This window comes from Cyprinodon tularosa, unplaced genomic scaffold (genome assembly GCF_016077235.1).
Source record: "Cyprinodon tularosa strain WSP-4 unplaced genomic scaffold, ASM1607723v1 ctg357, whole genome shotgun sequence".
Lineage (NCBI taxonomy): Eukaryota > Metazoa > Chordata > Actinopteri > Cyprinodontiformes > Cyprinodontidae > Cyprinodon > Cyprinodon tularosa.
In genome coordinates, this window is record NW_024039071.1 from 173,988 (window position 1) to 234,935 (window position 60,948).

A 60,948-nucleotide genomic window follows, 5' to 3' on the forward strand; every position below is an offset into this window, starting at 1 on the left:
GACAGTTATAATCATTGTTTACAGGCCATGTTTGCTCACAGTAACTCCTTATAAAAAATAGAAACGATCTGCAGAGTGAAAAAAACTTAACATTTTAAATCAATCTTCATTTGGTGTAATGATTCAACAGGCCTGGATAGACTCTGTGTTACTGTAATGCAGAACTGTTGCTTTTTTTTCATCAGTTTTTTTTTTATCAGACGCTGAAAGGCATGACTCGTATATTGTAGGATAGAATAATAATAAATAGAAGAAAAATTGTGTTTTTTAAGGAGTTTGAATCTACTTCAGATTTACTCTTATAAACATGGGGTTAAAATGATACAGACAGGCTGTGTCGTGAACACATCACCGTTTGATTAAAGGTTTCTCAACCCAGTCCACCTTCTATGAACCTGAGCAAAAAAAAACCACTAACAGAAATAAAATCATTGAATCAAGGAGTCATTTCACTGCCTTTCAGAGCATTTAAATCGAACCCATGGAAATAAAATTTACAATTTTACTTAGTGGAGTTATGGTTAAGAACCATATTTTAATATAGAATAATCTAATCTGCAACTTTTTGGATTATACAGATTTTAACTCATTTTAAAGCCCTTCCACATCCTTAAGAACTGGGAAGCTGTCTTTACCACACTGTTGAGTTGTAGGTCAGCTTCGACATTTCCTGGTTTCATTAAATTAATCATAGACCCTCACTCAATCCAGAATATCTGAAAGCTGATGGAAAGTTGAAGCAAATTAGAAAAGTATTACATTTTGACATGAAAATTTGGTGGAAACCAGAGAAAGTCCTCAATAAATAAATTATTTTGACCTGTCTTTTTTTTGTTTTGTTTATTTTTAGACCTTGTTGGTACGTTCATTCAAGCCCATAAAGCTTGTTGTCTGTTTTATGAGGCGTTCATAGATTGGTCTACAGGGCAACCAATAAACTTCTTTCATTTAGTCACCATTTCTTCTTTATTCTAAGAGATTCACCATGGTTACCGATCACTCCATGTTAGCACGGCCTGTGTGAGACTGGTTCAGTTCAACTTGTAATATTAGCGACGCCGGGTGGTTCTGGTCTGAGCTGATCTTTGGTCAGAGGTATGTCGGTGGTTAACGATCGTTCTGCTCCGTGGTTTTATTTAGATGAAGTCACATCCTTTTTCCACCAGCTGGAGTCAAATCAGTTGACTGCATCACCTGCAGCTCCATCCATCACCTCACTTCCTAATTCAGGGTTTGACATTTCAACTTTAACACAGTTTAAGGTTTGGGTTAAAGAAAGATGTGTAGAAAATCAGGTCTTGTGAACCGACTGATTTGACTCCAGTCCTGCAGCCATGCATGTTGCTCTTCATGTTTAATACCACTCTGTTTTTCCTTTCTGCTATGAGTAAATATTGACTATTTTTGATGTATGTATTCTTACACTTTATAGAGAGTAAATATTAACAATTTTTAAAAGAGATGATTTCACTTTGGGCTGAAATAAACTGATTTGTTCACATTTTGTCTCTGTGTTGTTTTTTGAATGACCAACAGTTTTACAAGGAGTTTTCAAAATTCTGCCCTTCAAACATTTACTTTAAAGACAAATTTAAAAACGAAAGGTCCGGTCTGATGGACTAAATGCTCCCATGATGTAGATCTCCATAAAAAGACAGTTTGGGCGTTTGCTTCAAGTTGTTTATTTTGTTTGGTTACATCCCTCCACCTCCTGCGTCTCTTCAGCCTTTCAGGGTGCGTCTGTCAGCAGGAAGCTCAGGTCGCTGCCGGGATCGAACTCCACCGCAGGTTTCCCACTGAAACACATTCAGAGAACGAGTCCAGGTCACAGAATGAGTCGAGACTTATCTCAGGGTCTGTAAGGAGCTCTAACAATCAGTTTTATCTTAACAGTAGAACATATACAATAGAAAATACAACATCTTTAGAAAGACTTGCAGAAAAACATGCAGAAAAATAAAATATGAATAACTATAAATGTAATAACACTTTAAATTAGTTTATACTTATTTTTTTTCATTTGACAATGATGTATGGCTATAGAGGTTGATGCAGTTTTACTTAGAAAAGTAAAGAACCATGTAAGTAACTACAGCCTGCTCAGTGTTACTGACTTGTTTTCTAGGACAATACGGCTACGTTCACATTGCAGGTCTTGATGCTCAACACAGATTGTTTTTCGCAGAAACCTTTTTATTTATTTTTTTCTGAACACTAGTTCAGTGCAGCCAGTTAAAAACTTTTGGATATTTGTCTGATATAGTACCACATATGGAAGAGACATAAATCAGATTTTTTTGGGGGGGATGAAAAGATCAGGATTGGGCCGTTTTGACTGCCATGAAAAAGTTGGATATGAGTCACATCTGGATTAAAAAAAAAAAAAAATGAAACGCCTGCAGTGTGAACACGGCCTTATTGTAATTAATAAAAGAGAAATGCTTTTTTTGTTGTTCCTGATAAACAATCGTTTGTCTTTGTAAGTACAAAAACAAAACAAAAACTTTAAAAATAAATATCTTGCCTTCATGCGACAAGTGATGTATCATATTTTTTATATTGGGAGGAGGCCCGACTTTAATGTGAGTGTGCAGAGATACTTTGCTACCTCACAAACAAACACTGGGGGTTTCTTCCTGTTAAAAGGGAGTTTTTCCTCTCCTCTGTCGCTACAAGCATGCTTAGTGTGAGGGATTGTATTCGAGTCAGTGAGTCGATGCAATTAACCGGTTTTCCTTAGAAACTTTGTATCAATGTGACGATTGGCACTATATAAATAAAGTTAATTGAAATGACACAGAGACTCTGTGAGCGCAGCTGCCTTTTGTCTTTTGTATCTTGGGTTAGCATTAATCTCCATGTTTATCCCTGTAGATCCTGATCTACTGTAAACTCATGGTTTGTAACCGCTGCCTTACAGGGGTTTAAAGTTGTCTGTTAAGGTCCTGCTCTCTCTCGCTCCTACGCAGCCTTGATGAACCTCAGACGTGTCTCAGCATCTGCTGTATTATAAAGGTTCCTCTTTTCTAGTAATATTTGTGAAAAGCTCAAATATTTCTTTGACTTTGTTTTAGTCTTGTTAATTGTAAATCCCAGTAGTGCCTCTAAAGTTGTGGACAGACTGTGAGTACCTGGTGAAAAGTCGGGCCTTTGTGGTCCCTAACAGCGTGGCTTTGTTGCCCTCCACCAGCAGCATGGAGCCTTCCCTCAGCCCCTAAACACAACAGCAGAATTAAAGCAGGGCAGGATAATAAAAGCAGCCGATTGACCTCCTCTCCTGCTCCTCCGTCTCTCTCACCAGAACACTGGGAGTGTTGGGTTCTTCATGGTACTGGGTTATCCTTTGCTCCCTGGTCTCCTGCAGAAGAACACCAACAATGTCAAAGCACAAAGAGCGTTACTTTTTTGTTGTAAAAAAGAATTTTAAAAGTATTTTTATAAATACTATGTTTAATGATTCCTAACTTTAGATAATTTTTTAATTAAAATTTCTATTCTACCAATCAGAGGCCATAGTTAATTCATTGCTATATCTCTTAGTGGTGGTTTTGAGGTAGTACTGCCCTGCATGGTTTGGGTTTCTCCTTCTGCAGCTTGCAGGACGGTGGTCTGAGAACCATGATGGAAAACCATTGATGTAAAGAACAGCACAAGCATCCTATTTTTTTACTATTGTACTTCTACATATCGGCCTCTAGAGGGAGACATGGGCAAAGCTATGTTAAACTTTTTTTATTGGTTTATTAGCCTACATAATGCCAGGCTCTAAAAACAATGACTGTTAAATAAAGCACAACTGTGAAGGAAAAGATCCCCAGAATGCAGCCATGATTACAAGGATAGAACGATCCATCAGTGTTTGCTGCTCTACATACAGATCTCTACATAATTTTTATATTTTCCCTCAGATTCCTTATTGGATTTAGATCTGGGCTCTGATTGGACCATTCTAAGCTATAACTATGATTTTATCTGCTACCAAACCTTTACACTTGTTCTCCTGTTAGTGAAGCTCCAGCTCAGTCTCCAGTCTGTAAAAGCTTTTCCTTTAAATTACCTATTATACTTATAACAAAGGAATCCCCAAGTATTATGCTGCACCTCCATGCTTCACTATTAGATGGGTTTGCTGTGTCCCCCTATGCGTGTTTTGACACTCCGTAATTAGTCTGTTTCATGTCTCTGGAAACCAGCCTTTTCCTTTATTCAGGGAATCAGTTTAATTAATTTGAATTTAACTGTCAAAGAATATTTAGACAAATTTGCTTTAAAAACATCAGTAAAACTGAGACGATAGTCAAAAATTATCCAAATTATAAATGCATAAAGAAGATAAAATCAAAGATAAAATTACAATGATCCCAAGGAACATTCAGTAAAACATCTATCAACTTATCTTTCTACCAAAAGAGTTTATAAGACAGAGGTAGAGGATAAAAGAAGCAGGAATGAATCGTCTAATAGTATCGTCTAATTCAGGTAAAATCTGAATTAATTAAAATATTTTAAAATAGAACCACAATAAGATCCCAACAGAGCCAAACTCATTGACATCAGAAAAAATCACAATGTGTTAAAGAACATTTAGAAAAACATTGAAACATTTACAGGGAAATGTTCCTCAGTGATAAAACTTCAGATCCAATAATAACATAAAGACAATATTTAGCAGACTTTGCATCCTTTAATTCATTCCAGAGGTGATGACGGCAGAATAAAAGAACAGGAGGAAACATCCAAAGAGTCAAATCTCTGGCTGGCAGAACAATTGTTTGCAGATGCATTATTTTGGTTAAACTTGAACATAGTTACGTAATTATTATGTACTAAATTACCGAGCAGGAACCTTTGTATTCTCAGCTGTAAATCTGACACACAAGAAGCATCACAGGCATTGGTTCACTAGATGTATTTAAACTTTAAAACCAGCTAAGTTCAACTCAGGCTGCGTGAAAATGAAACGACTCCGTGATCAAACGGTTTCAAGCATCGGTTGAGAAGAAAAAGTGGCCTCAGTGGTTTATATGTTTTGAATACATTCATTGTTTTTTAATGTTGAATATCAGAAGGCAGTGATTTATGCTGAGATCTGCAGTCTGAGTTTTGTTTTTTATTTTATGTTTTTACTATATTCAATGGAAGGAATTGATGTTCACACTTATATACTTATATTTCAACCAATCAGATGGTGGAATTACCTAAAAAAAGGATATAAACTATAAATATTAGTGTTTCTGTTCACATGTTTTTTCGATGTGGTTATTCAAAAATGAAATTGTAAAAGTGGTTTATTTTGTTTACATATGTTTTTTGATTAAAATGTGAATAATAATTTTTACAGATTCTGTAATTAACCTGATTAAAAATTTCAATCATTTCCCACAAAACTAATTAGGATGATTCTAGAGGCAGCTTGCAGAATTGTTTTTTATTTAGGGGTACCAGGGTAAAGGAGGCAAAAACCAAAGGCAGGATGTTCCTTTGAGATTTTTTTACTCCCTGTAATTCAGGTGTTCTCATTTTACGGATGTTCCGAAGCACTAAAAGATGCTGAAGTCTGCTGTTGTGATGCGTTGAACTCAGACTCACCCCCATGTGGCGGCTGCTGGGGTCGTGGTCCAGGTAGTGTGGGTTGATGTTGAAAGGGACGAGGCCGATGGCGGAGAAGGTTGGAGGGAAAACGATGGGCATGTCATTGGTTGTGCTTATGCTGACGGTGGCCACATTGGTGCCGGCGCTGGAACCCATATACGGGACGCCGTCCTGGAAGGAAGGTTTGGAGAAAGTTACAAGGAACGCCTTGATTTGCATTCTCATTTACAACAAAGGGGTTAGATAGTGTCTCCGTCTTCTGTCAAACTGTTAAGATTCGGGGGGTTTTTGTGCTTCCGACCTCCATGACTCTCTTCCTGATCTCCGTCACTACGTTGTTGTCATAAAGGCTCTTGAGCAGCCGGAAAGTGTTGCCTCCCCCTACAAGCAGATGCAATCATTAGACATGCCCAAAGGCTCATGGCATGGCTAAGGTAGCCATTGCTAACATCCAGGAGGTAAATTAAACAATACCTGTTACGATAAAAATCAGTCAATAACTAGACTAATATAAAAACATTATCAGGACTTTTTCACTGTGCTGATGCCATAAGGAAAGTAACGATAATTTTGGGGGAAAATCACGGTAAAAATATGTTTAAAAAGCTTGAACTAATCTAAAACTCACCAATAAAAATCCCTTCAGCCTTTCGGACGGCTTCAACTGGGTCTGCCGCCTCATGGATGCCATCAACCTCATAACCTGCAGGAGCCACAAACAAATCAGCATTTCCAGCTCACTGCTGTTATTCCCTAAACAGTAAGTAATAAAACATCAGCGCCGTTTAGCTCTACCTAAAGTTTTGAACTTGTCCCTGGCAGTCTTGGTGTAGGCGTCTCTGTCATGGAGGGCATAGGGAACAAACAGCACCCTTTTCACATCCCTGAAAGAAACAGTCAACATATGTGATGGTTTATGTTATGTCATCGGCCATTCTAGCAGTGATGGCGCCCTAAGAGAGGCCCAAAAAACAAAACAATGAGGGATAGACAGTGCAGGTAAGCACAGCTCATCTCTGTTCCCTCTTTATGAAAAAAAAAGAAAAACAAACTTTACAGATCTTTCTCTGAGAATAATCTCTTATTGCCTCATCCAGCATATAAACCGTCCCACAGCCTTTATTGTTGCTTTTTATTTTCATTTAAAGGGAGTTCCCATTTCATTTTAATACAGGCATATAAAAATTATCTTTCTGTTCCAGTTTAAGAAATGTCACAGAGACTGATTGACACTTTAATCTGTAGCCATGTTGGGTTTTTTTATTTATTTAATTATTTTGAATAACTTCTCATAATCTGTCCCATTCAGATGTGGAAAATGTTTTAATTTGTGTGGCACTGATCTGCTCACCCTGTGCAGTGGGAGCCTCTCTACGCCAGTCAGTGTCACATGTCGTACGTAACACCGGTTTGACCCGGCCTTTAATGTACAGCAATACTGTTGGGGAGGGGGGCCTATTCTCTGGACATGTTTTAAAGGTACCCTTGTACTGGGAAAGTTGTGTTCTCCAAGATGAAAAAATCAACAAGAACACCACGTGAAATCATGATTCCTACAATCTGATAAATTGTTTTTATTAAGGCTGCTTAATAGAGTAAAGAGAATAGAGTGGAAGTTTTTACATCTTCAATCAACCTTTTCTGATGCGCTTGTAGCGAACCGTAATATTCAAATCAACTGATTAAATTCTGTAAAAAAGCTTTTTACTTTTGCTTAAGTTGATATTTGATTTTCTTTAGGAAATAAAGTAAACGGTAATGACCTGTATTTATATACCACTTTCTTCAAGTCAGGAGACTTGACCAAAGTGCTTTACACTGCGTTCAGTCACTCACTCACACACTGATGGTGGAAAGCTACATTGTAGCCACAGCTGCCCTGGGGCTCACTGACAGAAGCGAGGCTAACGTACACTGGTGCCCTCTGACCACTATCAGCAGGCAATGCAGGTGAAGTATCTTGCCGAAGGACACCACGACACTGAAAGCCTGAGCCGTGGGTCTGAACCGACAACTCTACGGTGCAGGTAAAACTCCTGCATCTGACACCACTGTCGCCCCACATGTACAGAGGTAAAATTTGCTTTAGATGGAAACGCTTTTGTGGAATGAGTTCTGATTTAACAAATATTTACCTAAAATTATTACAACTTGCAACAATTGCAACACATTCATTAAAAGCTCAGCTTATCTCTGATCTCTGGTCCACGTTAGTTTGCTACTTCTACTTCCTGTTTGTTTCAATTCAATTCAGTTAAATTCTATAGCCCCAATTCACAGCACATCATCTCAAGGCACTTTACAGAGATAATTCAACTAGATCATACAGTCAAACTGATTCAGAGTTTTCTATCTAAGGAAAACCAGTTGATTGAATGGACTCATTGACTCGAAGGCAATCCTTCACACTAAGGGCTGGTTATACTCCCGCTGTAGTGTGTCGCAGTGAGCTTGTCACAGGTTTGACGCAAATATTTTTGATTTTTGCCCAATATTGAAGCGTGGTCTGCGCTACGTTATTCCACACCACAAAGCAAAAGGGGAAAATCAGGAACTAGTTGTGGGTCTAGATACGGCCGAGGCAGTAGGGAAATGGAGGCAAGTTTGTGAGACAATGGAGGTACGTGAGGGTGAAAAAGAGTCCCAGCGTTTTCGCACACCTAGCTCTTCTAGCAGATCCATCTACACGAGTCGTTTTCCACAATTGGCGATCATACAAACAAAACAAGCCGGTAAGGTTCCAAAACATGAAATACACATAGTGTAGAGCGGATGTAGATTTGACCAATCTGAGGCCTCCTGTCACCTACAATTTGGGATAGGTGCACCAGAGTGTCTGCAGACGGGGACTTCTCTGCGTTCACCACGACACCTGGTTTCGAAATATAAAGCAGAATGCTTGTAGCGACAGTGGAGAGACTTGTTATAGCCAAGTCTAACATAAACATATGAGAATATTAAGCTTTGCATCGCCTGGTTAACTTGATGATTTTCCTTTTTCCTAACATTTCAAAACGGAGGTCTTCAACAGGTGATCTGGGAAACCCAGGGGATCCACGGGGGTACTGCATTTTTTATATTCCTCCCAATTTTTTCCACTAATTGAAATTTCTTTAAATCTACATTAACATGAATTCAACACACTGTAGTAAACAGATAAATGGAGGCAGAAGATGTCTTTCAGTCATCAATGCACACATTCAGCGACACACAGGAGCTCTTTCAAGCTGGGCACCGTTTCTTTCACAACACCTGTCCCATCAACCAGGAATCAGAATCAGAAATACTTTAATAATCCCAGGGAGAAATTACTTTCAATACATTACTCCATCTGCAATACAGTGACTATAGGACTAGTTTCACATAACACAATTTCATAATACATATATAATTAGGGTGTCCCCGCTCCATCTCGCCATCAGTTTGGGGGTCCTTGGCCTGGAAAACGTTGAAGACCCCTGTTTCATATAGATCGCGCTGCAGTATCCCTTGATCACCACAAGGGGATGCTAATGCACCCAAAATACAGATTTGCAAAGAAAAAATGTTAAACTGAGTAACTGTGCAAAATAATGCTGTAAATATACATTTAAGTTATTCTACATCGACTTAAAAGCCTCAAATATTTTTTTTTCTAATTCTATTAGAGAAGTGGAATTCAATGCTATATTTTATGAGCTTTTTATATAAGTTTGGGGGTCCTTGGCTTGGAAAACGTTAAAGACCAGTTGTTTTAAAGGTTTCTTAAAATGTGCATAACATTTAGATGGAAACACAACTAGTGGCTAATAGTTGTTTATTCCTCTCAGCGCCCCTTATGATATGCCACCCAGAGCAGAAAGTCACATCACCCCTGACTAAAATAATCTAGAAGCTAAGTAGGTAAAATCAGGCATAATTTATTAGCTGAACATTAGTTAATTTAAATGCAAACTTTTTGTATTTACTTATTTTTCCTCTTAACTTTCATTTTCTGCCTTCTTGATTGTTTCCTGTTGTCTGACTGACAGTTTCTTGTCCCATAAGGATTGAACCATTCTGTCTCCTGCAGGGGTTCCTGCTCTCAGACCTACTTCCCAAAGAAGCTGCAGATGTGCTGCTGGCAGTGGTCCAGATAGCCGCTGCCATGCAGAGTGGAGTTGGACACCAGCAGGAGTCTCCTCTTCATGTCTCCAGGCTCTCACACAAACACTGGTCCGAGCTGAGCTCTTTGGTTTGGTTGAGTCCAAAGTTCGGAGTCCGGCTGATTGTGCTGAGTGAGTCTGAAGGAGCAGGAAGCTCCTGTAAGCAGAGCTGGACTGACGTCACTTTCTGCTTCTGTCAGCAGCAGCAGGAGCTCCTACTGCTGGATAACATTAGTTTTTTTTTATTTTCCGTTTCCTTAATAAATGCTTGATATAGAACTTTTAAGATTAGAGTTTTGTTTGTTTCGGCTGCATCTTTGTTTATTTTTCCTTTTTCATAAAGGTTTTGTAGTTGTGTGTCATATTTTAAAAATAAAACAGTTTTAAGCTTATTTCTGTCACATGAGGAACGTAATTTGCTAATGGATATAGGTCTACTATAAAATCAAATCAAAACGGAAACACCTTACTCTTTAAGTCCTATCAAAATAAAAGCCCGGGTAATGCAAAATGAAGCATATAATAATTTAACCCTTTAAAACCAATGATTTCATATTTGATACATGAGTTTTTGGGATCATCAGTGTGATCTTGCTGATCTTAAAAACCCTGACTTACACACTCAGACACGTGAGCAGAAATGCCTAATGTTTTAAAATTGATGCAAATAAATTATCAAATTTTACTTATACAAAATGTATTTATATATTCTTTTGTTTCATTTTTCAAAGACCTCAATAACATCTCTAAATAAAAAAAATAAAATTTTCTGTCAGTTATTTCATGGTCCAGGCTTTAGGGGTTAAAACAGTGTATTGTGGAGAATATGGTAGGCTATATACAAATAAAGAAATCTGAAAATGTAACTATTCCTCTGCTTCTCTTCTTTTAACTGTTTTTTTGTTTGTTTGAAATATTACATGTTTTTCATTATCAAGTCTGCATAGTTCATCTACTCATGACAATAAAGCCTTCATATATAAACACATATTAATGTATCTTTACAAATTAAACATTAATGATGTTAATTATGTGAAAATACGCATCAGAATATTTGCTATTATAAATAAAAAAAGTATCAGAACCTTTAGATGAAAATTATTTTATTTTCTGTTGATATATAAAAATAGATTACAGCCTACGACACAAAGAAGTTAATGAAAATAATTTTTAAAAAGCATTGCAATACATTTAATGTATGAATAAACATAAAGAGTAGTTAACTTATAGATTTGACAGTAAATTAAAATAGTTATTCCAGAATCGGAGGAGGCTTTCCTTGAATTTCAAATAAGCCACAGAAAAAATGATAGAAATACACTCCTCTTCTGTTATTTCCCTTGCTAAAAATTAAAAGCAACATGTAAATAACACAATATAACTTGAACCAAATCAAGCTTCTGTGAAATCCAACTGTCCACTTAGGAAGCAACACAGATTGAAATCAATTTCACATGGCGTTGTGCAAATGGAACAAACAATAGGTGGGAATAATTGGGAATAAGCAGGACACATTCAGAAATAGTGGATCTGCAGGTGGGGAGCACAGACCACTTCTCAGGACCTTTGCTTTCTGGCTGATTTTTTGGTCCCTTTTGAATGCTGGTGGTGCTTTTACGGTAGCATGAGATGGATTCTACAACCAACAACAGTGGCTCAGGTATTGCAGCTCATCCAGGATAGCACATCAATGGGAGCTGTTGCAAGAAGGTTAGCTGTGTCTGTCTGTGTAGCATCCAGAGGCTGGAGGTGCCACCAGGGGACAGGACTGAACAGCAGGGGACATGGAGGTTTCCACAATGGTGGTCATACAAACAAATCAAGCCGGTAAGGAACCAAACAGGAAATATGCATAATGTAGAGCAGATGTAGATTTGATCAATCTGAGGCCTCCTGTCCGCGGTCACCTACAAATTTGGGGAGGTAAAGCAGAGTGTCTGCAGAGGGGGTGCATCCATCCATCCAGCCAGCCAGCCAGCCACCACCCACCCACCCACCCACGACAGGTTGCATCACAGACTGCCAAGGAGTTGGTGGATGCCTTAGTTCAGGTCTGAGAGGAATTATTTTGATTTGTTTTAAAGGCATTACATCAAAGTTTAATTTTGTGTGTGACTCCAAATCCAGGCTTCCATTGGTTAATAAAATGTAATTTCCGTTACAGATTTTTGTCTGATTTTGTTGTCAGCACATTCAGCTTTATACAAAACAAAATATTCAATGAAAACATGTAATCTAGGATGTTATTTAAGTGTTCCTTATTTTTTGAGAAGTGTTTTTTCTGACACAATAAATAACTGTAGTAAAACTAATTCCTAAATACTTTTATAAATTCTAAAGAGCTGAAGACTCCATCGTGGCGTTTTTGCTCTCGTCCATCCTTCATAGATCTGATTCAAATCAGATTTTTTTTATATATATTGTTTATATCTATTCAATGCATTTATTAACATATTTAGTTTTATCACAGGCATATTCCATATTTTAATAATTATGCTCTAAAATTGTTTGTCAGTAAATAAGTAAAGCACATCTAGGGTGTGATTAGATAAAAAACTTCTTTAGCATTGATTTATATCCTTTTGTACCAGATCTAGACTGAACTCCTTTTGTCATATTTAATGTTTTTAACAAGCCGTCCTGTTTATCCTTTCAGAGGAGGATTTGTTAAATATTGTTTAGAACATTACTGTGATTCTAACTATTCCTTTTTGTCAGTTGCATTATATTTTAAATTCAAATATAATGTCCAAATACTTCAAATAAGTAATTTTAATCCTTTTCACCACATATTAATATAATCTTAAATAACATTCTGTGACTTTAAACTGTCCTCCTGAAATGTAATAAAAGAAATCTACCTATTCCTATACTTCTAATTTTAAAAGATGTTTTTTTTTTTTTTGGGAAAAATTTCGTTCATTACTTTCATGTTTTTTGTGAAAGCAGAAAAAAGAAAAAAAAAAAAAAACACATATTTTTAACTATTGGAACTTAAATTGTTCTAAGATTCTGGAAAAACCCCAAATAGGAATTTAGAGATATAGCTTTTCCTTTTGTATGTATGTTAAAACAAATCAGATGAAAGTTTTGTTGCTAGATAAGGTTTTCCTTTTTGCCTTTTAGTCTAAAATGAGGAAATAGCAGCTTTAATAGCAGCTTGGTGATCTACGTGGAGCCAACATGTCAGCTGGGGCTCCTTCGCTCCATGTCACACATGTGGAGAAATGAAAGAGGCGGGGCCAAACCCCATCTGGATGAGAAACATCTGGACGTCTCCCTCTCTCTCTGCTCACATAGAGGCAGAACATGTAGACCTAACCACACAAAGACTGGATTCCTCCCACACAACATGGCTCGGTGCTGGACGCATTTGACCGAGCTCCTGGTCCTCCTGACAGCCGGTGAGTTCTGCCAGTTGGGAGCTTTTTATCTCTTTTCCTCTGAGTTATTTAAAGACAGCCAGGCTCGGGGGGCTGGATGAGGAGGGGGTCGCTTTGTTTTGGAAAGGGAACAGTTTCCCCTGCCTTTTATTTAATTAAAAGCATGAATAAAGTCAACTTTCTTCTTTTTTCAAATTTCATTCAATAAGCAGAATATTTAAAAATCGAAAAAGTAGGCCTCTGTTTACCTATTTTCAGTCAAGTTTAAAGTTAAAGTGTTGAAGAGTAAAAGTACAGCAGTCAGCATTATGTACTTGATCTGTTAACAGTAACATATTTAAAATTCAGGACTTGTAGGCTGGTTTACTTTTCTCTCCTAAATGATCTCTTTACTGGAGCAAAATCAAACATGTTTCCTTTAAAGCATTTCTGTTTAATTTATGCTTTATCACAGTCTTTGTTTTTTTCATCTTTTCCTGGGGCGTTACTCACTTTAAAGCTATATCAGAACATGAGATCTCACAATAGAAGGTCCACGAAGCTTTTCCTTATTTCTGTTTATAGCCTTCCGTGTCTAAAAGCAGTAGTTGCCCTCCTACAGATTATATCTGTTCTTGCTTGTTTCTCAAACTTCATTGTTGTGGTTATTCTGATAAAACTGTAGGAAAGAGTGGAAAGGAATGAAGATTCACAGGTATTATTAGAAAAACATGTCTTCAATATTTCAACTCAAAGAGTTTGATTTAGAAAAGGAAAGGCTGAGTTCATAAAAGAGGTAAGAAGGAACTGAATTTAATTCAATTTATTTCACTTCAGTTTATTTATATAGCTCCAATTCACATCACATGTCATCTCAAGGCAGTTTACAGTTCACCAGATCATACAATTAAATTAATTCAAAGTTTTCTATCTAAGGAAAACCAGTTGATTGCATTGACTTATTGTCTCGAATGCAATCCCTCACACTAAGCATGTTTGTAGTGACAGTGGAGAGAAAAAACTCTGTATTAACAGGAAGAAACCTCCAGCAGAACCAGGCTCCGTGTGAGCGGCCATTTGCCGAGGCTGACTGGGGGTTCAAGGACATAGGAGATACAAAAAGAAACTTTAAAAGGCGGCCTCGTCCAGGAAACACACAGCCAGGCAGACGAGGATGAAGAGAGCACATCCAGAGAAACAGGACTGCACTGAAAAACTAACTCCAACATCTATAAACCATGGTGTTGATGGCAGCAGCACAGCTGATATTTCTCTCCTGGACGGTGTCACAGCCAAACAGGAACAGCAAGGCAAAGCTACTATGAGAAAAAGCAGAGAGCATAACATAAGAGATGAACTAACAGATTCTGCAGAGTGGGAGAATAGAGATAGAATGATGAAAAAGGGGTCCCTATGTCCTCCAGCAGTCTAAGCTATAGATATACCAGCACAACTATAGAGATAGTTCAGGATAACCTGAGCCACTCCAACTATAAGCTTTATCAAAAGGGAAAGTTTTAAGCCTAGCCTTAAAAATAGACAGAGTGTAAAACTGGTAGTTGGTTCCACAGGAGAGGAGCCATTCTACTTTTAGAAATTCTAGGAACCACTAGTGAACCGGCAGATTGAGAGCAAAGTGCTCTATCAGGGACTTCAACGAGTAGGAGCTGTTGGTTCTGTCCAATCAGCTTTTATCCAAGTGCTCTAAACCTTGACTGCCATCTGTCAGGGCAAATGCCCATGAACTTTGGAAAGCAAGAAAAGAAAAACAAGATTTAATAATGTCCAGAACCTGAACAAGAACTGATTGGATAAAACTACATAATGTACGTTAATCATTCAATAATTTGTTGTAATTGAAGAGTTGTTATTGTCTTCGGATGAAAAAATGAATGAAAGTGCAGTAGATCTACTAACATTAAGGTGTGGGAATGATATAGTCAGACATGCAAAACCAGACTAAAAAAAAAGCTTTAAGTTGATCATTGAGTGAACCAGACCACTAGTTGTTTTCCTTTAGTGGCAATAAATTCCTCCAGGTTACAATAATGGACACTCGAACTTGTACACTGCTCTGTTCTTTGCAGATATATATATTTTTTATTCAGCTATATTGGGAAATCTCTTTTCTTTTCTCCCTCTACTTCTCCAGCAGTGTCTCCTGCAGTCTATGGATGAAAGGCAGAGTGCGCCCTGGACAGGTCGCTGTCTATCACAGGGCAGAGGCACTGCCATGGACACACACCTGAGGGCCATTTAGAGACACCAGTTAGCCTTAACAGTCATGTTTTTGGGATGTGGGAGGAAGCCAATGTTCCTGGAGAGAACCCAAGCACAGATGCAAGACCCTAGGTCTGCTGATGAAGATTCTCAGTCATCCAGGTCATAGTCATTCCGTAAAAATTTAAAAACAATCCACTGGACTTGGTTTCCAAGGTTTCTGGAGGGGAAGCGAAATGTCTTAAACCTCGGAAACCAAGTCCAGGGGATTGTTTTTAAACTTTTACGGACGACCATAGGTCAACAATCAAACTAAGGACCTTCTTGCTGCAAGGCAACGGTGCTACAAACTGCCTCACAGTGCAGCCCTGATCTTAGGCCCCGTCCACACGAAGTCAAAACAAACACGAAACGCTAATATTTTCCAAAACGTTTGTCGTAAAGACGGAGACGTAAAATAAATGTGATCGTCCACACAAATGAATGAAAACGCTGCAAAATGTATGCCAGGCCTGTAAGTGGCGCTGTGGTGCCAAAGTAAAAATAAGCGACGAAATGTCGGGCATGTGCACTAATATTTATACATGGTTGCCCTGCGGGTCCATTTTCGTGGTTAAGTCAAATTCAGGTGCTGAACTATGTCTTCAATATTGCTCTGTTGTTCCTGGAGATATTCCAGAAGAAGAAGATTCTGTTGTAAGCCCGACAGCAGGGTGAGTAGCATTAGCAGCAACCATTCAACACAGTACGGCGCCATTGTTGTTGTGATACTGTGTCGCGCATGCGTGTTTAGAGGCGACGCTATGACGCATGCGTGTAAAAAAAAAAAATGCGGTTAGAGCTTAAAGATGGAAACGCGAAAACGGCGTTTCAGAATCTTCCCACTCTGAAGGCTGAATAAAAAAAAGATCGTTTACAGACCCCCGAAACGCCGGCTTCGTATGGATGAGAGGCTGGATTGGTTAAAAATTTGTGCGTTTAGGCCAGGGTTCGGCTTCGTGTGGACGGGGCCTAAGATATCACATATTTCTAAAAGCCACCTTTGCTTATTTCCCCAGAAAACCTGCAGAACATCAAGATATTTTGGCCTTTTACTGTAGATGTTTTAAATCAGCAGCTACTCTCCCATTAAAAATCCTGTTAGTGCAGATTTTACCCAGATTCTTTAATATTGTTGAGTCATGAAAAAACAGATTTTTTTTTATGTTGTTTTTGTGACCTACATTATAAGTCTGGGATCTGCTTCTGGAGTAATTTTGGTTGGTCAGCCACACCTAAGAAGGTTTTAAACTATTCCATATTATTTCTATTGACTGATAATACATCTCATTGTGGCTGGAGTCCAGTGGTCTTAGAGATGACTTTGTAAACAATGCCAGGCTGATGTCAGTGACTGTTTTATCCACTCTTGACTATTTTTGTTTATTAAGGTATAATTTGTGTCTTTTTAACAACTTTTTCTTTTTAACTTTTAACCTATTTTTGTTGTTAGACAGGTTATATTTTAGCTGTTTTTATGACATTACATGTCTTTCAATACTCTGTTCACCTAACTTTTTTTTTGCACATCAACTCATAGTTAATCCTTCTACCCCCAAATTACAATTAAATTAAATCCAATTTATTTACACAGCCTGTCTTCATTTCTGGTTCTTTGTCCTGTTACGGGCCAACTCTGTGGGAGAGCAAATACTTTATCACAGCATTGTCTCCACAATCTATGGTGTCAGATTATCATAGGCAGTCTTTTAACATAAAGCTTTTTGTTACAGTTTTATTTAATAAAATAATAATTAGCAGTGACAGATCATCACTGCTACAGTGGGGCTTTGTTAGCTAACTAGTGTGGAATTTCTAATCACAGAAAAATGATAAGATGAAATAACTCTGTTGCCTATCAAATGTCCTCAGATGGATACATAAAAATTAAAAGGCAGAGCTAAAAGAACAGTGTTATTAAAAAGAAAAACACTGAAATATTTTTAATGCACGTCTAACCGTTCCATTAAAAAAAACAAAAACATTAAAAAGTGAACAAATTAATTAAATAAGATCCTGAATTATATAAGCAGTGATTAACTGAAGTATTCCTTATTCATAAAAGTCCCAGCAGAGACAACAAAGGAATGTTCATGCCTGTTTTTCTTTATATTGATGATAGATAATTAGTTAAGTTAACCCTCAACAACATGACTGCACGTTGTTTCATAGTTAGTGGCTCCATTATGGTTCACTAACATTTTTTTTATGTTGGAACTGAGCAATAAATCCAAGGTTACTAAAGTTTCATTTATATCGTAATTTGGTGCTTTTAATGTCACACCCATTTAACCACTTGCTCAGGACAAAAAAAAACAAAACACAAACAAAACAGACTGAATGCTGGGAAACTGCATAGTTTGGTGGTGTGGCCACACCCCTTGTTCCAGTATCAGCGGGGCGTGGCGTCCTCTCAGGGTTGGATACAGCTTTTAGCCTGGTGCATATTGATCCCCAACTAATGAAAATCCCCAACAGATCCAGCAGACCACCGTGGGGGTGTAGTAAACCTGATATCTACTGAGGGTACAGAACATGCTAACATTACTCAAGCAGTCTATAAAGACTCACCCCCTTCTTGATAGGGTCCATTGTCTAACCTGAATTTGGCAACAAGTGGGCACACTAGTCATCTGTGGGTTGAAGAAGCAAGATTTTGGGGGTAAATGTCTTATAGTTCCACTCCTCATCCACTCTGGCTTTCTGGTGACCACACCACTGGATGTTAATGGAAGCCAAACATGCAACATTCCCATCTCTGATGAGCGTGTTTGCAAAGTTAGGTCTAAAATCAAACTAATGTTAGTGCTTCTATGAAGTGAATTTTGTTCCATTATTGTTTCAAGCAAACAACACGCTTGTAAATGAAGCTTTGACAAAAAACCAATTTAGAAATAAAACTGAAAAATATCTGGATGAAAAAAAGGTTTGAAGAGGAACTTTGGTGTTTTCTCAATATATATATATATATATATATATATATATATATATATATATATATATATATATATATATATATATATATATATATAGATAGATAGATAGATAGATAGATAGATAGATAGATAGATATATACATAAATTGATTGAACAAATTGTTTGAACAAATACAAACAGGAAATATCACATGAAAAAATAACCAAAAAATAAATAAAAAAATCCAAGACAAAAAACAACATTACTCTCAAAACATCTTTTAAGTCATTTTTTTCTTTTAAAGTTTAATGTCTGGATTCCATTTTTTTCATATTTTTTAATTTTCATTTTTTTTCTTTTTATTTACAATCACGAAATAGTCAAATAATGCCACATAATTCAGTCTGTAGTTTTTAAACTGTAACAGTTTTTAGGTCGACTAACTGGTGCTTTTGAGTCCATTCGTGCTTCGGTGAGAAAAGCCTTCTGTAGAAATGTAGGATCCTCCATTCAATGTACGGTTCATCCTTAAAAGCCCTGCATTATCTCACATCTAACAAAGAGCAAGTATGTGTGTGTATGAAATGCCACTTGTAGAGAAGAAGCGCAGAGAGGATTTCTTGGCTCTCTTTAAGACGCTGGAGAGGACAGAGCCTGGCACTAAAAGTTAATCTGGGTTCATGTGTTTTGGAGTTTTTTTTTTTTTATCGCAACTCTTTAACACAGAACTAAAAGGCTACAAAATTAAACAAACATATTAATAAAACAGGTACATAGAGAGAAACAACAACAAAAAAGTCTGAATATTGTTTATATCCAGTAATTTATTCAACATAACATTTAATGATGAATAAACCTTTTTATTCTTTGTTTACTTTGAAGGATAATTTCCAATCTATTTTACTGATGAAAGATGTAGATCTTTCTCATATTGGCTTAGCCTCGACTGTTCCTGTTTGGCTGTGACACCACCCTGGAGAGAAATATCAGCTGTGCTGCTGCCATCAACACCTTTGCTTATAGATGTTTGAGATTAGCCTGTTTTTCAGTGTAGTCCTGTTTCTCTGACTGTGGCTGGCTGGATGTGCTCTCTTCATCCTCTGACATGGGAGTTGGCTTGGAGCTTGTCTGCCTGGCTATGTGTTTCCTGGACGGGGCCGCCTTTTACAGTTGCTTTTTGTATCTCTGCTTCTGTCTCCTTGAACCCCAGTCAGCCTCAGCAGATGGCCGCTCAAACTGAGCCTGGTTCTGCTGGAGGTTTCTTCCTGTTAAAAGGGAGTTTTTCCTCTCCACTGTCGCTACAAGCATGCTTAGTGTGAGGGATTGCATTCAAGTCAATGCAACCAACTGGTTTTCCTTAGATAGAAAACTGAATCAATTTGACTGTATAATCTGGTGAACTGTAAAGTGCCTTGAGATGACATTTGTTGTGAATTCGCGCTATATAAATAAATTGAATTGAATCTTTCATGTTGTTCTAAAATCCCTGACTCAGAGTCCAGTTTTATAAAAAAAACTGGACATACATAATTACCAAGTTAACTAAACAAGGTACAAAAAACAAAACAAAAAAAAAACAGCCACAGGTGCTTCATACAACGTTAAATCACCACAGGCAGCTCAGTATGATGCCTTTAACCCTGTCCTATTGCCAGGAGTGTCATAATGGTTTTAGAGATCTGACCCACATGTAGAGAACCACTCAGAGACCAAAGGTAAAAGTTTAACAGGTTTATTGAATGTTGAAAAAACACTGAAGAGGAAGCTGGAACTCAGCGGACTGGTGAACAGGAACTGGAAAGTCTGAGGGGAGTTCACAGTGATCAGTTCAGGGACTGTAGGAAAAATGACTGAGGCTTAAATATGCTGCAGAGAAACTCACTCTTGGGGGGCTCTTTGTTAATCCTTGAATCCAGTTTGTGGGGGTTTAATCCAGAGAAGAGAAAACTCGTTGGAGAGCGGACAGGAGGACACACATTGGACCCAGAGGAGTACAGGAGCGGACTGTCACTTGGTTTTCCAGATGAAGACTTGAACGGATCATGTGGAGATTTTCCCCTACTCAGTGTGAACTCGGTAAATCCTTCCAGGGGGAGAAGGACCAGGCTATCCAGTAACACAGGAAGGCTTCCTGCCGAAGAGCAAAGACAAAAAACAAGATAAGACTCAGAGAAACAATGCTAAAGTTTAGACTCTGCTAATCTCAGCTCGGCTAGAGTACCCAAAACTGGCAAACACTCTGGCGTCGAGTTAGTGACAGCCCGCTGCTCAAGTACTCCTCCGGTAATGACCTAACTAGCCGCAGGTGTGCAGGGAGACCCAACGAGGACAGGGCACCACCTGGTGGTGGAGAGAGGAAAACACAAAAACAACCCACACAAACTGGAATCCTAACAAGGAGAAGTTAAAAATGAAATGCTGAAGTCACTAAAAAAACTACATTAGGCGTGTTTCCATAGTTTTTGCAGATGTTTGGACTCATACTGCACTGCATTTCATGAACCCGAAGGCTTTAAATGTTTCTATTGTTCAAACAGTCTACATCATATCACTTCAATGTTCTCTCCCTCTGGTCTTCCAGGTGCTGTCCACTCTTTAGGAGCATATGTGTTGTGTAAGTGGTGCGATGCTTCCACACCTCGGTGCAAAGACCACATCTGTTTCAGCAACTGCAACCTGACCTCCACCTGCGAATCTGATACAGAAATCTGTGTTTCTATTTGGTGAGGCTCTTCAATACTCTGCACTGTGCCGTATTTTTTCCCCCACACACTTATTTTAAGCCTTATTCAGCAATATCCCTTCACTGAGTGTCTATAAGCCCCAAAGCACGTCTCAAACATGTTTTCTGATGTTGAGCTTAATATTCCTTGGAAGTTTTTTTTTTTTTTTTTGCTGTATGTTTGACCACTCTTCTTCATTAAGTGGTTTGGTTAACGTGTTTGGAGTTTTTTGTTCAGCTTTGGTAGACCAGCTTTAAATCTACTTATTCCAAAAACAGTTGGAAAAACATTGAGTTCCTTTCTGAACACCAAGTTTTGTCCAACCTGTCAGTTATTGGTTTGAAATTACAATAGTGGAGCAACAGTATTTTGTGCCAATAAAGACTGGTATCTTTGGGGGGTCTGAATGGTTCTCATGTAATCTGGCAATTTGCTTTCATTGTCATGATTTTATCAAGAGCTCGGACCCACATGCAGAGAAACCATTACAGAGAGACCAGGAAAAAAGTTTAACAGGTTTATTGAGAAGCTTGTGGAGATTCCAGTGTTGCTCTAAACACTGCTCAACCGGAACTGAAAGGTGAGGGGAAGACACTGCGGTTAGCTCAGGTTCAGTGGGAAAATTGAATCTCGAACTTGAAGAGGAGAAAAGGTTCGCAGACTCACGTTTCCAGAAAAGTGGTTGACTCTTTGACTCCACTCGGTGTGGGGTGTTCCAGTGTTTGTCTCATTCGGTGGAGGGCGGACAGGGTTTACCCAGAATGCGTTTGTTTGTAGGAGAACGGAGAAACTGACTGCCACTGAGATTTCCTGCGGTATTTGAACAGACTGTGGTGCAGATGAATCCCTTGCTCAGTGTGAAACTCAAACGATCCCTTGGAGAAAAGAGGATCCAAACCTCCAGTTTGAATCCCCAGCTCAGTTTGAGGCTCAGTTGATCCTTCCAGGGAGAGAAGGCCCGAAACTTCCAGTTTGCAGGATGACTTCCTGCCGAGAGGCAAAGACAAAAATAGCAAGATTAAAACTCAGGTTGACAAAAAACTCAGTTTGACTCAGCAAAACTCAGCTTGGCTAAAGTACCCAAAACAAGCAAACACCCTTTGCAGGTGTGTGAGGAGGTGAATCAGGACCAGGCGTTGCCTGGTGGAGGAAGGAAGACAAACACACAAAACACAAACCAAACAGACAGGATTCCTAACATTCATCAGAAAATATTGGAATTTTGGTTGCCACACAGGAGACAACACATTCATACAACTTTTAGTTATTTTAGAAAAAGATCTCATTATCTAGATATATTTAGAAATGACCTTTTCCAGCTTATTAACAAATTCCATTTCAGGAAACTTTTAACTAAAACTAAAACCTAATCACAGAAATTAGAATCATTAACAAGCTTTAGCGGACTTAAGGTACAACACATTCTACAAAGTTCCGGTTTATAATTTTCAAATATTTATTCAAATGTGTATATATTCAGAGGTGGTTGGTACATTTACTCATTTAAATTACTTGCGTGAGTTTTCGAAATTATTGTAGTTTTGGGACTAGTTTTACTTTTCTATACATTTTACTTTTACTTAAGTAATGTTATTGTGGGTGTATTGCTATCAAATCACAAGAAAATTGTGGATATTTCCGGTTAAAGAGCTTTTTCCTATCCTAACATATGCTTACCTATTTTAAAGATTGGTTTTATAGGTTTATTTCAAAGTTGATATGAAACAGTGTTTCTTCTGCACAGATGTATTATTTTTAAATTGTAGTATTTATATGTGTTTTTGTTTTATCCTATAATTTGAAATACTAGAATTTCAACATAGTTGTCTGTCTGATTAGAAAATGTTAAACATTAAATTAGATGTCACAAGTCAACAATTACTCGGGACCAGAGAGGAAATCACTTATTAGGCTGGTATTCATCTACATCATAAATTAATCTTATCTCATGACTAAAACTTTAAATAACCGACCTCATTGTATTCTGATGCTTATTGAAATTTGTATAAGCATGTTTGCTTATATATTGCTTCTTCTAGCAGCTTTAATCAACGGGACTAAATAAATAGCAACCGAATAATTTTATTCCCTCTGTGGTAAAATTCTGGTTTGTCTGTGTCAAAACTAATATGCAGCCTGAAGCATATTTATCAAGTGTTTGTGCACATTAGTAAAAAACAGAAATAAATGTGTAAATATATACCATGAGTGTACAAAGCAGTTCAGCCTTTACTAAAAATGGAGGACTAAGAATTTTCACCAGCATTTCAAGATAAGGTAAAAACTGCACAACTTTGTTTTTATTGGTGATTACTGTATATGAAAAAAAAAAAAAAAAAAAAATTAAGAATGCCCTCTAAGTGTTTAAATGGCCAACTAAAAGTCCAGGCCTGGACTTTCACTAGGCAATGAAAACAGTCTGTTGCCAGTTATTGGAAATGCCTGACTGCAGTTTTTGCCCCCAAGGTTAAACACTAGATCATTGTTTTCATTTACTCTAAGCTGGTGTTTGTCTTGTCTAGATTGTTTATGTTATAATTTACTTATAGTGTTTAAAAAAGATGGAATAAAAATACCTTCTGTAGCGTTGAGGAACACCAAAATGGAGCACTTATTTTTTTCTCCATTGGCACTAGTCCAAACAGCCAGAGAATAAAAACAGCTCCACTTAGCTTCTTCACCATGGTGTTGACCAGCATAATGAATCACACAACTGACTATCATAAGAAGATCAAATAAAGCTAAAGTTCGGTCATTTGAGATTGTTTGTCCTGTTTATACGCATGCAAAGTAAAAGAAAACCGACTTTGTTTCGATAACGATCTTACACAGGGATTCCCTAGTCTGCCCTTTTTCTAATTTCCTGCTTAAGCCAGTCCAGATCACCAGGGCTTCCCACAGAAAAGTGGAGATAAGAAGGAGCTAAGAGCAAAAATAGAGAACCTAAAATGAAGAGTTTATCTTGACAGCATAAAGAAATCTCTCTCAGAGGATATACATCACAATGTCACATACAGTAACAATAAAAGAGATTTAGATCGTTAACGTTTAACACCTATTTATGTGTTTCACATACAGAGCAGAGACTGAGGATCATGCTAGCTTACTTTGTGATACTTTACAAGAAGGAGGATTTTGGATATGTCTTTGGTAGTGGCAAAAAAGATAAGTTAATAATTGTCCTTTTGTCATATTAATGTAACTAGATAGAAATCTAGTCACTGCCCTTCTCTTTTTTCATAATTCCAAACTAGCTTTAATTTCAGAGCTAATTTACAATTGCATTATTAAATGTGTTCATATGACAGAATTACATTTCTGATCTTAAATAAAACATTAAATGATTTAAATTGTTAATATAAAAGTGATATTAGCACCAAATAAAACCAACATGAATAAAGAACATCCATCTTCTACCACTTGTTTGCCAGGGTATGCTGGAGCATTTCTCCAGCCATCTTTTTAAGTGTTTCTAAATTTTAAATTTGATTAAATTTGATTTTAAGTGTTTCTAAAGAAATATATAGGCCTATATGTTTGATTCTCACTGGATTTACATTGACATCTACTGAAGAGGCTGTTGCACTATTTATTATTTATCTCAACATTGTCCTTTTTACCCTCTTGTTCATGATTACCTTTTATATATTTGTCAAATTAATTTCTTAGTTTAGATAGCTTTGGAGGCCATTGTACAGTGCAAAGCATATATAGCACATATTTCAGTCAGCATATTGAAGAAGTGACTTTAACTTTTTGGACACAGTTTTGATATTTTTGCTTTGGTTCTAGAGCTTTTATTATATAACTCGCAAATTACATACCCCTCACATTGCACCTTAGCATGTTCTTGGTCTGAATGAGGCTTTAATGTATACCTCTAACAGGATTCTAAATTAATATGGATTAAAATTGCATTAGCATGATTTATCGTTTTAAATAAACAACCTCAGTTCATCTTTTTTATAGCAATTATAGTCATTTTGACAAGAAATTTCATTTTAAAGCTGTTGGAGGTCACATGAAGATGTTTTCTACACTTGCAGGAGGAAGACAAATAACTCAGTGAAGGTGCAAACGATGTGCCATGACCCCAAAGTGCCCCTAGATGGCGTTGACCCAGCATTGTTGCTGAATTTCACCTCCAGAAAATGTGCCATGGTCCATCAGCCTTCAGTGAAAGGGACCATGATGGTCTGTGGATGCCAAGGCGAAGAGGAATGTAATGACAGGCTCATCTTTAGCAAGGGATTCAGTGGTGAGCAATGGATGAAGAGAATATCGCTTAATGAATGTAGCAGGAAAGGAAATTTTTTTTAATGATTGTACATAATTGGTGTGATACTGGATAAATTAATTTGTAAAAAAGATTGAAGGACCATAACCAAAAAGATAAAACATGGAATGGCAATTTTCCTTGATAGATTCACTTCTATTGTGTCTACAGGTTTCTCTGGGTTGCAAAATAAGGATGTGATTGGAGTGGTAGTCATCAGTTTGGTACCTCTCGTCCTCATAGTCATAGTGGCCACTGCTGCCTTCTATTTCTACCAGATACGCCGCCATGATTGGCCTTCCAAACCCACACCAGAGCTCTATCAGGCCTTGGCCGTACCACACAGTGGACCAGTGCCAAGAGACGAAGGAGGAGAAAAAAGACGAGAGGATCTTGATATCGAACAGGAGGATTTTCATACCAAAGAGCTCAGTCTAAGAAATGACAACAGTTATAGGTCAGATTTGCAAAGGGATGACCTCCTGCCCATCAAACTGGATCAAATGGTGGGGAAGGGACGCTTTGCTGAGGTGTGGAGGGCACGGCAGCTGCACAGTGAGAAAGGGGGAGTCAACCGGTATAAAACTGTGGCTGTAAAGGTGTTCCCGAGTAAGGAATATGCCTCTTGGAAAAACGAGTGCTCTGTCTTCTCTGACCCTACGCTGCACCATGACAACTTAGTACAGTTCCTTGGAGCCGAAGAGATACCAAGTAGCGCTCTCCAAACCTACTGGTTGGTCTTGGCCTACTACAGTCTTGGAAATCTGCAGGACTTCCTTACGTCTAACATAGTAAGCTGGGAGGAGCTGATTGCCTTGGCAGGTTGCATTGCCAAAGGATTAGCTCACCTTCACAGTGACACAACAACCAATGGAATACCAAAGGTAAACTTAAATTATGAACTCTTGATACCATGACCTACAGAGAGGCTATTCAATGATAATCTTTTGTTGTGCAAGAAAATAGTCTATTAAAAGTCGAAAAACCAGGTTGATCTGGATCTGTGAACAAGGATTAGTGATCTAAAACTTTACCATTGATCTTCTGGGCCAAAAGAAATGTGAGCTAATACCATGAGAAACCATCACCACAAGTACAATTACATTAGGCCAGGCTCATTTATTTTACCTGTTTGTTTAAAGTAAGGTAAAAAAAAAAAAAAGGGTGATTAGGTGTCTTTAGGATAAAGGTGATTAGGAATGGCTGGTGATTGTGTCTTATTTGTGCTGCTGTAGGTACCTGTTGCCCATCGTGACATAAAGAGCAGCAATGTTGTGGTAAAGAACAGAAAGGAGTGCGCCCTGTGTGACTTTGGTCTTGCTTTGCGGCTTGATCTCTCCCTAACAGTAGATGACTATGCCAACAGTGGACAGGTAAGTGTGCAGATTAGGATGTTTTTTGTGGTAAATTGTGACTCAAAACAGCGCATCCCCTGTATGCTACTTATTTTATCAAAGATTCTGAAGGTCAAATTAAAACTACTTGATCTACTGATGTGATTATTGTGCCTTTCTTGTCACACTGTCTTGTGGTAACTTTGCTAATCCTTTAAACCACTCATGACTGATGCTCTGCAAATAATTGGCCAAAGTGTACATTTCTTTTATATATTCAAAAAAGTTCTAGTAGCTCTGAAATAGTAAGCCCCATTCTTATTTCAATATCAAGGCCAGAAGAGCCACACCCTGCAGTGCCAACCACAGATGTTTTATTACTCATGCTAACTCTTAAAGAGCCTCAGGTGTTACATCTGCACTTGGATGTTTCCTTACATTCTGTAAAATTTACCCTATTGAACATTTTATGTAATTCAATGTCTAGTTTCGGTCTGAAAAATAGATTTGAGCTTCGAAATACAATGTTAAAGCCTCACAACTTCTCCTGACATCAGACCAATAATATGCACAATTTGGAGCTGTGTGTTCTTCTTCCCAGATGGAAGATTGATACCAAAGCTTCTCTGCAAAATACCCGATCATGGCAATGTACTTATTAGTTTGGAGATAGTTAATAGGTTGTTGCAGGTGCTTCATCAGATCAATTTGGTTGACGGAGAGCAGCATCAGTACCAACACTGTTACAAGAAATTTCTTGGAGAACTGTAAGCTAAGTGTGGTCATAAGCGTGTGGACATGGGTATCCACTTTTCAAATTCTCTTATAACAAAGCCTCGCAGAGTGTGTGAGTTCTATGCTACATAATGATTTAGCTAAAGCTTGTTACCAAGTACCTCTACTGTTGCACCTTAAATGCTCCCTCAACGACGAAGAGCCAAATCACACCAAATACGTTTTATGCATACTTGATACAATTAGGTAACTCCCATAATTCTTTTTATTTAGGTAGGAACAGCACGATACATGGCCCCTGAGGTACTCGAGTCCAGAGTGAACCTGGAGGACCTCGAGGCCTTTAAACAGATGGATGTGTACTCCATGGCTATGGTCCTTTGGGAGATGGCTTCTCGGTGTGAGGTCATTGGAGGTAGGTGAATACCTACAGTGCATTCCGGTTTATCAGAGACACAGATGCATGATGTGAATTTTTAGAGAGAGGATATTTTAGTTCTTTATGTCAAAGTTCAGTAAGAGACCAGAAAATTTAAACAGGCATCACTAATCAACACCTGGTTATAATCAACTCCAGTCCTCAAAGATGCCTGCTTAGATTTATAACTTTTAGAACTATAAACATACAATGGAACATTTATTATTACTTTGCTCCAATGTCACCTTGATAGATATTTGGACACAGACTTTCACGTTGTCATAATCTGCACTGCTCACTAAGAGAAATTTAGCTAAAATATTAAGAGAAATGTGCATGAAGAATTTTTATGAAATATTTTGTTAATAGTAATATATTTTCATATCTTCCTAGTTTCTAAGAATATGGTGCCTTCCAAAAAAGTTAAACAACATTCCACTGGACTTTGTTTCCAAGTTTGAAGACATTTCTCCTCCCATCCAGGAAGCCTTTTGAATTCAAAATGTCAGAAATAGTGTTAAATAGAGTTTTAGGCTTAATAGAGTGGACCAAAAACAAAGCCTTGTTTTGGCTTAGAAAACATGCAAATTCTCTATAAAGAGGCTTTAAAAAGCACTGAACTTTACACTATATCTGAAATTTTGTATTGAAAAAGCTTCATTGGTGGGAAGCGAAACATCTTCCAACTTGGAAACGAAGTCCAGTCGATTTTTAAAAAACTTTTTTGGAATAACTATGACCTGGATAACAGAGTATCTTCACCAGTACATATGGTGCCTTTAGCAAAGAGAAGAATATTTATTATTTTACATTTCTAATTAGAGCATCTTTATGCCTAGTTTTATTGTAAACATTCCTACATTTTCTCTGCAGCACCAACTGTGTCATATTTAAATGCAGATAGAGACACATAAGGGACAGACCCTATGTAAGAATGCATTTGATGCACAGCAAAGTCTGAAGTCAATTAAATGTGTAGATTCTATAGGATTAGTTTAGTTAAAACTCTAGATTCAGTTTATGAAAAACTTGATTTAACCATCAATAAGGTGGAAATTGAGGAGTCGCATATTAATATATATATACATATAAATATATATGAAAACTTAAAGAATAAATAAATGTGTAAATAAATTAATAAATGAATTAAGACATTGATGAATTATATATAAATGATAGATAGATAGATAGATAGATAGATAGATAGATAGATAGATAGATAGATAGATAGATAGATAGATAGATAGATAGATAGATAGATAGATAGATAGATAGATAGATAGATAGATAGATAGATAGATAGATAGATAGATAGATAGATAGATAGATAGATAGATAGATAGATAGATAGATAGATCATCCTACAACATGAATTTTAAGGTGGGGATTGTTCATGCAGGTCAGACCCGATTTCGATATGTAAAGTTCTCGTAACACAAGCATCTTCAAAACCATTTGTAATTCTGCAGCGGTGAAGAGCTATGAGCCAGCATTCGGCTCCAAACTTTGTGAGCAGCCGTCTGTGGACAGCATGAGAGACCTGGTTCTGAGGGATCGAGGACGGCCTGACATCCCCCCAATGTGGACACAGCACCAGGTCTGATACAAACTGAAACCCATAGCAGAATTTTGGAGAAACATGGCATCGCTGTCAGACTCCCACATAGACTGCAATTATTGCTAAGCAACAATTTTTTTCTGCCAGATTTTAAAATTATTTAAGTGATTTAATACATACTATTGAAAGTGTTTCATCACAGCGAGCTTTTCCATGAAAGAATCAGGAAGAGCAAAGCCCGTCTTTTAAATCAGACAAATTTTTTATATATGTAGTAAGTTATTGTCTCTATCTGAAAACTTCAAAACAACTTCATGTAATTGGACTGCAACTGTTTTTATTTGGTAAATTCAGCAATAACTTCTTATAACTATATTAAAAGATAAATAAATCAAGAGACACTCAATAACCTAAAATAGGCTTTTGTCAGATTGGGTGGAGGTTTGAAGAGGACCCAAATGCAGAGACTGTAGCTAAAGTGGTTTCTTGCAGATTTAATAACAAAAAGGGAAACAGAAGCAAAAATTCACAAACATAATCCACAAACCTAAAAACACTGAAATAAAGGAATACTCACAAGGGAGCAAAGAAATGACGACAAACCAGCAACACTGACTGAGCAGGAGGTGCATATATGGGAGAGAGAAACAAAGACGAGGCTAATCAGCCGATTTGGAGCAGGTGTGAACAGAGGAGTCTAGAAGGGAGCTAAGGAAAAGGAAACTGAAACAAGAGGGCAACAGAACACAAACAAGAAATACCTAAGAGCTCAAATAAAAGCAAATATAAGTAGAATGACACAAAATGGAAATAAAACCAATGAAAACTCAAATAAAAAACTTAAACAGAACCAAACCCATGACACTTTTACTTCAGAAATAGACAACCAACCAAAGAAATCGCAACTGACCTCAGAGACTGTGATAAATGAATGTTTTAAATTATTCCAACAGAGACCAGATCCCTAGAGTAACACAACTGAACTTGAAATAGACCTAAAAGGTTGACATAGAAAATAATAAACATAGAAAACATAGACTAACCTCAAAGTGAGTCATGGGATACATCAATTAATATGGACAGTGACTCCCCACTGGAAGAAATGCCCCCCAAGACACCAAAACCCACAAAAATATGAAGATAATAAGAACCATACAAGGAAAGTATAAAAACATTTCACAAAGAAAGTACATAGTGAACAAATAAAGCAAAATGATGTCTGAAATACTGGTCCATCTCAGGAGGACAAACATAAAGAGAAAGCTGTTTTTTCTATTGTTTGACTCCGGAGTAAAACCCAAGATGTATCGTATCGGTGATTTACTCACTGCATTCAGCCTGTTTAGTGCCTCTGATGCCTAACTCTAATTTTTGTGCTTTGTGCTTTAGGGCATGAATGTATTCTGCTCCACCATCACAGAGTGCTGGGATCACGACCCAGAGGCCAGATTAACCGTCCACTGTGTGGTGGAACGCCTTAACATCCTGCAGCAGGGTGAGGAGTGGTGAGGATAATCCTCATCCCCCTTCCTGGGATCTGGCTTCATAAGGAAAATGAAAATTGACATTTTAAAAGCATCCAGCGAAGAGCTGCTGAGTAACCAAAGTTTTTCAAATACAAATGACTGAATGGAAAGTTATTGGTCATATTCCTGACTTGTCTTTAAAACATAGAGATTTTTGGAATCAACAACTTAGTTCTAACCAACAATATATTTTTTCTTCTTTTTGCTTATTTTGACTTCCTGTTTTCTGCTGCTTTGTTATGCATTATAAGGGAAGCCACTAAGGTTTGTAGAAGTGGGATGACATCAGGAAAACGTCCCTGGAGAAACATCAGAATGTCACTGTGGAGATGTTCCTCATAACCCCACATATTTCTATTGAGATACTTTGGGATTTCTGGTCTTCATCAACTTCTTGAACAGAACCTGAATATCAAAAGTGAAGCTTCATGGGTTGAACTAAAAAGCCACCACAGTTTTATGACCAAAAATCAATTTCAGAACTCTACCCTCATTGCTTTGCCTTTTGATTGTGTCAGAAGATACAGCCTCCTAGGTAAGTAAAGCCTGGTTAAGGCATTAGCCTTACAAATGTGAGATGCCACCAGAAAGTATTCACACCCCTCCACCAATTCCATGTTCTATGTCACAGATTTAGTTTTAAATTAACAATTTTTGAAACAACATTTTTTAAACCTGGCTACTCAACGTCCCATAATGAGAAGCAAAAACATGCATAGATGCTTCCAACATGAACCAATCCAGTGTTTTTGATGGGACCCCAACCAGTTACACACATTTTTGAGTTTGGGGCTTTCTAACCCAGCTTTTGGCTCAGTAATAAGTATTTGCTGTTTCTCCTTTAACTAGTTACAGCCTTGCTTTATGAATATGCTCTCTGTAAATATGAGTGCAGCTACTCTCAGTCAATGGAAAGACTGTGGTAATAAAGAGTCAATTTGTCTTTTATTTGTGACGGCAAAAAACCACCATTGATCTGCTGGCAGATGCATACAGATGGTTTGTTGTGTGAAACTGTTCATCTATGTGGAGCTGGTCTCCATTTATTCCTAGAATAATTGATGGGGGCTGATTGTAACGGCAATAGCCTAAATGTTGGAGCAAAAAGGAGAACCAACTCCTTCCTGATCCATTGAACTCTCTTTCTCAATTGATTATTGGCATTTTTTCCATTTTATCGTCTAAATGTGTTATTCTTCACTGTCATTTGTCTTTATGGGTTATAAGAATAGCAGGGTATTAGAAAGTTATTATAAAGTGTGATAATAAAAGAAACTGCATTAGTCTTTTTGAGCTAATCTTCTCTTTGGTTTGTTTTGTCTGCTTGACAAAGTTTTTCTATCTGATTATTGTGTTTAAAGCCTTTTTCATCATGCATTTTGTAAAAAAAATTAAATAAAATCCTTCCTTTAAGCAAGCAGACAACCGTTTTTTCAAACGTTTATTTATGAATATTTCACCTTTAGGAGCTCAGTGAATTCCAGTTTGCTATCATGACAGGATGTGATCTGTACCAAAAAATTCCAGTTGTAGAGGTTTCTTAATATCCAGCTGTTATTGGTATGAGAACAATATTGACGCCAATGTGAACAGGAGTGGATAAGCCAGTGATTTGCAGTGTAAAGTTTAAGAGCAAGGCGAGTGGAGGATGTGAGCAGAGTTCTGCAGACAATCAGATTAGTCCAAACACAGTATATAGAGAGGTCCATAGGGTTTCTTCGGCTTAAGGAATTGCATTCCAGGCTCACATCCCAGAGTACATCTTAACAGAGGCGTAGCCAGAAAATTTTTTTATAAGGGTGGCCAGGCAATAACCAATGTAGACTGAGGGGTGGCTGAAAGTGCATAGGCGCTAGTACCTCAGGGTCAATCTACACTGTTCCAACAGGAAAGTGAACAAGCAAAACATTCATATTTTCTAAATAAAGACAAACTATATTGTCCTACAGCCTTTCCTAACAAGTAGATGCATATATTTAAACATCAGTTCTATCTAAATAAAAGATATCGTGGATAACATTCTTTCAGTTTTGAGATCTGGGGCGTAAATCTTTTCCATCGTCATAACTTACCTACTTGTATCAATAAACATCCTGCTTAAAATTGATATTTACAAGCACTAATATCTACATACATTGATTATTTGATAAGTGTTTATTAAAATAGTTTTTTTAATCTATGATTTTACTGAATGTTTTGAATATTCCACTTAAGATGATTACTGCGGCCACCATCTGTATTAGAGGTGGCCAATGATTGGGTAAGGGTGGCCATGGCCACCCCTGGCCCCCCATCTAGCTCTGCCCCTGCATCCTAAAGCAGTGTGAAGCCATATGCCACTGGTTTTTAGGTGGCTTTAGAGGTTTACTTAAGAGTTCTAGTCAAATGACCATTTAATGCTTCAATTTAATGCTTTGATCCATTTATGTCTCATAATTGTTGGAATAGATTAGTAATAACTCCTTCCTCTTCCATCCTGACAACACACCACTTAACAATGGAAGGTCTGGAAAAGTGTGGAGGGACCTAATTGGCCATTGTTTCAATTTCAACAACATATATAGTCTCTTCTAAATGGCTTTTAGCCAAATTATACACTTATTATTTGTAGAACTAATATTTTTTGTTATAATAAAACACTATTTTTATCAACTACTAAGCATAAATGCCAAAGGTTTATTAAATTAATCATTTTCACACTAGAGCTATGGAGTGGGTGAACTTAAAAAGCCTGGGGGGCAAAAATGAATACAAAGAAGAAATGGAAATAAGTTAGCTATAGGTCAACCTGCCCTTGACCCAGTTCATTTACACAATCTAAACCTAATTAACGTATTTTTTGCTAGTTTCATCCCTTTCATACATATAAACTATGTTTTATAAATATATTTTTGTTGGGGCTTCGTATTGTAAAAGGTACAGTTGTTTCTGAGTCCATGCTGAGGGTTTATGCTGGATCATCTGCAGAGTCTGAACTGGTAGATGTTCTTCAGGGCAGTGGAGTCCTGCAGTCTGCATCTCTCATCTTAGGCTACATGCTTTACAGATGGAGCTTAATCAGCTATAAGGTGTTGAGTGTCCACATGAGGTCATTGCTGATGTGGACACCAAGATACTTACACTGTGCCTACGGAGAGTGTTTGGTATCATGAACTGAAAGCTTTACTATACCCTATACTAAATGTAAGTAATGATATTTAATCCATTGCTGCATAGGGGTTACTACTGTGGATCACTTCTAAAAATTGTTTACTGCTATAACAGTTTTAATAGGGTATACAAAACCCTTTCAAAATATCAGGTTTTTGTGATCAAAAACTGACATTCGAATAACCCTTCAAAACTTTTCCTCTACACATTTTAATCAAAGAACAAACTTATTTAGAGGGTTAAAAATGATTGTTGAAAAAAGGGTCATTTTTAAAGGTTTGGTGAGAAAATATCACAAAGAAAGGATATGGTATGATGGTAAACTAAAAGGAAGACTTGATAGTAAAACTGATTTTTAAAATTACAATAATCTGGCTTGTTTCAAATTGCTTTGTGCACATTAAAAGCCATTCAAGTCTGTTCATTGGAATACTGTAAGGCTCCATATACTGCCACCTACTGACTCACGAGTGTAAGTTCATAAAAACAATCTGACTGAAAACATCTACTGCAGTCCTGAATATAGGAAAATGGGGAAAAAATGTTTGTTAGAATTTCAAAGTCAAATTATGTGAGTGACTTAACTGAATTGCATGACTGACTGGTCTGCAGGTAATAGTCGGATAGCGGTGATGAATTAATGACACTGTCCATAAATGTCAGTGGGGTTAAGGATGTTAAAATACAAAAAAAAATCTTAGTTTGTTTTTAGCTGAATAAAATACATGGGGACCCAGTCTGCAAAGTCAAGTTTAAATGGCTGAATGGGGGAGTGCAGGAGATCATGTAGAAAACCAGCCTGACCAATCAGGGACACGGATGATATTTTTATTTTCCATCCCGTCAAAAATAAAGAATCCCCAATGGGGACATTGGGAATTCTTTATTCTCTCTTCTAGGGTAAATATTACAAAGGCAAATAAATAAAGAAGCTAATTAAGAGTTATATACATTTATGTCTCACTTTTTTGTTGGCAATTAATTGTATGCTTATACATTTATTGAGCATTTATTTATTTCTGTATTTATTTTTAAATATGGCAGAGTTGGTCCTTCATATACATCAGAATAATGCACAGTTAAAGACATACATACTCAAAATCTATCATCCCGAGTAAACGGGTAAAAAGTATTTAGAACATTCTCAGAGAACGAGGAGGTCTGCTATATTATTTTCTGAAAGTCGAGAAAAAGGCATACAAATCTGAACGAGGTAATCCTAATTCATCCATGTGGGTTTTTTTCTAATTGTGTGCCACTTAATGCATAAAAAAATGTTTGCGCTCCTAACACATCACGGCTATAGACGATCTATGCAGCATTAATTAAAGCCTGTGGAACTTCCGATGTAATAACGTTTTATAACCGAGTGATACATCTTGTGTATACACGGTCTTCGGAGCCGGTGCTCCTCTCAGCTGACAGGGAGAAACAAACCAGAAGCCGCTGCTGCTGTTAAAGTCTTTAACCAGCCCGCGTTACAACCTTAAATATCGCCTAAAGATCGACGGTTAATGCAGGATGGTATCGTGTTCAGGTTCAGCTCGCAAGCGATGAATGAAACGAGCGCCGAGGGGAGCGGACGGAGACCGGCGGAGGTTGTGTTAGCTTCGGGCTTCTCAGCCCTGCTTCTCGGGCTCATCAGAGGATGGAGCGCTGGTTGAGAGGGGATGGCAAGCCGTCCGTGTCCCGGTGTCTCCTCTCTGCTTTCTTCCTGCTCCTCGCGGTGCAGGCGGGCTGCCACGGTACCTGCAGACACTCAGCCCCCTCCCGCAGTGAGGTGAGCCCCGGCTGAGGATGCTAACCTGTTAGCTGCGTAAGCAACTCAGCAGTCCTATGGCACAATAAGTTATTTTATAGGACGCAGAACACAAATTACAGAGTAAATGTGCTTTTTGAAAAGTCACTTAATTGGAAACTTTCGTTTCTTTTCATCCTTTCTAAATGTGCTAAAAGGCTATGAAGCTAACATGAAGCTAATTGGTTTATCCGCTTAATTTATAATATAATTTATGTTTGTTTACCTAATTGCAGCAGGTAATTAAACACAATTTCATAACACTGAATATTAAATTTTATCCCAGCTTCTCCTAGCAACAGCGAAAAAAGTACGTCCGGGTTGAACTTTTCAAAATAAAAGCTGAATAAATAAGCCCTATCTATCTATCTATCTATGGAAACTTCAAAATAAAAGCACTACTGCTTGGTAGTTGAACATTGGAATGAAAGTTAGATGTAAAACAGCTAAGAAACAAAGATAAATGGAGATTATTGGTTTTGTAGACTCACTGCTCCTCTCCCATTACCAGCCCCCCACATATTGATAATTAGACAACATAATGACTCACTGCTTACTTTTTTTTCTGTTCTTAGGTTGTCCATCAAGTGTACTTGCGGCCTGAGCGGCTAACTAAGAGAAGTTCTCCTGACGATCTGCAGCTGAAGATAAAGATCATCTACGACAGCAGCGTAGATCAGTAAGTACAGCATCGGTTCATCAGATTTAGACATTAACTTTGTGCTTTGCAAATGTAGTTATACATCTTGAAGTTGTTTTTATATGACAATCACAACATTTTTTTCTTAAGAGTCAATATTTATAAATAATTGGTAATAAGGGGTGTGCATTCATGTTTACGTTCTAGAAAATGTTATTGAGAAATGGATAATAGGCTCCTGCATTGGTGAGGATTTGTTTTTTAACATCTTCTATGTGGTTTAATTTGATTATGTTGGGGTGATTAAAAACATCACAAAACATAACTTTTTTGCAAGGAACATCTAATCTCTGTTTATGTGGCATGTCTAGCATTTCATTTTTCAGCCCATGGTGTAACACAGGTGAGTCCTCAGCAGGTTTAATAAAAGGCTGGCTATCAATCATTGGTGTCTTTAGACAAAGTTGAGCTTTTTAAAGTCCAACATTATTAATTCCTTCTTCTCCATTTTGGTATCATGTTGGTGGAGATACATATTTTGAAAGTCTAAATCAGGGGTCTTCAATGTTTTCCAGGCCAAGGACCCCCAAACTGATGGCGGGATGGAGCGGGGACCCCCTAATTATTTATATTTTATGTAATTGTGTTCTATCAAACTGGTCCTATAGTCACTCTACAGATGGAGTAATGTAACTAAAGTAATTTCTCCCTGGGATTATTAAAGTATGTCTGATTCCTGGCTGATGGGACAGGTGTTCTGAATGAAACGGTGCCCAGCTTTAAAGAGCTACTGTGTGTCGCTGAATGTGTGCATTGATGACTGAAAGACATCTTCTGCCTCCATTTATCTGTTTACTAGTCTGTTGAATTCATGTTAATGTGGATTTAAAGGCATTTCAATTAGCGGAAAAAATGCAGTGGGGAATAGAAAAGAAATTCTAATCAACCAAAACTTTTGCGACCTCCATGCAGTACCTTTGTTGACTCCCTAGGGGTTGCGGACCCCCTGTTGAAGACCTCCGGTCCAAATAACCAAAATAACTCCACAAAATCAGGGCTTCTGAGGATAACTGCTTGTATTTCTTTTTTCTAAGGGAATGGGTTCAGAAGCCATGACCCTTCATATCTATATTTATTTAGGCCTTTAAGTTTGGTTTTAAATATAATAGCTAAAGTTGATACGCAAATGGTTTGATGATGATCTTATCTGTTCTTCTGTTATCTGAAAGCAAAAATACACCAATGATGGCTAAAGACAGCATGCACTATACATTTATTATTATTAATATTATTGTTATTATTATTATTAATTAATAAGAAAGTGATTAAAATTGCTTCATTCTGATAAAGTAGGTCAACTTTCATTATATCAAACCTTTTACCGATTAAAAACCAAGAATTTGCCTATTTAACCACAAGCATTCTATTCAGGGATTTAGGTATATTTTCTTTTCTCTTTGCTGTTAAAGACTGAGATGGTTATTTTGTTTAAAAAGAAAATCTGCTTCTCTTTTATTGAACTGAAATAAATATTTTCTTGCTCAACATTTAATTAGAGCATGTGTAGTTTTTGGTGGTTTTGAAGCGTTTTTGTAACAAAAAGCAGAAAAATTGTCGCTTTAGACGGTAGAGGTGGCCGACTCCTGATGTCAGAGTATACTGAATAAATGTCACCCATATCACACTTTTATATGAAAAAATTAAATGAAACAATTTAATATTGAAATCCATGTATGTTGCCTTTTTTTGTTGTTAAATCACATAAGATTCCATGAAGTTATGCTGATATTAGGCTGTGCAGCAGCAGAGCAGAGCCTCATGCATAGAGACATGGCCATTTGGAGTTTAATTTCTGTCCCTCTGACCTTTTCTACATGTCTTCCCTCCTGCTCTTTCTTCTCATCTCCCACTGTTTACTATCAATAAACCTTACTACTACTATCAAGTCTCAAAAAGTAAAAAATAAATCAGTTTGCGACTAATACATAATGCTAAATTCAGAATATATTAATAGTTTTGCAAGGCACCTTACAGGTGAACACAACCACCTAGTTCATCAGCAGAAGACAAAGATCCCTGAACTTCCATGAGGCCGATTTAAGATTAGATTTAGATTGCAGTTTGAACTGCTCGCATAAACCAAATGAAAGAGATTTTCCTGTCCGTTAACCTACTTCTCTCTGTCTTTACAGACTTACTGCTGACAAACGAAGGCTGGTGAAGGTGTGTTTCTATACTCATATATACTGAACAATATGGGGGGGGGGGGGGGGGGGGGGGTTTGCTATGGAGTGAACTTTGTTAAATTATTTGTGAAAGAAAAATTGTAAAAGAAAAAAAAAAGCAGACTAGAAATGTTATTCTTTCAAATTAGTTTATTTTTTAAAACCATTAGGACTTATTTTAATGGATTGCTCTTCAAATTGCATTTTCCAGATCACATTCTCTTCACCTCTTTCTTCTGGAGTGAAGAGCAAAGAAGCATTTCTAATGCTTTGCATGACTGTTTGCCGAGATATCTTATATTCGTCAACATAATAGTAAATTTCTCCACAGTGAGATCAATAAAGTCAGTCAATGTGTGCATTAAAAGCGTGTGTTATTATTTGGCTCTGCTGGTCACTGCGATTCAAGTCTTTCCCCTGTCTAGTCTAAAAAATTGGCCCCGAGGGTGTAAATAGTTCTTGGTATGAAAAAAACATCAGATCTCTAAGTCACAGTTGCTCCTTTTAATCCTTTGAACAAACACCAGCATGGTTTCATCTTGGCCTGATAATATGATCCAGAGTCAGATGAGGTGTTACTGCTATATTTGGATGGAAAATTGTCCACCAGCAGTGACTTTTAGATGGTTATAACCATCCAGCATTGTTATCAACATAATGACCCTTCGAACTCTTTGGGTATTTGATTTTTTTTCTTTTTTCTGGGCAGTTTTTATTTTTTTGCTCTATTTTGTTTGGCTCCTGGATAGATGATAAAGTAGCTTCTGCACAAGCTAATAGATATTTTTCTGGACTGTATGATGTAACTAACTACAAATGCCTGTAAATCAGAAGAACAAGGATAGCCTCAGTCAGCCTCATGTTTTTACTGTGCGTGTCTCACCAGGACAAGCTGTTTCCTCAGGCCATTGACTACCTTCAGAGGGCTTTCAGCGTGAGGCGCAGGGTGGGACCCGTGCTGCTCAGCAGGTCTGTCCCCACCTCCAGCTACCAGCTTGATTATTTAAACAACATTCATATTCTTTAGATAGATGAACAGGGGGAAAAAAACACTGTTTTCTTCAGAACATTTGGAAATACATGGGAATTCCAATAATGCTGTGCCATTTGATGAGCCTCTGCCTGTCTGCTGCTAATCTCCTCTCAGGCAATGTGCAACCAACCAGTATATGAGGAAGAGAGGTGACCCCCATCGATACTGCCAGGATGCCTGCGCAGACGTCACCCGCTGTGGTCCTGTCGTCGTACCACAGCACCACCTGCAGGTCAGAAACTACGGCCTGATGTCCCATGTCCTTCTCTGGGCTTTTCATCTAGAGCTAAATAATGATGTCAAACGTTGTGCTAATAATTATCTAGTCATTTAGTTCCTCCTGGTAATTCTTTTGGTTATTAAGGAAAAAAATATTTCAAAGCCACCATTAGATCTTAATGCAACTTATCTTAGTTCCAGTTAGAGACGAGCTACTTAACTAATGGGATAAGAGGGCTTACTTCTCCTAATCGGAAAATCCCCGGTTAGCCGACGGAAAAGACCTTTTCCATTCATTTGCTATATCAGGCTTTTTTTTTACCTGTCTGTCATTGACAGCTGCAGAAAGGGTCATTAACTGTATTTTAGGTTGTTTGACCAATCATGGATGATCTTAAAATGTTATGAGAATAATTAGTGGTACTTTGAGTGTAAACAATACAAGAGGACTTTTCATAAAAAGAGGATAGTCTGATATGCTGTCAGACTATTTAACACTTTATTTCACTGAAGTGGATGCTAAAGGGCTGGTTATCCTCCTGCAGCAGTGTGTCGCTGTGAGCTTGTCACTGATATTTTTGATTTATGCCCAATATTGAAGCGTGGTCTGCGCTATGTTGTTCCACGCCACTATGCAAGAGGGACAATCAGGAACTAGCTGTGGGTATACACTCACCGGCCACTTTATTAGGTACCCCATGCTAGTAACGGGTTGGACCCCCTTTTGCCTTTAGAACTGCCTCAATTCTTCGTGGCATGGATTCAACAAGGTGCTGGAAGCATTCCTCAGGGAGTTTGGTCCATATTGACATGATGGCATCACACAGTTGCCGCAGATTTGTCGGCTGCACATCCATGATGCGAATCTCCCGTTCCACCACATCCCAAAAATGCTCTATTGGATTGAGATCTGGTGACTATGGAGGCCTTTTGAGTACAGTGAACCTATTGTCATGTTCAAGAAACCAGTCTGAGATGATTCCAGCTTTATGACATGGCGCATTATCCTGCTGAAAGTAGCCATCAGAAGTTGGGTACATTGTGGTCATGAAGGGATGGACATGGTCAGCAACAATACTCAGGTAGGCTGTGGCGTTGCAACGATGCTCAATTGGTACCAAGGAGTCCAAAGAGTGCCAAGAAAATATTCCCCACACCATGACACCACCACCACCAGCCTGAACCGTTGATACAAGGCAGGATGGATCCATGCTTTCATGTTGTAGACGCCAAATTCTGACCCTACTATCCGAATGTCGCAGCAGAAATCGAGACTCATCAGACCAGGCAACGTTTTTCCAATCTTCTATTGTCCAATTTCGATGAGCTTGTGCAAATTGTAGCCTCAGTTTCCTGTTCTTAGCTGAAAGGAGTGGCACCCGGTGTGGTCTTCTGCTGCTGTAGCCCATCTGCCTCAAAGTTCGACGTACTGTACATTCAGAGATGCTCTTCTGCCCACCTTGGTTGTAACGGGTGGTTATTTGAGTCACTGTTGCCCTTCTATCAGCTCGAACCAGTCTGGCCATTCTCCTCTGACCTCTGGCATCAACAAGGCATTTCCGCCCACAGAACCGCCGCTCACTGGATGTTTTTTCTTTTTCGGACCATTCTCTGTAAACCTTAGAGATGGTTGTGCATGAAGTTCCCAGTAGATCAGCAGTTTCTGAAATACTCAGACCAGCCCTTCTGGCACCAACAATCATGCCACGTTCAAAGTCACTCAAATCACCTTTCTTCCCCATACTGATGCTCGGTTTGAACTGCAGGAGATTGTCTTGACCATGTCTACATGCCTAAATGCACTGAGTTGCCGCCATGTGATTGGCTGCTTAGAAATTAAGTGTTATCGAGCAGTTGGACAGGTGTACCTAATAAAGTGGCCGGTAAGTGTAGATACGGCTGAGGTGGTGAGGAAGTGGGGGCAAGTTTGTGCAACAACGGAGGGACATAAGGGGTGAAAAAGAGCGGAGACCAAGGTGGAAAAAGGGTCCTAGCATTCTCGTGCACCTTGCTCTTCTAGCTGGTCCATCATCATGAGTCATTTTCCACAATGGCGTCATACAAACAAAAAAAGCCAGTAATTTACCAACCAGGAAATATGCATAGTGTAGAGGCCTCCTGTCTGCGGTACTGTCTGTAGTCACATTTTTGGAGAGCACCAGAGTGTCTGCGGAAGGGGCGGGGTCACATTTGTGTTCAATGCGACACACGCAGGTTACCTGGTTTCTGAGTATAAATCAGCCTTAACTGTGATATAGCTCTCTGTTTTTAGTGTAATCCAGTAATCAGTGCTGAAAGGGACTTAGTGCTTCTAGAAGCGTCTTTAAACAGGTGGTTCTGGTTGCTCTCAGGGGAATATTAAAACTCGTCACTGTGAAGCGTGCTAAATCACAAAAGCCTTCTCCAACTACCGAACCAGTTGCAAGCACGTCTCCGTCTCATCATATTACAAACGTTTTACATAACGCTGTTAGCTTTCCAGTCATCAGATCCTCACCTTCAGAGCGAGACAGAGAAGTTGCGCTGCTCCACCATGATGCACAGTTAAATGAGCGCTGGTTAGCTGGTAACATAACGAGTTGATCCACAAGCAGGCAAAACCACATAAAGTTCATTCTGTAACCTTGGCGCCATTAAATTGTGTAAGTAATCACATACTGGACTCTGAATGCATCTGTCTTTGCTCTGGCATTACTTCTCTTACAAATACCAGTAATGGTGCGTTCACACGGAAAAGTGTTCAAAAGTGCTTAGAAACCAAAATTTTGACGCTGGATCAAACGCTGACCAACTTGCTTTGATGCTTCAATGCTCTGTGATCTGGTTGTTTTTCTGCTCTGTTGTGTAATTATTAGCTAGATAGCAGCTTGGCTTTATTTACTTTATGAGTTGGAAAACTGAGTTTTAACAGAAAGTAGACCTCAAAACGTCTTCTGTGCAGTCACTTCATCAGGATTATGATCCTACTAAAATATGCAGTTCTTGTTCGCAGTGCCAGACATCAAGCAAACCGCCGGCCAGCAGTGCTGGGAATTTGCTGAAAGCTTTCTGTTGTAAGAGTTTTTAAGGTTTGTTGTAAACACAGCAAGTACCAGAATATACTATTGAATATACTCGTTGGCAGGTGTTAACATGTTTAGTTAATTTGGGTAATTTTGCGGCAACGGTCAAAGTTGAGCTTTTGGATGCTTGGACACTCGTTTGCGCCACTCCCGATGCTAGGATGCACAATTGGACCTCTCAACGCCGCCCCCTGTAGACTTTGCATGTGAATCAGATGCTTTGACGCCCAAAAGTGGTTCGGTTCATTTGGTGTGAATGCTCCATAAGGCTCTGCTTAAGAATGAGTGGTGCCCTCTACTGGATGGTGGCAACACTACAACACTGAAATGAATTTCTTTTAAGCTGACATTATTGGCTAATCCATCAGAACAAGTTTTAATCTAATAAACCATTTATTAATAATTAACTGTAAGTCGATTTTTTGTTTACATCCCCGTTATTAACTCAACTGAACTCTATCACGGGTTCAGCAGTGCTGGTTAACATATGTAAAAAAAATAATTTTAAAAGAAGTAAAAAACCTCTGGAAGAATCTTATCTTTGCAATGAAGAATTTGTATCCATATTGTGGAAAGTCTGTTTGAAAACAAATTTGTTTGTTTTGTCAAATTGCTGGATCCCACAGCCTTACTGAATCTCCACCCTGCTTAGTAGAAGGAATGAGGGGCTTCTACCACATATTAATTCCTTGTTACATTTCTTTCTCAGCAATGTAAGGTGTGCAGTGAGTCTGGAAAGTCGTGCGGCCCAACGGGAGCCCCGGATGGGCCCGGGGTGGACGGATCAGACTTCGTTCTCTATGTCAGCGGCATCACCACAGAGCGCTGCGGACAGGAGAACATAGTGGCCTACGCTGCCTACTGCCAGCTGGAGGCAGAGCTGGACAGGTGAGGGGGAAACTCAGAGCAGTAAATGGTAACATCAGTCCAGGAGTAAAGAAACATCTAAATGTTGTGATTCAGAACAGACGACTCAGTATTCAGGCAGGATAGGCAGTGGGATTACTCAAAAAGCGTTTATTATGAAACTGATGGACTGCAGATCTACAGTAACAGTTGCTAGGGTGTCTGAGGAAGAAAACTCTGGAGAGAGGAAACACAGGTTAGTGACCAAGTAAATCTAACAGAGGAAGATTATGAATGCGAGTCACTAACCTGGTTTACAAGTTCAGTCCATAATCACAGCCAGGTCAGGCAAACAGATCAGAACAGGAACAGGAAAGCTCAGTGGTTAAGAGGCAAAACAAGGTCAGGTAATCAGAACCACTAAGGGATGCTAAAAACACTCTCACCACTATCTGGAGAGAACAAGAATTATCTGGCCTTTATGACTGGATGCAAGCAGCTTTAATAGAGGCAGGAGCTGGTGGATCAGATGAGCGGTGATTAGAAACCATGCAGAGTTAGACAGGTGAATGAAAATTAAGCCAGTCATTAGCACCAAGATCATGACACTAAGTGTTACTATGTGTGTGTGTGTTTTAGGCCTATAGCAGGTTATGCCAACCTGTGTCCTGCCATGATCTCCTCTCAGCCTCAGGAGTTTGAAGGGATGCTCTCCACTGTCAAACATGAGATCATCCATGCTCTGGTAAGAATAGTTTATCCTTCGGGGATTGACCACCTGACTTTGATAGATGTACGCGCTGTTTCTTACTTAACAAGAATACTAGTATGGACTTGTGTTCTCGCCAAATACGTTCTTGACAAGAACACAGGAAAGTATGGACTCGGGGAGACCGGGGCACACAGAATAAATCTTGGTGAATCGGAACAGAAGGGTACTCGTGACGTCACCACATGCTCGGCTCGTCTGGAGCTGCGTTTCACCTCCTGTTATTAATAGCTTATTAATTACTTTTTTCATCTAGTGGGAGAATAATAATTTAACACATTAATTAACACAAATCAAATTAACTTTTTAGTTAATTAAAAAGAAAACACCTTCAAAGCAAATAGTACTTCACACACCGCTATGCTGAGTGAGGGCTGCTGCAGACAGGCTAACGTTAGCCTCGGTTAGCACCGGTTGCTCTCAAAAGACCAGCTATGTTTAATTTATTGCTTATTAAATTAGTAAATGGGCCAACAGTGAAGCTTAAAGGTATAATTTTCTCGCCTCAAATAATCTTAAAATGTAACTTTGTAGAACCACAGCAACGGAATAGTGAACTTTTAACTTAATACTTAGGTCTGTTAGTGCTCCCCTGTAGCTGCTGCTGACGTGGTGCATGCTGGGACATTTGTCAGTCCTGAGAAAGCACAGTGCTGCTCTGATGCTTGCTGGGTAAAGAGGGAGGGGCGATAACAACTTACAGGGACTTGGTCCATTCTCTGTCTTGTGTTCTTGGGAATTGGAACAGTGCTTGGACTAAAGACGTTTCACGAGAACATGAGAATGCACAAGTTGGAATAGTACACTAAACACTAAACAGTCACACTAATGGGAAGGTATAAGCTTGAGTGTTGGAAACTGCAGATTTACAGCAGTCGTTATTAAACAATAATGGAGTCAAAAAGTAAAAGCTTTGTGCAGAGGTGGTTTGTACTTTATTTGTTAAAGAATCAGAAGAGGTTTTTTTTACCCGATAAATCCTCTTCTACTGTACGTCCCTCTGATGATAATCTAAATGTTTAAGGGATGGGGACATCAGTCCTCTGCAGCTGATGGGCACCCAGAGGACAGTCAGTGTTTACGAAGGTGCTATTTTCTAAAGGTCCTGTTATTCACAGTTATTCACTGGAGAATTAGAAGCCATATCATTTTCCAGTTTTTCTTTCCCCTTGAAGGTAGAAGCTCAAGCTTGTTTACGCCCTACTGTAGTCATAGTCCAGCTACATTTAATGCAGGTTTGAGAGGCTTTAACTCCTAGATTTATATTGCATCACTTTTTTTGTTTCTGTCCATCAGGGGTTTTCAGCTGGGCTGTTCGCCTTCTACCACGACCACGAGGGCAAACCTCTGACTCCTCGCTTCGCCAGCGGCCTGCCTGCGTTCAACGAGAGGTAAAACTGGAAAAAAAAACGTCTCCTTCCAGCGGATTTCAGGCCTCTGATCTGATCTGTTGTCCAAGATGCAAACCATGTATCTGCTCCTGCTTGTAATGCTTTTCATCAACTGGCTGTTTTATGAAGTTAGTTGGATTTGCAGGCTGTTATCAGCCAGTTTCCTCCAGAGATGCTGCCAGCTCTAACCTTGAATGTCAAACCTGTCGTTCAGCCTGGGCTTGTATCAATGGAGCGAGGCGGTAATCAGGAGGGTCAGCAGACTGTGGGACATCAGAGGAGGAGAGATGGTGCGGCACCATGTGCACGTCATGGTCACTCCTCGTGTCGTGGTAAGGAGCCGCCTCTATGACTCACACATTCAGCTTACAGCTGTTAGTAATGCTGTCAATTATCTGTTTTAGAGCTTTTTCAGCTTATTTTACAATATACAACAACTGTCTACAGTATTAAAGTATTTTTCTTTGAAGATTTCCACATTACGAGCACAAAATCCTGTTATTTTCACCAAAAAACACAAACTTGTCCTCAGTTAGAAAGAGAAGAAACAGGATTTTGGTCAGTTTTTAAAGGATGTTCCAGGTCTCTAAATCTGATACGTCTGAATAAATGCAGCACAGCTGCTCATAGGAAAACTATTCTCACATCTCCTCCTTCTGGACTCCATGTGGATTATGAGTCCTCCTCGCTAATCAGCCAAAGTGTCAAAAGTATTCATGTTTATTACTCAATTAGAAGTAGAAATATTACTGTTTAAAAATACTTTTGTAGAAGTTAGAGCATCAACTTTTAAGTACTATTTTTAAAACTACTTAATATATAAAAGAAATATTGAAAAGATGCCTTATTGCACTACCTTCTTAAAGGATTTTTTTTCCACAATTATGGATGATAACTTCCTTATACTTAATTTTCTTGGTTTTATAACTAATGGCAATATTGTCAAATTGAACTTGAAACATTATTTATTTCTGTACGTAGTGAACAACAAGTTGGTGCAGAACCGAGTCCAACCAAAAAGAAATACATTTTCTGCATTAAACAGATTATTTTGATTTTATTTTTTTATACCAATAGGCCGTAATGAAAATCAGGTTAAATTAAACAAAACGACTTCCGGTTTGCCATGCGGACAGGGTAGACGTAGCAACGAACTGCTCCAGAACAATTCAACCTTTTAACTAAATTCGCCCCACGGAAAGTTAATTTTGCGTCTCCCAGCGATACCAAAACATCTTGAACTGTGCTTTTGTTCAATTATTCACTAGTAATGGCCAGCAAAAGCGCGAAAGGAGGGAGGAAAGAGGATGCTAGCTTAACGCTGGAGGCTATCACCGCACTGCTTCAGCAGCATAGGGAGGATCTGAAATCCGAGTTCAAATCTTCTGCCAACATGCTTAGCTCCAAGCTAGACCAGATGCGGCAGACCCTGGAGGAACAAGCAGAGCGAATCTCCTCCTTAGAACACGCTACAGAGGATCTGAGCCAGCGAGTGGCTAACCTCGAAGACTCGTGTGCTGCTCTCCGTGAAGACAACGTCAAGTTAAAAGACAAAGTCACTGACCTGGAGAGCCGCAGTAGACGACAGAACATCCGCATCCTCGGTCTCCCTGAAGACACTGAAAGTGGGCGCCCTACTCTTTTCTTTTCCAACCTTCTCTGCGAACTGCTCGGGAAAGAGGCGCTCCCGACCCCACCGGAGCTCGATAGGGCGCACCGTTCCCTGGCAGCTAAGCGACCCGCGGGACGTCCACCTCGGCCGGTTATCCTTCGCCTGCACCGATACCAGACCAAGGACCTCATTATCCGGGAAGCCAGGAGGAGAGGAACGCTGGACTACAAAGGTGCATCTGTTCGTATTGTGGAAGACTACAGCCCAGACGTCCTGGCCCGACGCGCGGAATATAAGGACGCAATGGCGGAACTCTACAGGCGGGGGTTGAAGCCGGCTCTTCTCTTCCCGGCCCGTCTTCGTATTACGCAACCCGGCGGTGCCAAAAAGTTTCTGGGCTCGGTGGAGGAGGCGCAGCAGTTCATCAAGAGGCTCCCGAAACCACCAGAAGACCAATAAAGGAGCAACGCTGTACTGAGAGTTCACTACATAAAAACAGGCGGGCTGGTTTTCTTCAGGGCGCAGTAGGTACTGTAAATACAGCCTGTTAACTTAACATATTATTATTATTTTTTTTTTTTACAAATTGACCTATTCTGGCCATCCCTTTTGTTGGTATTGGACTTTATGAATGAAGGAGCAGCTCTAATAACACCGGTTTGTTCTGTCCCAATAGTGTCGGGAGCCTCCTTTTATCTGGTGTGGTAGCTTAATTTTTTTTTATTATATTTTTGCCACATTACTATTTTCCCTTGGTGTGCTCGGTGGCCAGTAAAGTACAAGATAAATATTTACGTTGGGGTGGGGGGGTTTTCTATTTCATGCCCACTAGGAGCAGTTGTTGGTTTTATATTGACAGCTGTTTTTTCTTTTTTCTGCTAATCTGAGGTTGTTGATTACTGGAAGATTCGATTTTTGAGAATGTTAATTTTGAAGAGCTTGCTGCCATGTTGTTGTTTGTTTGTTTTTTGTTCGGCAGCTGTTTACGTTTGGAGGGGGGGCTTAGGGGGGAGGCTAAGGTCACAGCCGGGGGTTTCGCATAGTGCTGTAACTGTTCTTTACATCTTTTTTTTTTTTTTTTCTCAATCTCTGCCTGCCATACTGTTATTATACCTATCAAAGTAAAATAGCACCTAAACTTTGAGACCATGAGTCGGTATTTAAATTTTCTAAGTTGGAATGTTAAAGGTTTAAACCACCCAGTGAAGAGAAGGAAGGTTTTCTCTCATATTAAACGATTTAATATAGATGTGGCATTTCTTCAAGAAACTCACATCAGGAGCTCGGACGGAGGTCGTCTTCTGACATGCTGGAGGGGACAATGTTTTCATTCCCATTTTCAGGTTAAGTCACGAGGGGTCTCCATACTTATCAGCCAGAATACTCCGTTTGAGGCCGATAATGTGGTGGCTGATAAACACGGCCGATTTATAATGGTGAGTGGGAAGCTGCACGACACTCTGGTTGCTTTGGTCAATGTTTATGCTCCCAACATCGATGATGAGAACTTTTTTAAGCAACTATTCTCTTCATTACCAGACCTCAATAAATACTCACTGGTCCTCGGGGGTGATTTCAATTGTTGGCTGGACCCAGCTTTGGATCGCTCATCCCTTAAAAGCAATGCCATAAGCAAGTCTGCATCAGTTATACAATCCTTTCTATCTGAGTATGGGCTATGTGATGTGTGGCGAACTCTAAATCCCAATAAGAGGGACTACTCATTCTTTTCACATGTACACAAAACATATTCAAGAATTGACTACTTTATCATGGATGCAAAATGGCTACAGCAGATACGTTCCTGTGACTACCAAAGCATAATTATTTCAGACCACGCCCCACTCACTATGTCCCTGTCCCTTCCCCATCTTCCCCTAAGAACTGGACAATGGCGTTTTAATTCAACTCTGCTGTCAGATGAAAACTTTGTAAAGTTTATTCAAGGCGAGATACGTTTCTTTTTTGCTACCAACTCCTCCCACGAAACCTCCAGCCTCGTGGTATGGGATGCCTTTAAGGCCTACATCAGAGGCCAGATTATTGCTTATTCAGCAAAAATTAAAAAACAAGCCACCTATGAACAGAACAACCTAACGCAGCAAATCAAAGAGATTGACATAAAATATGCTTTGAATCAATGTCCAGAACTGTTTAAAAGACGGGTTGAACTTAAAACAAGGCTCGACCTATTGACAGCACACTCAGCCGAACGCCTGCTTTTACATAACAAATCTAAATTTTATGTGCATGGTGACAAACCTGATAAACTGTTAGCAAACATGCTCAAGGGTTCTAGGGCAAGGCAAACTATCTCCAGAATTCGAAAACAAGACGGTAATGTAGTCACAGACCATTGTCAAATTAATGATGCATTCAGGGACTTTTATGAGGAGCTTTACAGCTCACAATTACAAACCAATTCTAACATGACTGATGATTTTTTAGCTAAGCTTCACATTCCTGTAATCTCACCAGAATTTAAAAATAGGCTGGATGAACCTATTTCTCTTGAAGAAGTATCCCTAGCAATAGCCTCAATGCAACCTGGCAAATGCCCAGGACCGGATGGTTTCCCTGCAGAATTTTTCAAAAAAATTTCAGATTTACTCTCTGTGCAGCTCAGCTCTACTTTTAGTGACTGTTTTAAACATGGATCCCTTCCCCAATCCTTCTACGAAGCTTGTATCACACTTATAAAAAAAAAAGGCAAAGATCCAGTGGAATGCACCTCTTACAGACCTATCTCCCTCTTAAATACCGATGTGAAAATTCTGGCCAAAATTCTTTCCCGTAGACTTGAAGCGGTTTTACCCTCAATTATTTCCAATGACCAAACAGGCTTCATTAAAGGTCGGCACTCATATTTTAATATTAGAAGACTGCTCAATATCGTTTATTCTAGTGCCACGGATTCGGCTGAGTGTGTGGTCTCTCTGGATGCCGAAAAAGCCTTTGACCGGGTTGAGTTCGACTATCTATTTGCGGTCCTTAACAGATTTGGCTTCGGAGGAAACTTCATTTCATGGATTAAATTATTATACCAGCAACCGTCTGCCACAGTTCGTACCAACCTTCAGATCTCAAAACCATTTAAATTACAAAGAGGCACCCGTCAGGGATGCCCTCTTAGTCCCCTGCTTTTCGATCTGGCCATAGAGCCCCTTGCCATTGCACTTAAAACCAGTAAACAGATATCCGGCATTTGGAGGAATGACATGGAACACAAAGTGTCGCTTTATGCAGATGACCTTCTACTTTTTATTTCCAAACCATCAACTTCATTGCCTTCTGCTCTCAATATATTTAGCCAATTCAGTCAGATTTCAGGGTATAAGTTGAACCTTACCAAAAGTGAGCTTTTCCCCATAGGTAATGAAGTTAGCATGTCAGACTTTGCTAACCTGCCATTTAGAATTGAAAGACAAAAATTTACATACCTTGGTATCACAGTGACAAAAAAGCATAAAAATTTGTTTAACGAGAATTTGATTAAGCTGTTGAACCAAGTGAAGGAATCCCTCACAAAGTGGACACCCCTCTCCATGTCCCTTGTGGGACGTATCAACTCAATTAAAATGAATATACTGCCCAAATTTTTATACCTTTTTCAGGCATTACCCATTTGTATTCCTAACACTCTTTTTCATGAGCTAGACTCAATTTTTTCATCTTTCATCTGGCAGGGTAAACGCCCAAGGCTTAATAAATTACAACTCCAAAAACCAAAGCCACAAGGGGGGTTTACCTTCCCCAATTTTCAGTTCTATTACTGGGCTGCTAATCGTAGATGCCTAGTGTTTTGGTATTTCTATCATAATCGAGGGGGCTGTCCTGACTGGGTGGCTATGGAGCTACGCAGTGGTAACCATTTGTCCATCCCGGCCATGCTGTGTTCCCCACTCTCACTCTCAGCATCTAACCCTACTTTAAACCCAGTAGTGAAACACTCACTGAAAATATGGGGCCAGTTTAGGAAATACTTCAAACTCCATGATTTCTCCTTCTTGCACTTAACCATTTTTTTAAACCATCTGTTCAGGATGGGGTGTTTCTAGAGTGGCAGCAGAGGGGACTTACTTACTTTAAGGACTGTTTCATTGGGAAAAAATTGGCATCCTTTGAGGAACTTGGCAAAAAATATGGTTTACCTAAATCCCATTTTTTTAGATATTTACAAACCAGAAACTTTATTCAGTCTCACTTGTCAGGCTCAATATCTCTGCCAGAGCATACACTGTTGGAAACCATCCTATCATTGAACCCAACTTCTAAAGGGCTGGTTTCATGGCTTTATAACAGAATGCTCACTATGAAAGAGACCTCCACACTTAAACTTAAAGCCTCATGGGAAGAGGACTTGAATATGACCATAGCAGATCAGACATGGGACTCTATACTTAAACTGGTAAATACCTCATCTCTATGTGCGCGCCATTGCCTCATTCAGTTCAAAGTAGTACATAGAGCCCACCTCTCCAAATATAAACTATCGCGTTTCTATCCAGGAGTCACCCCTTACTGCGATAAATGCAAAACTGCTTTAGCCACGCTGGTCCATATGTACTGGTCCTGCCCCACTCTTGGTCATTTCTGGACAGATGTTTTTCATACAATGTCCGGGTTGGTGGGAACGGTGATAACACCTGGCCCTCTTCTGGCTCTGTTTGGTTTTAGTGGTGAGGGGTCGCCTTTACCAACCTCTAAACGGCAGGCGCTGGCATTCTGCTCACTGTTAGCGAGGCGCACAGTTCTAACCAGGTGGAAGGGTGCGGCTCCTCCAACTCACAAACAGTGGTTATGTGACATCATGTCATGTCTGAAACTGGAAAAAATTAAATGTTCTATCCAACATTCAACTGGTAAATTTGAGGAGATATGGGGGCCCTTTCTTGACTCATTCCAAAACGCAAAATAATGCCCCGGGTTATTTATAAAAAAATAAATAAAAAATTCAATAAAATGTGTTCTGTCTCAGTAAGGGATAAGAAAGTGCAGGAGTGCGCTGACCTCTTGGTAGTGACCTGGGTGGGCTGATTGGGATTTTTTTTTTTTTTGTAGGGATTGTTTTTGCTGTATTTGTTTCTATATCTTGTTGGATAACTATATATATATTTTTTGTATTTACAAACTGTATGTATAAAAGGAATACTCAATAAAAAGACAGTGATTAAAAAATTAAACAAAACTAACCAGTTTATTTTTAAAATGTAAGGAGTAAAATGTAGAGATAATAGCTAAAAAAGATATAGGGAGTAGAAGTAAATGGTTGTCTAAAAAAATTATTACTTCTGTAAAGTATTGATAGTCAAAATTTCGACTTCAGTGAGGTTACAAAGTATCTGTACTTTGTTATTGGAGACCTCTGCTCATCAGATCGTTCATAAAAGTGTGACAGCACTAGTTTCATTATTAAAGAGGAAAATGTGGAGGAGGCAAAGATAAACAACAACAGCATCCTCCACTGTGTAACACGGTGGTGGCAGCGTCATGTGGCAGTATGTAGCATTTTAGAAAGCGGTGGATTTTGCTAAAATACAGCCTTCACCTTCCAGGTCGACAGTAACCCTAACAGAGCTGCAGTTGAACCGGATGATTTTAAGATTTTTGGCAAAATGTTTAGTCTGTAGGTGTAAAAAAAAGGATACACAGCATAATTTCTAGTTTTCCTAGCTTCTGTGTATAATTTTCCTTCCATGTTGCAATAATGTGTTGAGAGCAGAGGAAGTTTTGGCCTGGATGTAATTTAGGTAACTGCTTGTATCCCTCCTGCAGGAGGAGGCGAGGAGGCACTTTGACTGTCCCATCCTGGAGGGGATGGAGCTGGAGAACCAGGGAGGAACAGGAACTGAACTCAATCACTGGGAGAAGCGGCTGCTGGAGGTGAGAACCTGAACCCTCCTTTGCTCAGACAGCTGCTGAACTTCTTGCTTTTTCTCACGGTTCGGTTGGACTCCTTCCAGAATGAGGCCATGACGGGTTCCCACACCCAGAACCGGGTGTTTTCTCGCCTCACGCTGGCCATCATGGAAGACAGCGGCTGGTACCGGGCCAACTACAGCATGGCTCAGAGGCTGGACTGGGGCCGCGGCCTCGGCTGCGACTTCGTCATGAAGAGCTGCAAGTTCTGGATGGAACGGCAGAGACGGAGGTCATTTACCCTCCTCTGCATGAATGTTTATGTCTTTTTCAATAACATTGGCAGAAGTGATCTTAATCAGCATTCTTTAGTGCATTTCTTTAGCTAAAAGCTGCTTACCAAGCAGAAATGATCAGGATGAACTTTCTGAGTCAGCCAACTTTCTTTGTGCTTTGACATTTTTCAGAGTCTATAATGTAACACATGATTAAGCTTCAGTGTCTCATGTTCTTACTTTCGTTGGCAGGCGACACCCGGTGACCCCGTTCTGTGACACGGTGCGGGCCTCTCCTCTGCAGCTTACCTGCAGACAGGACCAGCTGGCTGTGGCTGTCTGTAACCTGCAGAAATACCCCCAACAGTTACCCCTGGAATACCAGGTGGGTACAACTAGGAAACCTGTTCAGGGGACAAGTCATCCAGGTTCTTTTTCCCAATGTTTCTTGCTGTATATTGTGTAAAAAATGTAATGTAATTTCCTTAACTGTCCCACGATGGGGAAATTCTATCTCTGCATTCAACCCATCCCCTGGGGAGCAGTAGGCTGCCATTGTGTGGCGCCCGGGGAGCAGTGTGGAGTTAAGGGTTTTGATCGAGACCCAGAGTAGAGGCTGTGGGGATCTCACATATTATATTGTCAGAGAGATGTCACCACTTAAACAGTAATTTTAAGGTTTTTTCTTTTTATAGTTTTTAACAGGTTATGATTATAATACATTTTATTTATAATACAGTTAACATTTCAGTGAGTGCTACAGTTAAAACTAAAGAATAAAACAACACTGGAGTAAATCCAGTATTTAAAAGCTTTCCTAAACAGATGGAAATGCTTATTTTTTTATTGTAAATACTGCTTAGGATAGTATTTAGGTTTGTCTTCCAAGACGCACGTTTTTTTTTTTGTTTTTTTTTATATCTTGTTTTATGTTTTAATTAGAGCCTGGCGATATAGCTAGAAAAAGAAATTAATAGTTTTTTTTATTCCTTTTGGTTTCTCTTAATAAATAAGAGAAACCAGCTTTAATTTCAGACATCCATGTCGGGAGTTGAGCTGAATTCAAAGTGCTACTAAAACCAAGCTGCAGAAAAACATGTTTGTAAAGCAGGTTTGCAGCCTTTCTGTTATAAACAGAGAAAGCGTGACACACAGCTTCACACAGTGAGCTACTTTATAAGAACAGAAAGTGAAAAAATTATCGTTACTCTGAACTATGGAAGCCCAAAAAGTATATTAGTGAAAACAAGAAATTATGACTTTATTCAAGTAATGTTACATTTTTTTGTCTTGTAATACTAAAAAGTATGGCTGTAATACTGTGTCGTATGAACACTTTAAAGCTGCTGGATGTAGTTATTGCTGCTTTGGGATTTTTTGCTCAGCCTTTAATTCCGAAAAGAAAAAGCGTTTAAAAATTCCTCTGATGCTGAACTGTTAAAATCTCCTTCCAGAATTTAAGCACAGAGAAATAATCCCAGATCTGTGTTTAAACTAGTTGGTTTTAAGAAAACCAGACATTCCTCTTTTTCTGTTTCTTGGCGTCAAAAGTAAAGAATAAATCTGGAAGAGCTTTTTATTTTTGCTATTAATATTATTATGTCAGAAATGTCTGCATTAACCCTCCAAAGGTTTTAAATCGTAACCACGATTTATTTATTCTAGACTCTACTACCCCCAAATCACTGAACCACAGCAGCATCACTGCTACTATAGACCGATGCTCTCAGCATCAGTGGATGCAGCCATCCCAAAATGACCCTCATTTATTTTTTGAACCCACCTGGGAAATCACAGAACTGACAGCCCGGCTGTTTGATGAAGCAACTTGATGCTCTGAAAGGATAATCAGAAAAAGAATTAGCTTAAACTGGACCTTCTTTTTGCTTATTTGCATCCAGAGCAATACTGTACATATTCACACACTTCAAGGTCTTCACTCTACTCCATAAGAATTCGTGAATATGTGAAGTTTAGATATTTTATCAATGAAATCGCCTGTTAAATGTAAACATACTAAAACAGCTCATTGATGAACCATATGGTAGTTTTCTACAGAGTTTATCATCAGATAAAGATCAGAATATGGTCCCCTGGTTATCACTGTGCAGAAACAGAACAATCTGAGTGCTTTGTTTTTGGTCAGTATTTCGATCAGATCCCTGATGTCTCGGAGGATCAGCTGTCGTCCTTCGGGGGTGCTGTAGAGATTGCTGATTTCTGCCCCTTCAGCCAGGAGTTCAGCTGGCATCTCAGCGGAGAGTATCAGAGAAACTCGTACTGCAGAGTATCAGAGAACCAGCCAGGTAGTTTCACCGTATTCATCAGGTCCAAATAAAATCCCACTAGAAAGAAACCTGTGCTTATAGATGAGCTGAGATAATCAAACTGTGTTTGTGTTCAGACTGGTGGAGGAATTATGGAGCGGAGCAGTACGGCCCGCACTCTGTGTGTCTGTACCAGAGGTCCGCCTTCGTCATGGAGCAGTGCACCAGGAAGATGACCTACCCAGACTGGGGCTCCGGATGCTACAAGGTGCAGTCAGTTTAAGGCTGAGCAGGGATTTAAACTCATAGCACAAAGAAAACCTTACAGGTGCATTTAGGGGGTTTTAGGGTTTTTCCAACTTCTCCATCTTGACTTATTATTTGTTCACAGTAAATATAAAGGCATCCTGGAGGTCAAACAATGCTTGCATGCTTTCAGCCGTGTCACATGCATCGCTGCTTCCTCTATTTGCCATTCGTTCTTAATGTTTAGTTTGATCTGTTAATAAATGTTTCATTTTTGTTTAGATGGAGACCTGTGTAACATTTATCTTTGTCTTGCTTTAAAAAAAAAATGTAAATAGAGGAAGGGAAAACAACATCTGCTTCAGGAAACAGCCCCAAAAACTGAGCACCACATACTGGGTATCAGTTTGTTAGTTAGTTTGTTGTAAATGGAAGAAAATCAAGTTTTGTTTCAGATAATCTGCTTTTAAGGATAATGATCTGATTCACTGATGAAGCTGCAGAAGATTCGGCAACTAGAGGTTGGACTAGAGGCTCCCTTAAGACCGCGTACTTCACGCTTAAATAAAACCTGCTCCACCAGGTTGGGCACCCTCCTTCATCGGTGTTTCGATGACTAGCCCCCGACATCTCCAGAGGGGGGGACCACCTGGCGTCCCCGTTTACTCAGATCAAAGATCTAAAGCCAGAGCCACTGGAAAGGGAGCTGAAGGTCTGTTGCCGAGCTTGGCCTTGGATCCCCACTTCAGCAGTCTGGTTATTAATCTGCCCAGCAACCGCCTGCAGCCGCCCTCAACCACGTAAACCCTGGTCCTCCATCTGTGCTGTTCTGCATCAGCTGCAGTATTTAGAGCTCCTCCATTAATAGTTATCCTCACAAGGCACAGTCATTTGACTATTAGCTGAGTGGAGGGAGGAAGAACAGAGCGCAAGGTTGGGCTGAGATTTGCAACCACATTCTCAACACCTGCTTGTGCCGGCAGGTGTAGCCGCCTTGCAATAAGCTTGTCTTGCAAACCACCAGTACATGTCCGCTGTGTCTATGAGATGGACACAGTAGACTTGTTTTAATTTGTGATTCAAAGTCTGCTTACAAGAGCAAAGTGAAGAATTGCTGATTGTTTCTGTGGTTTGTAGAAGGCAGAATGATTTAAGCTGAAGCTTGGAGACGAACATTAAAATGCTGAATCCGTTTAACCACAAATTGGAAATAAAAATCCCCTTTTTTTTTGTTTTGATACCAACTGTAATGCTCCCACTGGTTGGGGCCAATATATCATTAGGAACCCAATTTTCCATAGCAAAGAAAAACACACAGCTGAAATGAGATCTCAGTAAATTCCCTTTTCGTGAAATGAGGGTATTGTCCCTTGTTTTGAGTAGGTAAGACAATTATCTGTTTTTCAAAACACAAAGACAAAAATACAAGGCAAATTATTTTATTTACCTGATGATATTAAGAACAAATACACTGATTTTAATATTTTACTCTTTTTAAATCAGTTTCAGCAGTGCAGTAATGATCATCTGACAAATTATTTGCTCTTAAATCTAATTACCCTGAACACTAACACAGAAAAACTGGTCACACAGAGGTTTTCCAGTCCTAAACTGATAAACCTGAATGAGCTTCATTGCATTCACCTGCCGGCTTTTAGTAAACATCAAAAAACAAGAAATACCACAAATAGGTGAGAGAGAACGATGGATTCTTTAATCCTTTATGTCTCTGTATTTCTTTGTAAATGAAACTGACCCAACGCCCCCAACTAAAAGGTTTCTCTGCCCTCCATTCAGGTCTCGTGCTTGTCCCAGGGCCTCACCGTCTACGTACAGGATCGCTCCTTCCTGTGCTCCCGGAAGGGTCAGCTGCTGAGCGTCAGCGTCCGGGTCAGCGACTGGGTTTACAACGGCGTCCTGGTCTGCCCCGCCTGCACCGACTTCTGTGATGACTGTCCCCTGCCCCACCAGCTCCTGCCCATCAACACCTCCAGGAGCGAACCCATCGGTCAGCCGCTATCAGGGCCACAGAATCAGGCTGTAGTTAGAAACACTTAAGAAAACAAAACATTTATTTAAAAAACACCTGTTTATAAAGCTGGATTCTCTCTCTTTGTTGCCTTTAGATCCCTGCTCCAGTTCGCCTGGTCTGGCCATTACTCTCTGGCTCCTTCTGCTCAACCTGCTCCCACTAGTGGCTGGACTGCTGATTTGCCACTGCAGCTGATAAAACACACACATACACAAACACCCACATGTTCACAATAAGGTAGCTAAAACTCTACGGTACTGTAGCCCTGAGAGGTCTTGATGACACTCATCTTTCCCCCTCTTTATAGTTTTCCCTCCTTTTATCCTGAAACTGGAAAAACAACAATCCTGAAACATCCTTGACTCCCTCTTCCTCCATTCCCAGCCCTTTTTTTTAACCTTGTTTCATCTCAGGATCTTCGCTCTTCCATTCCTCTTTTGGGGTTTTAAATTATACAACTCTCTGTGTCTCTCAGTGCTGTCTGCAGCAGAATGGTGTGTTTACATGCACTTCAAAAACCAGGTTACACTCAGCCTTCATGTAACTAAGAACCCGAGTCACTTTATTCAGGTTGCAGACGCCTGACTCACTCCTTTGCCTACAAACACATGTTTACGCTTCTAAGAGCCAGGAGGTTATCTCTGCCTGGAAGAGGTACCGGTACGTGGATTTAGCGGCTCGTGTCGATACTCGCTAGCAAACTGTCCTTTCACCGGGATCCTGTCTTTGGTCGAGCATCAGATATTTTAGTTTGTAGCAGGCATGTTATAAACTAATACTTCTTTTCTAAAACTACAATTTCAATATACATATTTCTGTTTCAAAAAAGCACTTTTAATGTAGGAAAAAATCCAGATGGATTTTTCTTTATCGTTAATTGAGCAAAGTAAACTTTCTATAAAACCTTTGAAATGTTCAGACCTGGAATGTGTATCCATCCTGGACTGGTTCCAGTCTTGGATAAACCACAGCAAACATTTCGTCATGTGACAGCGTGACGCTTTGGACATGATTTGATCTGTGAAGGATTTGTTAGCATCAAAGATTCATTCAGACACTAACCTGTGTGAAACTCATCTGAGGGACATTTTTATAAAGTTTATGCTTCACAAATCTTTATTTTGTCATCTATATATTGAAGGAACTAAAGATTAAACTTTTCCACCTCAGACAGCTTCAATATCAGCGCACAGACACTAAAGATTTATACCCAAAAAACAGCTGCTCTGCGCACCTTTATTGAGCTACATAAAAGTGGGGGAATATTTATTAGATGGCTGCTATGCACCCTGTAATCAACTGACCAATCAAAGTGCTGAGGTGGTTCTGGCTTGAGTTTTTGGCCATCTTCTATGATCAGCCCCAATAGGACGTATCTTGATCCCAGATATGAATGTGCATTAGAGTTACACTGCTATTCTGTTTTGAAAACGACGCGTTCCTCAGATTTGTTGTGTTTCTTTCAAAAATCTCAGGCAAATCAATATTTTTGGTTTAATCTCAAAGAAAGCCCAAGTTCTTCATGCAGCAGATATCAGATGTGAGAAAGATGTTAAGCTAATGTTCAAAAAGCATCTGGGATTCAGGGATTTTCTTGTTGTTTATGGCTCGTTCTAACCAGTAACTACAAAAATAGACTTAAAAATAGACTTAATAATAATAATAATAATAATAATGAGATACAAACCATTGGATTTGATAGTGAATCATTTATCCTTGCTATTGAAGATCACATGTTTTTTTATTTATCTTTTATTGGCATATAACATGATTTTGCTCCTTTTAAATGTCCCTCTTCTGAGCAGAGATGAAACTCACCATGGGGTCACAGTTCACTTGTGTTTTTTTGCGGTGCATGTAAACATGTTTTACTGATGTTACACTCAACAGAAATCTTATTTGATGGAATGAAACAGGATTATATTTCCGTTCAAACACATCAGGCTGTTTCTCAGCAGAAACTTCATGAGATCTCTCAAACTGGAATTCATTTTTCATTTTTTTTCAACTTGAATGCTCAGGTTTTATTTATCTCGTCTCCTTGATGTTGAACTAGCGACAAACTGGAGGACTTGTCTCCAAGGCTGGATTTTAGATCTCATTATCGCTTTTGGATATTTAGTTTTTACTGCTGCATTTATTCATCCCAAACAGAAGCAGGGAGGGACCCCAGCGAGCCTGTTTAGACTGTTTGAGAATTAAAAGCTTCTAAAGCTGCTAAATCAGACAGAAAACATGTAAAGGAATTAGACAGACCAGCTGTCCAGTGGGGCAGACTGTTCCTTTGAGGTGATTCTTTTCATTTTGGGATCTAGTGAATTACCTCGTTTGTTCAGAGCTGACCTTGTGCCCCCATCATCCAGTAATAATAAATGAATTTGTATCTGTTCTTACAGTCAGGAGGAATCATGAGGATCTGAGGTTTCTTTTCTAACCTCATTCTGTGCACATAAAGGTAACGCAGCATGCTGACAGACGCATGCTCTGCTGAAACAGATTATCCTTTAGTTTGTTTACAGTTATATATTCTTTATTCACCTCCAAACGTTGAGGCCAGATCTTGGATTAACGCCACACCCAAGGTCATAGTTCCTGGGTTCTGTTTGCAGGGTTCAGATGGGAATATTTCCGTAGCCAATAAACACTTCAGTCACTCCAGCACTTTGTCTGATATCTCAATAAAGCTGTTAAATCAAAAGGA

At 39.1% G+C, this 60,948-nt stretch overlaps 3 protein-coding genes across 3 annotated transcripts; 2 read left to right on the forward strand and 1 right to left on the reverse strand.

Annotated features, from left to right (window-relative positions):
- Positions 1-1,658: 1,658 nt before the first annotated feature.
- si:dkey-69o16.5 (uncharacterized protein LOC100149419 homolog) lies at positions 1,659-9,863 on the reverse strand. Its single transcript, XM_038295626.1, has 8 exons — positions 9,666-9,863; positions 6,388-6,476; positions 6,221-6,295; positions 5,894-5,973; positions 5,590-5,763; positions 3,299-3,358; positions 3,132-3,214; positions 1,659-1,796 (listed from the first exon to the last, which is right to left on the reverse strand). The coding sequence occupies exons 1-8, from the start codon at positions 9,758-9,760 to the stop codon at positions 1,730-1,732; spliced, it is 723 nt and encodes a 240-aa protein (XP_038151554.1). The 5' UTR covers positions 9,761-9,863; the 3' UTR covers positions 1,659-1,729.
- Positions 9,864-12,977: 3,114 nt separating this feature from the next.
- LOC119790175 (TGF-beta receptor type-2-like) lies at positions 12,978-32,214 on the forward strand. Its single transcript, XM_038295601.1, has 8 exons — positions 12,978-13,120; positions 20,835-20,976; positions 25,023-25,234; positions 25,424-26,136; positions 26,488-26,625; positions 27,595-27,736; positions 29,209-29,336; positions 30,687-32,214. Exons 1-8 carry the CDS (start codon positions 13,069-13,071, stop codon positions 30,804-30,806), a joined length of 1,647 nt encoding a protein of 548 aa, XP_038151529.1. The 5' UTR covers positions 12,978-13,068; the 3' UTR covers positions 30,807-32,214.
- Positions 32,215-35,353: 3,139 nt separating this feature from the next.
- Positions 35,354-58,447, forward strand: lmln (leishmanolysin-like (metallopeptidase M8 family)). The gene is made up of 16 exons (XM_038295609.1): positions 35,354-35,753; positions 36,347-36,450; positions 38,604-38,634; positions 39,523-39,605; positions 39,784-39,901; positions 43,660-43,838; positions 44,436-44,541; positions 45,862-45,956; positions 46,171-46,288; positions 53,344-53,451; positions 53,532-53,719; positions 53,955-54,087; positions 55,849-56,008; positions 56,107-56,237; positions 58,013-58,223; positions 58,342-58,447. The coding sequence occupies exons 1-16, from the start codon at positions 35,622-35,624 to the stop codon at positions 58,440-58,442; spliced, it is 1,998 nt and encodes a 665-aa protein (XP_038151537.1). The 5' UTR covers positions 35,354-35,621; the 3' UTR covers positions 58,443-58,447.
- Positions 58,448-60,948: the final 2,501 nt, after the last annotated feature.

Coding starts and splice junctions, on each gene's coding strand:
- si:dkey-69o16.5 (XM_038295626.1), bottom strand. CDS start 9,760: ATGAAGAGGAGACTCCTGCTGGTGTCCAACTCCACTCTGCATGGCAGC. Junction 6,296..6,387: donor GGACAAGTTCAAAACTTTAG/GTAGAGCTAAAC, acceptor TGGCTCCTGCAG/GTTATGAGGTTGATGGCATC. Junction 3,359..5,589: donor CCAGCAGCCGCCACATGGGG/GTGAGTCTGAGT, acceptor GTTCTTCTGCAG/GAGACCAGGGAGCAAAGGAT.
- LOC119790175 (XM_038295601.1), top strand. CDS start 13,069: ATGGCTCGGTGCTGGACGCATTTGACCGAGCTCCTGGTCCTCCTGACA. Junction 26,137..26,487: donor CAACCAATGGAATACCAAAG/GTAAACTTAAAT, acceptor GTGCTGCTGTAG/GTACCTGTTGCCCATCGTGA. Junction 26,626..27,594: donor ACTATGCCAACAGTGGACAG/GTAAGTGTGCAG, acceptor CTTTTTATTTAG/GTAGGAACAGCACGATACAT.
- lmln (XM_038295609.1), top strand. CDS start 35,622: ATGGAGCGCTGGTTGAGAGGGGATGGCAAGCCGTCCGTGTCCCGGTGT. Junction 44,542..45,861: donor ATGAGATCATCCATGCTCTG/GTAAGAATAGTT, acceptor TCTGTCCATCAG/GGGTTTTCAGCTGGGCTGTT. Junction 56,009..56,106: donor AGTATCAGAGAACCAGCCAG/GTAGTTTCACCG, acceptor GTTTGTGTTCAG/ACTGGTGGAGGAATTATGGA.